At 46.9% G+C, this 72089-nt stretch overlaps 1 protein-coding gene across 1 annotated transcript; it reads left to right on the top strand.

Annotated features, from left to right (window-relative positions):
* Positions 1–20242: 20242 nt before the first annotated feature.
* Positions 20243–66010, top strand: wscd1b (WSC domain containing 1b; the record flags this gene model as incomplete). Its single annotated transcript, XM_083640531.1, has 8 exons — positions 20243–20639; positions 45547–45661; positions 53316–53530; positions 57354–57475; positions 58060–58249; positions 61224–61388; positions 61495–61695; positions 65658–66010. The coding sequence occupies 8 exons, from the start codon at positions 20243–20245 to the stop codon at positions 66008–66010; spliced, it is 1758 nt and encodes a 585-aa protein (XP_083496657.1).
* Positions 66011–72089: the final 6079 nt, after the last annotated feature.

The following is a 72089-nucleotide window of genomic DNA, read 5'->3' as shown; positions in this document are numbered from 1 at the left end:
CTAGCTACCTGAAACTCTAACAAACCAGCTCGTTCCTCTTGCGATTGGTATCCATTCGACACTGCCACCACCACTGTGACTGACTCTTTAGGCTTTGCCGTTTGTACTCTTCGTAGAATAAGAACACGGAGGCTGCTGTTGATGTTGGGGCAAGACAAGACCACCACGTTCTGCAAGCCAGCTAGTTGCTAGACCACGAAAATAAGTGTCAAGAAAGACATGGCACACAAACAATTACTTCTGTTGCCTGCCATCAAAAATAAAAGCACGCAGAGCTCAGTACTGCGTAGCTGGTTACAACATGAATTTCGACTTTTATTCTGAAAGTCTTGGCCGGAAACCATATGTTTTCTCGTGGCTACCTTGACAGTGGCCCAGGCCTCTGGTAATCCAAAATAGACCAGAGAGGGTAATAGCACACTCACTCAGTGCGCTTTTAGCCTCTCTGGTCTATTTAGTATTACCAGGGGTAAGTCCCAAAGATACACGCAGCGGATGCCAGACTGGGTAAACCCATGGGCAAGCCTCTTTTGCTACTGTCAGTTTGAGTTTACCCGGTGAGCACCAAGCATCAATCACTCGATCAGCCTGAGCCACGAGAGGAACCAAACCTCCATAAAATAGCGTAGCCTACACTACTACACTAGTAACAAGTAATCAGAATGATACTGATAGACTACAGCACAGCTGCTGAAATCGCCGTAGCCGGGCCAGGGCCCGCACTGAACCCATTTAGCGAGGCGCCCATACACACACGCTTCCCAGTCATACATAGCGCCAGTGTCCCTACCAGGCCACCACCACTGACAAACTACCGTAAACAGCAGAGGCGACTCCGCTGCACCCCGAACGCCTCTCTTTACAGCCAGCTAGGCACCGGTCAAACAAAGAGAACTCTCTTTCCCCGAAGTCGAGTATGTTTCCCCTGAGATGTCGCTCGGACAAGGAGGAGCGTGGCTAGCGCATCCCGTCTTCGTTATGCAACGGGGGATTTTAGTTTAGTTTATTGGACAGTATATACAATACATGATAAAAGATTGTCACGTATCATTAAAATATGTCAAGGATAACACAAAAAAGTCATAGACTTATTTCCGTTGTGGTCCTTGGTCTTGGCACACAACAAAATACATAATCAAATATAATCACATGTCAACATTACAAGTCAACGCTACAAAAACAGTCAATAATTAAACAAAATACTACCTGACCACAGTACTTACTCAAATCAATCCTGGACTTTTTCTAGGAACCATTTCCTGACGTTCACCTTAAAGCTATTTGGATTCAGGCTTTGTTTGATGTTCAAAGGCAACTCGTTCCATCCCTGGGCTCCTAAGTAGGCAAAGGAGCATTGCCCCATCTTTGTCCTACACCTTGGAGGATGCAGGTTGGCCAAGCTAGATCTAGTTCTGTGGCTGTGGGATTCCCGAACACTTGGGAAGTAGCTACTGAGGTACTTGGGTGCCCTGTTGGTAATGATTTTGTGCACCATGTTGAGCCTAAGCTGAGCTACTCTGGCTTCAACTGGTAGCCAGTTGAGCTCGTAGAACTGGCTTCTCCCTACATGGTCCCGGGGGCCAAGCCCCATCACAACTCGGACTAGTTTGTTTTGTGACACCTGTAGTTTTTTCTTGGATGCAGCTGTCAGTCCTCCAAACCAAGATGCACTGGCATAATCAAAGTGACACTGCACAAGACTACCAGCTAGTAGTCTAAGACTGTCCCTGTCGAGCAGGTTAGCCTTCCTAGCCAGGAACTTGGTGCGGGCATTTACTTTGCCCAGCACCTGTAAGGCCATTCCCTCCCCCCCAAGACTATCATCCAACACACAGCCCAGGTACTTAACTGTTGTTTTGGATGCTACCGACTCGCTCCCTAACACAACATTGAGCCCTTCAGCCTTCCTTAACCTGGGCTTGGAACCAAATAAAATAGACTCGGTTTTACCCAAGTGGAGAGAGAGTCTATTGTCTGACAGCCAGACGCTAATTTTTGAGAGTTCTTCCTCCAACATTCGTTGGAGGGTGCTTAATTCTCTATGTGAGATGAGCAGTGCTGAATCGTCGGCAAATAAAAACAGATTACAAGTACATGCATCTCTCATGTCATTAATGTATAAAAGAAATAACAATGGACCTAAAACACTTCCTTGTGGCACCCCACAGACTATTGGTTTGGCATCTGACATAGAGCCATTAACCTCTACTCTCTGGTCTCTGTCCGCCAGATATGAGGCAATCCAGTTTACGGCTACATCATTCAGTCCTACAGCCTTCAGCTTACTAAGTAGGAGACCATGATTGACTGTGTCAAATGCCTTTTGGAGGTCAAGTAGGACCATTCCACACAGTTTGCCTTCGTCCGTCTCCTTTCTAATAAAATCAGTTAGATACAGGAGGCACGAGTCTGTAGAATAAGACTTCCTAAACCCTGACTGAAATTCATATAAGAGGTTTTCCTTACCTACATATTCTGAAATCTGCTCGTGCACCACTCTTTCTAAAATCTTGGATACAACACTCAAAATGGACACTGGCCTATAATTACCGTGATCAGATTTGCTCCCCTTTTTATACAAGGGAATAACCTTTGCATGCTTGGTAGCTTGTGGAACAATGCCTTGTTCCAGGGAGAGATTAATTAAGTGGGTGACGCAGGGAGCTATCTCCCGAGCCCCATCTCTCAAAAACCTAGCTGGGATGTTGTCCAGGCCGGTGGCTTTAGCTACATTGAGCTCGGCCAACATCTTACCTACCTTCTCAACTGTCACCTTGGACAAGGAAAATGAACTGGCCACTACCCCTCTGCTAGAGTAAAACTGGTGGGTAAATCCCTCACCATATACTCCTGTCTTAGGGGGCAGTGCATCAACAAGCTTGTTGGCTACTGAGGTAAAGAAATCATTAAATTCATTGGCTACCTGTTCTTTATTAAATTCAATCTTACCTTTGATATCTAGGCCTATATTGGGCTTGCCACCGTTGGCCTTTCCCCCACATCCCATGTCTTTCAGAGCTTTCCATAGTTTTTTCGGATCATTTTTGTTTTCTTTTATTAGGTTCATGTAGTAATCCCTTTTTGCTACTTTAATCATTCTTTGAGCTTCATTTCTGCATTTTTTGTATGTATCAGCATCTACTTGCTCATGAGATTTCTCAAACCGCTGCCGTGCCTCCTCCCTTTGCTTAATGGCGTTTAAAATCTCTGGTTTAAGCCATGGGCTCGACCTCTGCTTTCTCCTAACCTGTTTGAGTGGAGCCACATTATTCAATACATTAAGAAAATGTTGGTTAAAAAGGTCCCAGGCGCTGTCAACAGAATCATTTTCCAACACTGCAGACCAGTTCATTCTGTTAAGCTGCTCTCTAAAGGTGTCAATGCAGTAATTCTTAAGAGATCTAATTTTAATGGTTTTATGACTTGAAAAAGTTTCTCTATGAACCTTCCTGGAACAGAATGTGATGAAATGATCACTGAACCCATATGCAATCACACCATGTTGTGAAATATTGCATTTGTCTGTCACCAAAATGAGATCAATTATCGTTGTGGAAGTTTGGCTTACACGAGTAGGATCATTGATCAGCTGCTTTAAATCAAAAAGTTTGCTAAACTTAGAGAAAGCATTATACGTGGGGCAACCCTTGTTGGATACATCAGTGTTAAAATCCCCCATCAAAATGCATTCATTTTTTGTAACACCGCAGCTAGTCAATACATTTTCTAAATTGTCATAAAATGCACTTTGATCAGGCGGCCTGTAACATACTCCCATCAGCAGTGGTTTCGTTTTTGGCAGGTGAATGTCCAGCAGCACAGCTTCAACAGCGTCACCCAAGCCCGTCCTAACCGTAAAATTTATGTCATTTCTTACAAATGCACAAACCCCCCCACCTTTACGACTGCGATCGTTTCTAGTTACAGAGTAATTGTCTATTCCGATTTCTGCATCGCTGATGCTACTGTCAAGCCACGTCTCTGACACACAAATAACTCCGACCTGTACTTTATGTGCCAGGAGACGGATCTCCTCAATCTTCGGTAATAAACTCCTCGCGTTGAGGTGGATAAAATGCAGCCCCTTTCTAATTGCGACCTTGGCAAGTTCGGAAAACGGGTCCATGTCAGCTGTTTTTTCTGAAGGATCCCGTATTACCTGTCGGTAATTGCATGGTTAGTTTGGGAGTGACAAAGGGGGCGATAGTATGGTTTGAAGGTGAGGGAAACGTAGTCTGGGGAAAACCGGAAGTGACCAGTGGACATGGGTATGCGGCTAGTCACAGCTTGGAAACCCGCATTGTGTAACGTAACTTATCCGTTAGGTTGCGTGACCCAAGGGCATTTGGGTGAATGCCATCGTTACGGAAGAAGGCTGGTCTTTTCCAAAAAAGGTCGAAATTATCGATAAACACTACTCTGCGGTCAGCACAGGTCATCTGGAGCCAGGAGTGAAAACTAAGCGTGCGGCTAAAACGGCCCATGCCGCGGCTGAGTGTGGGGAGGGGACCTGAGACAAAAGTGCATTTTCCCTGGGCTGCAAGGGAATCGAGAAGATCCTTGAAATCAGTTTTAAGCTTCTCAGAGGACTGCAAGGGAATGTCATTGCAGCCGACATGGACGACAACATTCTGTGCGAGTGGATAATCGGCTAGGATGCTTGGGATTTTGTCCTTAATGTCAGACACTTTAGCGCCTGGAAAGCAGAATGTTGCTGCAGATCTAATCCTGACATTCCTAACAATTGAATCACCAATAATGAGCGTGGATATGGGGAGGGCAGCCGGAGGTGATGATAGCACCCGTGGTGACGGAATAGACAGAGAGGGGTGGACATTTCGGGGGGCACGAGCTCCCCCCGGGGCCGGTGTAAAATGTGCGACATTAGTGATCAAACCAACGATAGCGGCCACTTCACTCGAGCATGGCGGGTTCGGTGACATCCCCGCAAGACCGGGGGGACCAGGGCCGGGCGGAGAGAGAGGACCAGCACCAGAACCCACAGCGGGAGAAGCGAGGGGGCGAGCTGGAATACTCCCGTTGGTCTGCTCAGGGCGATTGGAGGCGGCCTCCTTCAGCAGCCGGAGTCTGGTGCCGCACCGGGACCGAGCAGGACGCGCAGGTTCTGCAGACGACATCGGAGGAGACGACGGAGGCGAAGACCCGGACAGCGGTGGAAGCTGGGCGCTGCCGGACAGGGACCAAGCAGGACGAGCAGGTACTGCAGACGACATCGGAGGAGACGACGGAGACGAAGGCCCGGACAGCGGTGGAAACTGGGTGCTGCTCCGTATGTTGAATGGCGCCCCCGGGCTGTGAGGCACGTTCAGCGGAGGAAGTACTGAGGAGTACAGAGGATCAGGCGGGTTTTCGGTCTCATCCTCCAGGAGTTTGAATCTATTATCAAGCTCAAGAGACCATGAGGGGGGCTGGAGGCTAGGATATCCTCGGGATCGATCACAGCAACGGGAAGCCGGGACCCAGGTAGCGGCAGCAGCTGCAGTGGAGGGGGTCGAGCAGACTGGCTGCTTGGGTTTGGTACCAAGCCTACGCCACAGATCCTCCCCATGAGAAACATTGCTGGTGTGGAGGGATTCTCTAAGCCACGGAACAGTGGTGTCATCTCCGATGCCCAAACTGTCAACATCGCATGTTGAGATTAAATTAAATGACTGCAGTGTGGATGTGAGTTTCCTGATGGACCGATTCTTCACTGTGATTTCCACTTGCAACCGGGAGACATCTTTGACCAGTTCAATCACGGTAGGACTACAGTTCATACATGATGATGGATCGTATGGCATGATTGTACACAGAGAGATAGAATAAGTCTCACCACTAGCCTGTCTAGGTTACAGGCAAACCACCGGGCCAGTGGGAGTATCCAGGTGCTGCTAGCCCTCTAGGCTGCTTGCCTAGCTTAGCTTAGTCTAGCTTCAGCTCAGGTTGTTGTTTGATGATTAGAAAAGTCCGGCCGGTCGGGGCTCTGTAACAGAGGGTTCCCCACACACGGCAAACAAAAGCAAGTTCCAACTAATGTGAATATGCCCGTGAAGGGCTGAGATCTCTGCTCCAGCTACGGGTTAGCTTAGCTTCCGAAGCTAGCTGGGCTGAGTCACTGACGCAGCTCCAGGCGGAGGATTGTTTAGGTCCAGAATAATGCGATCCAGGTGTTCGATCACAAAAACGTTAAGCCGGGTGTGAAACTCTTATAATACACTAAAACATAGCTAAAAGGTACACGCACGATTATAGCTTAAAACTGGATAAAACGTTAAAATGCAACGGAGCTTCTGGCGGGCAAACACAACATTGACGCATGCGTGGTAGTTCGACTAGATGAGTTCTAGAAACTCACTCGATTTCCCGGTTGCAGGCGACTGGAAGTTGATAGTGGTAATTAACACATTAGTATAAGCAGATGCGTGGGGGCTGGGAGAGGTTAGCTCCAGCCGGTCCTCGACACGCTGCACACCACCTCGCTCAGCTGGTTCTGCTTGTGGGCTATCGGCATAGCGGAATGTCGGCACTGCGGTCTGGTAACGCTAAAGTTCCGGTTGCAGGGAGCTGGATGTCGATAGTGGTAATTAACACATGGATTACGGTATTAGTTGTAACAGGACGGGTTAGGTTGAGAGCTTTGAGTTGTACAGTTATCAACCACACACACACAAAGTAGTGAGTTCTCCCCAGTGGCAATGGCCTGGGCTTTTATTTATCAAAAGGTAGAACCAAAAAAAAGTCTCAAAAAGGTAAACCTAAACTGGTCCCCACTGGAACTCGGCTTTATGCCCTATCCGGGCCGCTATCCGGCTTACCGGGTTGTAACTCACAAGTTAGGAGTCTGGTCTGGTTGTCCATGCTCAGCTCTCTCTCTCTGAGCCTCCTTGCTCTGCTGCTTCTCTCTTCAATGAGTGTGGCCCTCCCCACTTAGTCTCCTCTGGGCCTAATCAGGTGGATGAGGAACATCTGGGCCCAATCAGGTAGTTGGGGAGAGCTGGGTGAGTTTGGTCAGGTACACCATCCTCCCGAGACCACATGATGGAGCCAACGGGCGGGGACATAGCAGCCCTCAATCACCATGCCCATCAGCCCCTTACATACCCCCCCCTTCAGTTTCTGCTTGGGGATGGGAACCGAGGTCCAGAGGGCGTCTCTCCGTGACAGGGCATCTGCGTTCCCATGCTTCGCTCCTGACCTGTGTGTGATAGAGAAATTAAACTCTTGTAAGGAGAGAAACCATCTACCCACTCTAGCATTGGTCTCTTTCTTTTTGGACATCCAAACCAGGGGTGCATGGTCAGTCACCAGAGAAAAATGTCTGCCCCACAGGTAATACCTGAGACGTTCCAGTGCCCACTTGATGGCCAGCCCCTCCTTCTCTACTGTAGCATATCTTTGTTCCCTTTGGTTCAGCTTCCTACTGATGTAAAGGACTGGATGTTCCTCACCGTTTATCTCCTGAGAGAGGACAGCTCCTAGTCCCACCTCCGAGGCATCGGTTTGTACCACCATCTCCCGTGTGAAGTCCGGGGTGACCAGAACGGGACGTGCACAGAGCGCCTCCCTGAGACCTCGGAACGCCTTCTCGGCCTCCGCAGTCCATGCCACCATCAGGGCATTTTTTTTCTTAGTTAGATCTGTTAGGGGGGCAGCTATAGAAGAGAAGTTACGTATGAAACGAGAGTAATAAGAGGCAAGTCCCAGGAAGGTCTTTACCTGCCTCTTGGTTGCGGGTCGGGGCCACTCCTCGATAGCCTTGACCTTGCGCTCCTGTGGCTTCACATTTCCTCGACCAATGGTGAAGCCCAGGTATTCGGTCTCCTCCAAGCCCAGCTTGCACTTTTTCGGATTGGCTGTCAGGCCTGCCCTGCGGAGAGCCTTCAGAACTGCCTCCAGCCTGTACAAGTGTTCCTCCTAGCCCGCACTGTGGATGATTACATCATCTAAATATGCAGCTGCATACTTACTATGGGGTTTGAGTACCTTGTCCATGAGCCTTTGGAAGGTGGCTGGGGCTCCGTGCAGGCCAAAGGGCAATACTGTGTACTGGTAAAGTCCTGTGGGGGTAGCAAACGCCATTTTCTCCTTGGAGTCGGCTGCCAGTGGCACCTGCCAATACCCCTTAGTTAGGTCTAGTGTGCTGATGTACCGGGCCTCCACCAAGCGGTCAATCAGCTCATTGACCCTAGGCATAGGATATGCATCAAACTCAGATATTTCATTAAGTTTTCTAAAATCATTACAGAACCTTTTTGTGGCGTCCGGCTTTGGAACCAGGACGATTGGACTGGCCCATTCACTGTAGGATTCCTCGATGACTCCCAGCTCAAGCATGTTCTGGACCTCCTCCTTTATGATGCTCCTCGTGGCCTGCGGGGTTCGGTAGGGCCGTATTTTCACCTTCTGCCCCGGTTCAGTCCGTATGTGGTGCTCCACCAGGCTGGTCCGGCCTGGTACACTGGAGAACACATCCGAGTTCTGCTGTACCAACTCCTTTATTTGCTGTAGCTGCCCTGGGGAGAGACCGGGTCCCAACGTCACTTTGGCACCCTCACTGCCTGGAGAGGAGGAAGGAAGCACACCAGACAAAGCACAACCTGCCAACACATCTCTGGTATACCACTTTTTCAGTAGGTTGATATGGTAGATTTGGAGAGGTTTCCGGCGTCCCGGCTGCCGTACCTTGTAATTAACGGGGCCTACCCTTTCGGCCACTTCATAAGGTCCTTGCCAGGAGGCCAGGAGCTTGTGGTCCGTGGTGGGCACTAACACCAGCACTTTGTCACCAACCTGGAACTCCCGTGGCTGTGCACCCCTGTTATAGACTCGCCTCTGAGCCTCCTGGGCTTGTGACATATGTTCTCTTACCAGGGGCCACAATACTTTCATGCGGGCCTGCATCCTCTCCACATGTTCCACCAAGCTGCGGTGGGGGCTGGGTTGCTCCTCCCAGGCCTCTCTCGCCACATCGAGCAGGCCCCTTGGCTGTCTGCCGTACAGTAATTCAAACGGTGAGAATCCTGTGGACGCCTGTGGCACCTCTCTAATGGAAAACATGAGGTAAGGCAGCAACTGATCCCAGTCCTTGCCATCTTTATCTATCACTTTTCTGAGCATGGATTTCAGGGTTTTGTTGAACCTTTCTACTAGGCCATCTGTTTGTGGATGGTAGACAGACGTTCGGATTTGTTTTACCTTGAGTAGCACAGGTGTAGGCACAGGTCCTTCATGATCTTTGACATGAATGGAGTCCCTTGGTCCGTAAGTATCTCTCTGGGCAGTCCCACTCGGCTGAACATTTGGAACAGCTCTCTTGCAATGCCTTTCGTTGTCATATTCCTCAGGGGAATGGCTTCCGGATACCTGGTGGCATAGTCAAGAACAACAAGGATATACTGGTGCCCCCTGGCCGATTTCACCAGTGGCCCTACTAGGTCCATGGCAATTCTGTCAAACGGCACATCAATAATGGGCAGCGGTATCAGAGGATTTTTAAAGTGGGGTTTAGGCGCACTCTTTTGACACTCTGGGCAGGTGCGACAGTAATCGGTCACCGCTCTTACCACTCCTGGCCAATAGAACCGACTCATTATGCGCTCTTTTGTCTTCTCCACTCCCAAGTGGGCCCCAAGGACATGGCTGTGGGCCAGGTGCAACACTGTGGACACATACTGTTTGGGCACAACTAACAAACATCTTTTTTGGTTGTTCCTCTTCTGCGCATAATATAAGAGCTGATTCTTTATCAGGAAGTGGGGATATGTCAGGTTACTCACCCCTGGGGCTAGTTTCCCCTCGATCTCTTGCACATTGCTTCGGGCATGTGTCAGATTGGGGTCCTCCACCTGGGCTGTGCCAAACTGTCCTTTCATCTGGGGTAACAGCTGGGCCCCCTGCTCAGCTTCCCCTGAACTCTGTTCCTCTGGGAAAACCACAAACGGGTTCTCCAATGCCTCGTTTGAGCTGGGTCCTGTGGGACTACTGTCCCTGTTCTCTGGAGCGGCACACACCAGCTTAGGGTTTTCTTCTTTTGGGGAAGGTACCTGGGAGAGAGTCGGTTTAACTTTGAGTTTGTTAGCCTTTGTATTACACAGATGTCTTCTTTCACTCACCGGTTTTTTCCTGTACAGCTTATCATAGAGGGGGCAGTCCCGGCCGACCAGAACAGGCACTGGGAGACGGGGAACCACTCCTACCTTCAGTTCACAGGAGCCCTGTGTTGTGGTGAGCTGAACTTTTCCCACCGGGTATTCTTTAGTGTCCCCATGTACGCAGGACACAGGTAACATTTCACTAGAGTGCAGTTGGTCCAGGAGATGGGGTTGGATGAGTGAGACTGCACTACCCGAATCCACCAGCGCTCCGGTATCCTTCCCATTGACTTTCACCGGCATCATGTGGGGAGGTGAACATTCAGAGACCCAGCAGGAGTCCAGCAGGTGGCAGGGCTTCCCTGGACCTCCATCAGCAGAGGCTGCAGTGGGCATAGATTCGTCCCTGGTGGGGCAGTCCCAGGCCAGGTGACCCACCTCTCCACACTCGAAACACCTTCTCCGATCCCCAGTGACTTGGAAGCGTCTTCGTCTCACCCAGTCGTCTTCTCTATCCTGTTCCTTTTTCCCCAGGGTCACCTTCTCCGCGACTTTCCTGGTTTTAGCAGCGTCGGGTCGCTCAGCTCTTCCCGACTTCAGTATCTCCACTGTAACCTGGTGGCTTTCAACAAGAGTGACTAGACCCTCCACACTGTTCGGGTTACCATTGGCTACCATCTTCTTAGCATCATAGGGTAAAGCCCGGATAAATGTGTCCATAACCACTCTCTCCAACACACTCACCCCCTCTGGGTCGTTGGTTAGCCAGGATTTAGCCAACCGTGCTAGGTCATAGACCTGGGCTCTAGCAGACATCTCGGGGCTGTATTTCCACTCATGAAACCTCTGAGCTCGAGCATGTAGGCTGTAGCCATGCCTGGCCAAAGTCTCTTTCTTTAAGGCGCTATACACCTTGGCTGGTTCAGGAGGAAGGTCAAGGTAGGACTGCTGGGCGGGGCCGGTGAGAAAAGGTCCAATAAGATCTGCCCAGGTGTTCTCTGGCCAACCCTCCCTTGTAGCAGTGCGTTCAAAGGCAAGAAAGTACGCCTCTACCTCATCGTTCTCTGTCATCTTGGGGATGAAACGACTGGGGTTGGGATGACTCCCTGTTCCACTGGACTGGGCAGTGGCAGCCCCCACCATCCTCTGTAGCTCTGTATGGATGAGCGCGTTCTGCTGCCGCTGTTCTGCCAGGAGGTCTCTCTGCATCGCTTGGTGCTCCGTGGTGATCTTCAGCAGTTCTTTCATAAGGCCCTCCATTTTTTTTCATTTTTTTTTCTCTCTGCTCCTTCAGTGTGGCTTGATTACTGTACACATCACCAGCTCTGCCCGCATTCTCCACCAATGTAACAGGACGGGTTAGGTTGAGAGCATTGAGTTGTACAGTTATCAACCACACACACACAAAGTAGTGAGTTCTCCCCAGTGGCAATGGCCTGGGCTTTTATTTATCAACAGGTAGAACCAAAAAAAAGTCTCAAAAAGGTCAACCTAAACTGGTTCCCACTGGAACTCGGCTTTATGCCCTATCCGGGCCGCTATCCGGCTTACTGGGTTGTAACTCACAAGTTAGGAGTCTGGTCTGGTTGTCCATGCTCAGCTCTCTTCAATGAGTGTGGCCCTCCCCACTTAGTCTCCTCTGGGCCTAATCAGGGGGATGAGGAACATCTGGGCCCAATCAGGTAGTTGGGGACAGCTGGGTGAGTTTGGTCAGGTACACCATCCTCCCGAGACCACATGATGGAGCCAACGGGCGGGGACATAGCAGCCCTCAATCACCATGCCCATCAGCCCCTTACATAGTGTTGATGAGGAATTAATCCATGATGATATAGGCATAGCCTACTTAATTAATAGTAATTCATATATGACTCAGTGTGTTCATCAAACATACCTTTCATTAGTTGATGATGCGGTAAGCATCAATTAATGGCTTAATTCATCATGAGTTAAGCATGCATTCACGCACATTGTAGAAAAGGGTCCATAATGGCCCACCACTAGGCCTGTTCTTGGGGCAGTTGATGCCCACGAGCCGGCGCGCCAACGACGTAGTGACGATGACACCGCCGTGACATCATCGGTGATGACGTCAGAGTTCACCTGTGAGGTCATCGCCGATGTCAGACGGTCTAGGCTGACTGTGATGGCAGACGGGACTTTACGGGGTCACCGATGATGTCATAGCATAGAGTTCACCTGTGAGGTCATCGGCGATGTCAGACATATAACAAGGTGTTCTGTGACGCTGTATTCTTCCTTCCTATTCTACTTCATAATGTCTACCCTTCCCACGACCGAATCTGACCCATCACTCTTGAATCCTGGCTGCCTTACAACCAGCCAGGCCCTGGTGACTGGCTGCCTTACAACCAGCCAGGTCACGAGTGGTATTCCTTCAACCGCGTCCGAGGACCGACATCTCTGTGGTTCTGATCGACCACTGCCCGTGAGCCCTCAACTACGATCCAGCACACTTCACACCGAGGCAAGCCCACAAGCTTCCTCACAAATTGGTCCTTCGAGCGGATCAGAGGACTTGCAACGCTCAGAGACAAGCCAGGAGTCAGGTGAGCTCGCTCTGGCCACGGCACACCACCGACCAGAGGAGCAATCCCTTCCCCAGCAGATCGAATCTGGATACAGCAGGAGTAGTAGTCAGGGGCCAGACCCCCTACACTCCCACCAGACGATCCGATCGGGGCAGGAGCTCATCCGCAGCCACCAAGAAAACCGACTCCGTGCTCAGGTAGCCCAGGCAAGGGCCGATTTAGCCCAGATAAGGGCTGAGTTGATGGCAGATGGCAGATGGCATCAAGGCAGATGAAGCTGCAGAGAACCTTATGGAGCTCCTATGGATCAAGGCCAGAGCCCTACCGGCCCTTGGCCACGCTAGCGCTAGGAGGAAGGCACAGCAAGCAACATCTCATGAAGAGATCCTAAGGATGGAAGCCGTAATGGCGCAGGGCTATGCTAGGTTGAAGGCCGAGGAGGAACAAAGGTCCCGCCTGGATAGAAGCCGACGCCTGCTGAGCCAAGCTGAGCAGGAGCCCCGGAGGGCGCCACCCACTTCACCGGTGGCCACACCCCGGCTGAACATCTCACCCGTGCCTCGTACCTCCCACAACCAGGGTCAGGTCAGCACGGCGGCTCCAGAGCCAACGACCCAAACTACGGAACCCCCTGTTCCAGTGCCAATGCCACCAACACTCCCACCTAGGACATGTCCGCCGACAAAGGTCGCCGACCCTGAGCACGCAGTGGAGTGCACCTGGCATGGCGAACGCGGGGACCAACAACACGGGGCACAGTCAGCCGGCCGGCGTCAATCATCCCCACAAGATAGCCGGACACGACACCTGGGACCCCCCCAGAGGGTGGGACCAGCCATCTCAATTACCTATTCCCAGAATTCACCTCCTGGCCCTGCCCGGGCTCATGGAGACAACTCCAGCCAAGGCCTCTAGGGAGGCGAAGAAGTCCGAGCAAGTGGAGCAAGTGGACATGCCTTTGCGGACGGCGAGGCAGGAGCCCCAGATGCTTCACGGGGCGGCCGTCTCCCTCATCGTCTCGCCGGCAATTCGCCCAGAGCAGACCTATTGCACCAAGAGAGCCTCTACGGAACCGAACCTTGGTCTAGGCCAGTGGTTCCCAACCATTTTTGTGTTATGTACCCCTTGAGCGTTTTACCATGCCGATAGTACCCCCTCACTCATGTGTGTCCATAATTCTCCTAAAGTTGTTATATTAAACTTATATTCAACTTTTAGTAGGCCTCTCTAACACATCTCATTAAATGAAAATAATTTGAATGACTCCTCTTTAATACAATTTTGACAGTTTTCAATTAGGAAAAAGTCGCTAGTTTTTATCATTTTGGAAATACATTGCAATCCCAATCTTTCCAAGTACCCCCTGCAAGCTGCTCAAGTACCCCTAGGGGTACACGTACCCCTGGTTGGGAATCACTGGTCTAGGCGAGCAACCTTACCCCATCACCGCCCTGCAGCAGAAATTCCGCCCGAGGAATTTGCCCCTCCATCAGTTCGGGAGGATCCATCTTGTCCTGCTCATACAGCACCTATGGAAATGGAGACCGGGCTGGGATGATCCAGTCCTACCCGAGACACTGCTGCAGGCCTGGGAAGAGTGGGAGGACGAGCTACCACAACCGCAGGTAGCTGTTGCGGTCAACATTACGCGGGGAAGGCCTCTTCCCGTCCTCACCACCAGCCGTCGGGGTTGCGGACCCCCCTTCCTTCTTCCCAGCCCAGATCGCTGGCCAGAGACATCCCAACTCCACACAACCTCGGATCAGAGCGAGGAGTTGAGGAAGCCAAGTTACTGTGGCCTCAGGTCGGCTCCCCCCATGCCGGAGGAGTGTACGACCTTCGGTGCCCTCATAGAGGATCCCACACCGGCACTCCACGGGGCGGCCAACGAGGCACTAAGGGCCGAGGACTATAGTGAGGCCGAGGCTTCCCTCCAACGAGGGCAGACAAACTGCTTCCTCGCCGACCTTACGCCGCTGAGTTTCCTCAACTGGAAACTCAAGCCACCCGAACCAGAGGCCCCTCACTACAGCAGTAGCTGGGTAGACCCCCAGCTCCTGAGCAGCTCCCGCGCTGACCTCCCGCCGCTGAGTTTCTGCAACTGGAAACTCAAGCCACCAGAGGCCACTACAGCTCACTACAGCAGTAGCTGGGTAGACCCCCAGCTCCTGCGCAGCTCCCGCACTGACCTCATGCCTCTGAGTTTCCTCAACTGGAAACTCAAGCCACCAGAGGCCCCTCACTACAGCAGTTGCTGGGTAGACCCCCAGCTCCTGCACACATTTTGGCCGATGGGGACAGTCACCAAACTTTCCCCTGGACTGGACAACAACATGTAGACCCATACCTACACCCGGCCGGTGGCCAAGCGGACCACAGCCCCCCTCACTGCCAGAATAATCAACCAAGCCCTGCCTATACCAGGTGGGACTGGAGGGCCATTCCGGCCATTTCTGGAAGAATACAGATTCCCCACAGGAATCTGGGAGCGGCTGTAGAAAATGGTCCATAATGGCCCACCACTAGGCCTGTTCTTGGGGCATGATGCCCACGAGCCGGCGCGCCAACGACGTAGTGACGATGACACCGCCGTGACATCATCGGTGATGACGTCAGAGTTCACCTGTGAGGTCATCGGCGATGTCAGACGGTCTAGACTGACTGAAAAAAAAACTGACTGTGATGGCAGACGGGACTTTACGGGGTCACCGATGATGTCATAGCATAGAGTTCACCTGTGAGGTCATCGGCGATGTCAGACATAACATATATAACAAGGTGTTCTGTGACGCTGTATTCTTCCTTCCTATTCTACTTCATAATGTCTACCCTTCCCACGACCGAATCTGACCCATCACTCTTGAATCCTGGCTGCCTTACAACCAGCCAGGCCCTGGTGACTGGCTGCCTTACAACCAGCCAGGCCACGAGTGGTATTCCTTCAACCGCGTCCGAGGACCGACATCTCTGTGATTCTAACCGATCACAGCCCGTGAGCCCTCAACTACGATCCAGCACACTTCACACCGAGGCAAGCCCACAAGCTTCCCAACACCAGTATTGCACCAGTATTGTAAAGTGTTACCGATTATCTTTTGGAATACTCAATTTTGTCCTTTTTGTGGGATTATCTTGTATTGGACAAGGTTTTTGCCAATAAATGATGACATGATGCACCGTCTACTGATCCCTGGATTTGTGAGTAGTCTGCTGTAGCCATTACAAGGATGGCAATTGAATGCAAACAAGGATAAAGCAAATATACATTATGGATGGACACGCGTAAAAGACAAGTTTTTCACTATGCAGCAATAAGAAGTGGCATAAAATGACAGTTGGAAAAATAGTTGGCCACTATACTGATTTATCTGGTTGAAAATCCAGTCATCTAATTGGTGAGGGATAATTGACTGTTAAAATCTTGTGCTGTGTTTCACATTGAAGTGCAGGCCCTGTGAACCTTGTTACTGCAAGAGGATATCTTGAATACAACTTCTCTGTATGGCCATTTTTCTGTTTACATGTTTATTTGTTATTTCCTTTTCTTCATATTTCTCTAATACACGGTACCTGTTATAATCAAGTTCACGTCTCCTGAGTCTTCCTCATTCAGTGTACATCAAGTGTTATTTTACCTCCTCTCCCGTTCCTGACATCTTCTGATCATTAGCCTACATGATGATGTTTAGCTACCACAGTTATTGTAGATATTTATAGTAACAGGGTGCTACAATAATGTGGCAGGATTTTAAAAATAATTTCCAGGAAATTGTGTTTTTTGTGCATGTTTTGAAATGTTTCAGTAATGTGTTCCAAAATGTGTTTTTTTTAATTATTGAAATATTAAGTGAGTCATTTTATATTGAGTGCAAGAATGGTATATTTATGTCCAGAGAGAGAAATATATGAATAAAATGTATTTTGAAGACATCTCTCATTTTTATTTTTTATTTTTTTTGCTTAAAACCACTGAAAAATGCTGCCATTTGAGATTATTCCACTTGTTTACAATAGCAGAATGAAGCAGATTATCCCACTAGCCTATCAAGAAAATGACCCTTGAAACATTCTCCAGTTGCTTTATTGGACACAAGTGAAGCTATCTCAAACCATGGCCAGATGTATCTGCTTTAAGAAAAATAACATTCTAACATGAGAGTCCACCAGATTACTGTTAACACTCCACACCACATTAAAAGACTTGCAAGGGGATATTTTTGGCAGGCTGCACCCTTGAGCGGCGCGCACCAACACTTGGACCTGGCTGTGTGGAGGCCGTGCTCTTCAGTCCAATCAGCCGTGACAAAAGTGCATTGTTATGCGCTATTAATTTTCCCTGTTCCTTCATGGCGGGCGGGCGAGGCGCTGTCCGTGGTGCTGAAACGCGGGGAATCAAGTCATGAACCAATGTCCTTGAGTATATATCCTATAGCCTATTATTTCCGTCCAAAACTCGCTTATATAAATAGACTACATTTCCTGGGACAAGTTAAGTATGACTGATGATTGTGTTGTAGCCTAGCGGCCTAATCGCCTATAGACGCAGGTCACCAAACTACCAGCTTCCTGATGGGACTTTTAAGATGTGTCAAAGCGATTTGGACTCAGCTGATGTGGCGAGTAGCCTACCCAATTGACGCCAATGCGTGCAAATGTCCTTCAAATGGCTAATGCTGGTGGTGTCCTAGTGTGCGTGTGTTTTCCAGCGCACTCTACTGTTGCACAGAGACCTCTTAAGTGATTTATGACAAGATTACGGTCCAATAGCCGCGTCGATGGAGGAAAAAACAGGCACGGTGGTGGATATGAAGAAGCTGGTGTCGTGATATGGAGAAGAAGCCCCCCCCCCCCCTCTCTCTCTCTCTCTCTCTCTCTCTCTCTCTCTCTCTCTCTCTCTCTCTCTCTCTCTCTCTCTCTCTCTCTCTCTCTCTCTCTCTCTCTCTCTCTCTCTCTCTCCCTCTCCCTCTCCCTCTCCTGTACTATAGTCTAGGCTGCGTGTGTGGACTGCTGGACACGTTTTCCCTTCTGCACAGTAGAGGGGCTGTGACGCGCTCAGATCACCAATGCAAATAAGACAACCCCTCTGTACGCACGCACATGCACACACACGCGCGCACGCACACGCACACGCACACGCACACACACACACACACACACACACACACACACACACACACACACACACACACACACACACACACACACACACACACACACACACACACACACACAGCATGCGCTTTATATCGCCCTGCCAGCCTTTCAGACCGACCACTAGAGGAGAGAGGGAGAGGGAGAGAGAGAGAGAGACGTCGCTTATATAACAGCACCACCAGCTGTGGGAGATGCTGGCTGGGGGAACCGCGGTGGGAGCTCTTCGCTGGACAAAGCGTGGGCCGGGGAGATCGACGACGGAAAACGGCAATACATTGATAAGTGATCTCATCGCATGATAACGACTCCTTTTATCTCCATATGAAGGTAAGCCATGCAGCATTATTCAAATACCCTCTATAGGCTACTGAATGGTGGAGCCACTGTGGGGTATTTTAAGATGGAAGATCTCGGATTCGGATTGGATGCATGTTTACCCTGTTTATTCATTTTTGTATTTCGCCACAACCATATCGAACCATATCGGATTAAAACGGGCGAGATGGTGTTTATATTGTATGCGGGATATTTTGTGGAGTTTATAAAGAAGTTGGCCACTCCGACTGTAGGCTATACAGTCTATAGAGACTGTTCGGTGTGCAAACTGTTGCTTCTATCCTCGGGAGCACAGCACCCCTACTTTCGGGGGCGATCATATGCTTTAGGTCAGGTGCGATTCAATTAAGAGAGAAATTAAGAGGATGGGCCCGACGTGGAAAGTAGATGTGAAGGACATTCTGTCTGCGGAGGCTATGGAGACAACTAGCCACTGTGCATATCATGACGTGAAATAAATAGGCTCAATCTGCAACGCATCCCTGGTGGATTCATACAAAATATGTTACACGGGCACCTCTATAGGCTGCAACTAGTATCTGCTTGATCAAAGAGGGGGCTTGCAAGTGGGCATTTGTGACAGAAAAAAACACACGGGACCTGGTCAGGGTTGGTTGGAGGGCTACACTTCACTGCTTCTCTTTTTTGAGTTGAAGCCAGATTCAGAAAGTAGAGCACTGCAATGACCTGGGTGTTGTCGAACCCATTTTCTTCAGAGAATATCTTGCATTCTGCATCCCATCTGGCAGGTGTGGGGGCTGCCTGCAACTAACAATTATTTTGTATTATTGATTAATCTGTCAATTATTTGCTTGACTAATCGATTAGTCGTTTGGTTTCTAAAATGTCAGAAAATGGTCAAAATGTAGATAGTTTCTCCCCCAAAGCCGAAGATGACATACTCAAATGTCTTCGTTTGTCCTGATCAGCAGTCCCACAATCCAAAGATAATCAGTTTACTGTCATAGACGATTAAAGAAACCAGAAAATATTCACATTTCAGAAGCTGGAACAAGAGACTTTAGTATCTTTTTCTTAAATTTTTTTTGTCTAAACGATTAATTGATTATTTATAAAAAAAAGTTGTAGATTAATTTTCTGTCGATTAATGGGCTAATCATTGCAGCTCTAGTGTGGGGTAGTTCCAGACCAACATCATCAAGCAGTTATCTTTATAGGCGTTGACTCATCACAGGGCATTAATTTATCCATGTCTGTCTCCACGATGAGGCCAGAGAGATGCTCTGCGCACTGCTATGATAATCCCCATTTCATAAGCGCCCATAATACACTCTCCAGACAGTTTTTTACCACATGATGTCATTTCACTGCGATAACTGGGACTTAGATGTTTCGAAGCTGCCAGATACAGTATTGCCGATGCTAAAATAAACACTATCTGACAGTGCTGGGATTATCTCTGAATGGGTCTGAAACGACTAAACAAAATCCAATTCCAAAGACTTATTAATAAAGGCTGGTCTAATTTCCTCATCTCCCATCTATCATTTTTGCAAGTAACTTTGCTTTCATGTGGTAGAAAATCATAAAAGACTACAACAGACACATGCAGTATCCTGAAGAAAACTGCAGGAATTGAAGCAGGAGGAGAGCACAACCTTGGGGACGGGGGTTTGAATTAGAAACAAATTGCAGGAATGAACGACGCAGCAGACACTAAGCAAAGACCTAATGCTACAAGATAGAAACACAAGCCCAGATGACAACATGAGCTGTGGCTGTGATCTGCCAGGCGCACTTCCCTTTGATTGTGCTCGTATACAGACAGAGCCATACATACAGCTTGTTTTTTGTGTGCCTCAGGTTTTCTCCAGGATCATCTTGGAGTCAGTGTCCATTGCCTTGAATACTTACCATCAGTCCATATCTGCTGCTCCACATGATGCAAGCGCTCCGCTGCTGCTGTTGGACTCAAGGCTGAAGATGAGGCACCACGCCTGGGCAGTTTGACACAATGTTCACCCCGCTGCCAGATGCCCCCCCAGGCCTTTGCGAGAAGATGAAGTTTGCAGATCGCTCTCCCCGCTCCCATGGAACGGCCCCGCACTGACGCCAGAGTCGCTTGGAGCTGAACCGCTGTGTGGAATGGTGGCTCCGCTCTGCAAACTGCACTGCTTCCTGAGGCGCGCTCAGCTGCTGCTGCTCTTCCTGGGCATCGCCTATCTGATGGCAGGCAGCATCCTCCTCCTGCAGCGCTCCAGCAGCAGCGTCAGGGGGTCCTCCCCGGCGAGCCTGCCACCCCTGCTGTCCCTGGCGGCGCCGCCCACCGCCCTGAGGGCCGCGGGGCTGGGTGGCGTGAGGGTGCGCTCCAGGTGGGCGGCGGCGCAGTCCGTGTCCGGCGCAGGGGGAGTCAGGCCGGGGAGACACGGGCCCACCTCCCGGAGCCTGGGGGTCCAGCACTTGCACCGCCGCTGGTTTCACAGTCTCCTGCCAGAGAGTCCCGAGCAGAGAGTCTCGCTCCACAGGAACAGCGGGCACAAAGGTGACTTTAACTATTGAGACGTAGCAGTCGTGTAGATCCATTCAGGAAAGTGCAGAGTACAAGTGAATAGTCGTGAGGTAGATTTATTTCCAAATTGAGGCCAAATTTACTGATACACAGTACTCTTGTAAATTTGTAGTACAAATGCTACTACTTAGCGTGGAAATCTGATGTGTTAAACCAGAGGTTCTCAAATGTTTTTCAGCCAAGGACCCCTTACAAGATAGAAAATATACCGGGGACCCCCTCATTCTGATTTGTGATTTTGGGCTAAGCTTAATTGTTTCCACAGTAACGTGCTTGACTTTAAATTTGATAGGTTTGTTATTAGAATGTAATCCATGAACCATTTTAGATTTAAAGCATAAACTATTTTCGTTGAACTATGAAGATTTTGCAAAAAAAAAAATTTTTTTTTTTTTATTACATTACATTTACATTACGTCATTTAGCAGACACTTTTGTTTTATCCAAAGCGACTTACAATATCACAATTTTTCAACAGTACAGAAAACCACTATGCAACACAATCAATGACAGCCAAGATATTTTGATAGACTAGCACCATGTAGGAAGTAGTTTGAGAAGGAATAAGTAACATGTCCGCGGACCCCCATTTGAGAACCACTGTGTTAAACAACAAGACACGACAGTGTTGGCTAGCTAACTCGATGCCGTGGTAGTTAACAAGGTGACATTATCGAGAAACAAAATTAATGAAATCAAAAACAGCTCAGATGATGAATCATATTGAATTCGGTTGACGGCCAACAACACTATTGTACATATATACGTCACCTGAAAGCCTGTACCAATGATGACCTGTGTGTATCAGTCTGTAGGTGGTATTGATGTGCACCTTTGCTGCAATTAAACTGAAGCAGATATCATTGAAAAAGTCGGGGAGGAAAGCTGACTCAGCTATAACAACACCCTGAGAGACCCATGGAGCAGTACAAAGCAGGATATGTGAGATAGAAATAACCCAATGAAGATTTCTTCACTGACACATTGGTTTTCCTTCTCAATAATATATGAGGTAGCAAATACACATGTTTATTTTCTATTTTGTGATCTACTTTTGGAGCTCTGAGGCCTGTACCACGAAGCAAGATTAGTGGCTTAGCGAGGTAACTTCAGGTTTAACCCTAGGTTTGCCATACCACGACGCTAGTTAACTTCTTACCGAGATAGATCACCATAGCAACTTATGCTCTACGGCTAACCTGCTTTGTAGCAGGTTAAGTTCTGAGGATAAGATCAAAACCCATGAAAGACCCACCTTCTTACCAATCAGCTCTCTGGAAACAGCGAGTCGCCATTCATATGGTCCCCATATGAAAAATACATTGCAATCAAATGAAAAAGAAAAAGAAAAAAGAAAAAAAAAACGCTCCTGTTGAATTAACTCATTGAGTGCCAATGACGACAATCGTCGTCAATTCGATTAGTGACGTAGAGTGCCAATGACGACGATTGTCGTCAATTGCGTTTTTTGACGGTGGGACGTGGATCAAAGCCTATTACATCTCCTATAAAAATATGGGAGCTATTGAAGGTGTATAACCTATTTTACAGACCCATTAGGTGGCGACAGTGCTCTCCAGATTAGAGAAAGGTCCGGAAAACAGCAGGAAAAAGCCCCGTGATGAAAGAGAAACCGCTCATGCTGCAGCCAGAGCCATATAGATGGCTCCGCAGGGCACCACACAACTACACCACGTCACTACATCAGAAAATATTAGCTTCAGACTCAGTGAATGTGCTTGAAATGCTTAATTTCACAAAAGGCGGAATAGCTCAGCTTCTAATTTGAAACGTCTCTTTTTGCTCAAAACAACCTATCTTCTCCGGCTCATAACTAAAGAACGGAAAATGGTATCAATAAACTTTTTTTTGCAGATGATAGAAGAGAGTCTCATCGTTCTTTGTGCATGTTCGGTGTTTACATAGTAATATCACACAATATTCTGTGGGCCTCGAGAAATCACTGAAAACGCTCTGAAACTCTGGCACTGGGAGCGTCCGTTCTCCAAAAGTGGCTGGCACTCAATGAGTTAATCAAGGACTGAAGCCTTGCACTTGTTGCAGGCTACATTTAAATTAAGCCCTATTTACCACTTTGGAATATGTTTTTATATATTCATTTTTGTGCTCTCAAGTAGGCTAGATACGTTTGACCCCGCCGATTGATTGCAGCTGAATGGTGAGTGGAGAAATATCACTAAACTGGCATAAAAAGGTTACATAAACGTCTCCAAAGCGCACAGTGCCGTGTGCGCAATGGAGATGAGGCTGATGTTGGGTTGGACATGGTCATACATGCTAGAATAGCCTACTACATCTAAGCAATTTAATATGGGATCGCCTGCACACAGATGATTCATATCTAGGCTACTCCTGCATTTTGCAGCTGCAACTGTGTTGCTTTTGGCCTGTATGATGTGATTAAACTTAATATTTCCAGCATAGTCATTGTATGAAATATGGAGATATGCGACTCTGCTGCCAATAGCCTATATGTGACCACAAAATAGGCTATATTTTATAAATAAAATCTATGCCCACACGTACCGTGTCGATTCAGTTCAGCAACCTTTTTTCATTTTATTATCATTATTTTTTTATTGATAGCCTATTAGCCTATATAGGAATTATTCCATCAGTGCGACCAAACACATGAGATCATTATTATTCATTGAGCCTAAATGGTCTAAAAACGCCTACGGATTTTGGAAATTTAGACTGAGATAGATTACACATTACTTCCACTCGCAAAAAAGACATGCAGGTTTTATTGAGTTTATTGAGAGGGTGAATTGAGCTGCTGTAGATACGTGGAGGCAGAAACCGCTCTTAAAAGAAATTACTGATGTGAATAAAAGTGGTAACTTTAGACAGTCATTCGGGAACAGACTAATAATATACAACGCAGATTTTGATTCTGACGTACAGTACATAGTAAAGCTTCACGATTTGAGCTTTGAATGAATGAGGAAATAGTCTGGCGCTGTAAAAGCTGTAGCAGTCCATATTGTATTGTGATTGGCTAGTTGTTAAAAACCACACCTCTTTTGCGGGCACGAGCTCCTGTGCACGGGCATTTTCATGTGCACACGCTCTCAACTTGATTAGAAAAACCTGGATCCACTTAACGAGTTGAGAACTACATTCGTGGTATGACTTAACTAGAATGGCAATTATCTGGTTTAGCCAAACCAGATCAAGGGACAGATCCTGGATCTGCTTATGCTACATTCGTGGTACAGCCTACTGGTGGCCTGGAGCCAGTGGTAACACACTTTTTTTTCCTTTTTGCAAGGGGCTTACATTTCACATTTATAAACAGACAATCATTAGAACATTTTGAACAGCTTCAATGTACATTTATGTGACATTTTGGACATGTGAGGGCTTTGGTTCCTGTAGATAACGGATGTTGCCCACTGATCCTCTCCGAATCAGCGAGGGATAAGGCAGGCAGGCACAAACAAAGTTTTTTATTAGATTTTTTTTAATGTTTTTGTTTTTAAGCAAAATTGTCAACATGAAGAATAATATAATTGCATATTTACACTTTAAAGTATTGCATAATACTTTAAAATGATGCATGGAGATTACTCTGTCCCTCTTTTGGGCGACTTTGCTGATATTCAACCAGCTTTGTATCATTACAACATCAGTAGTATAAAGAGCACATGAACCGGGTCTCAGAGAGGGTCAGGGACGTATCAGATTGAAAACAGAGTTTGCCTGAGATGAAAGAGGGTTGAGGGGCGGGCCGTATCGCGTCGATGATTTGATTTGTCAGTTATTTTGTATGTTGCATACTTATCGGCGAAGTATATTAACATTTATGGGCTAGAAAATCTGCCCAGGTTACAGGCACTAGGCGGCCATCTTGCCTGCAGAATTTTCTCCTCGAAATGAAGATTGATTGACAGCTGCCATGTCGTAATATGATTGGTTGAAATGGGGTAGAAATTTGATAGTTCTTCGTTACGTCAGCATACTGTACATTACTGTAAATTTGATTTTTGTGATTTTTTTTTGCATACATTATTAAATAGGTGCACTCAGTGCCCAATTCAGCCTCCCTCTTTTTGAAGCCTATGCGGAAATTGCATTCTTTCAAATGGCCAGTGGGGAGCGCAGTTTGTGTAGCACTCCCCAGGAACATCCATTCAACTCTATGGGAAACGAGCCAACTTCTCTCTTGGTCTATGTCTTAAATAAACACTTTCCAAATGAGTTTATGGTCTGAAAAAACAATTTCAAGTATTTTTCACGTCCTCCGTTTTCTAAATTATAGCCCCATTTCGAGGAAAATAGGCAGTGGCGTGCCTGACCAAGTTGGTGCCCTAGGCAAGATTTTTGCTGGTGCCCCCCCCCCCCCCCCTCACCCAAAGAAAATATAATAAAAATTATATCGTAGCTAATCCACCACTGCAGTGCAGGCTCAGAATGGCCCTTCCCCAGTGGCGCTGGAAGTACTGTTAGGTAGGGGGTGCTGTAAGAAAATTTGACGTTTTTTGGACTTTCATCCATACTTAGAAGAATATTTAATTTTAAATTAACATTAGGATTATACTGTTGTGATGTCATTATTCAGTATCTTCTCCTTTTCTCACTCACTTTCATGTAAGCACCTGCTCTCCCTTTAGTCGTTTTACACTACAACAGACAGCAACACAGGCATAAACACTGAACTTATTATTATTATTATGGAAAACCAGATTATGATGAAAATCAAACACTTTTGAAGAGAGAGTGTATGAAATAAGATTAGAGCTGGGAAGCACAAACTGTTTTTTAATGCATATTGTTGGTGATATAAACACAAGACAGCCAAATCCAACAATTTCGAAAATCCCATTTCTTGCCACTAGGGGGTGCTGCAGCACCCTCAGCACCCACCTTCCAGCTCCCTTCCCCCACTCTGGGAAAAAGCTCAGAGCAGGTAGAAGGGGGCGCGGCCGCGCAGGGGGTGGGGTGGTATGGATTAGGGACCATGGTGAAAGTGCTGCAGCCCAGGCAGCCAGAAAGGCAGAATTAGAAAAATGATTTCACTATTATTTAAAGACTTAAGACGTTGTGCTGCTTATTTTTTTGTCTACTATTGTAAAATAATAGTAGACCTATTATCATGAAAAAGTATTTAAAAAAAAAAAAAAAAAAAAAAAAAAAAAAATTACCCTCTCTGGCGCCTCTAACGACTCAAGCGCCCTTAGCATTTGCCTAGTTCGCCTAATGGACGGCACGCCACTGAAAATAGGCGATATACTTCGGATAATGAGAACAGTAATACTTCCCCCCGCACCTCAGTTATAAAGTTTAGAATTTGGCCATAGATATAATAAGTATAATAGCAGTTTACTGTACCTTGTGGAGGCTTAGGCATCTAGCAGGCTGGAGGCTCACACCAGGCTCACACCACACCATGGTCTCTTGGCCAGGCCCCGGACAAGACGGTCGGCTGGCTGGACTGCTACTCGCCTATACCTCCGGGCTAAAAGTTATTATATATTTTGTTTTCCTGGACCATTTCACCACTGCAACCAGCCAGCCAGCGAGTGAGCAAGCTAGCAACCAGAAGCGAACAACAAGATGGGAAACTCCCCCGGCAGCCGCTAGGGGCAGCCGCCCCCTCTCCCCGTACTTCTGTGTAGAATTAATCCATTCAACAAATCAACGATGAGCAGGAAGCGGGAGATTCAAGCCTCATTTTCTGGTGTCAAATCCCAATCAGCTCGCATTGTCCATTATATTTACTATCTATGGGTGCACTGAATACCCATGTATGTAAACTACTACATTTTTGGGTTCAGCTCGTCTTTAACTTCCATCTTGCCTGGTCAGAGAGCTCCCCGTTCATTCACAGAACTTCCTGTTCCATATGATGTCATTTGGAGTAGTTTTGCCATGGTGTCACTATCACGATCACTATCACGATCACCAGGCGCGGACTGCATAATCGGGCACGTCGGGCAAATGCCCGGTGGCCTGGCCTGGCCTGGCCTGAAAAAAAAAATTTTTTTGGTGTGTGCCCGTGCCGTCAGGCCACTCACTGAACATATAGCCTATATATATATATATTGTGCCTGCAGTCAGGCCACTCACTGAACAGCAGGCCAGGCAGGCCACTGAGGCCAGTAGTGTTCCTATTTGCGCGGATAGCAGCAGGCAGGAATTAGTTAACTTGTCAGTCAGACTCGTCCCAGCCCAGGCCACTTGAGGTGAGTCACACAAACAGACACATGATGATATAATGCAGTATGCACGATCTGATCACTCTTCCTTAAATAAAGTTTGCTGTGAAGCGTTTGTACAGAGGCATGTTTTTGGTTTTACTTCTTCATATTATACTTGCAGTTATCTAGGCAATGTTGATGTTTCTATTAGTGAACAAATAGGTAACATGTATCATCGCGTTAGCATTATATTCACTAAATCTTGCTTCAAACGACCCAAATTTCGCGCCATGGAGCTTCCGTCGGCGGCGCGCGCGCGTCGGCCCGTATTGACCTGGCCTGCTTGGTAGAAATGCCCGGCCTGAATTATGATCCCAGTCCGCCCCTGACGATCACTATCATTATCACTATCATTATGCTCTCTCTACCTTCATTCACAGAACTCCCTGCACTAAATTAGTCATATGAGTCATTTGGTGCAGGAAGTACTGCAAAGGAACGGGGAGCTCTCGGTCCAGGGAAGATGGAGGGAAGTTCAACATTGTTCATTTGCACTACTAGGCATCTCGCGTGCTACGCGCTCGATTCCTAGGCTTGCCCGCCCTGCAGCTCGCTGAGCTGGCCCTGCAGCTCGCATACGCAGCTCAGCCACTGTGCGGCCTCACCCGCAGCTTGGCTGCTGCGTGGCTGCTGCGTGGCCTCGCCTGCTGTATTGGCTCACCCGCACGGGTGCTCCTTACACTTCCTGAAAGTTTCAGCCCGATCACACGTAAAACGGCATAGCTGTGGCCGGACAGGAATGAGTCATATGAGTAATTTGGTGCAGGAAGTTCTGCGAATGAACAGGGAGCTCTCGGTCCAGAGAAGATGGAGGAGGGAAGTTAAACATTGTTCATTTGCATTAAACTACAGATTTTGTAATGATGCATAGCTGGTTGAAAATGTCACCCTTTAAGTGCTTTTGCTATTTTGCTCAAATGAAAGTACTGAATGGACTCACAAGTTGGTGAAGGCCACTACTAACATGCAGCGTCACCAGCAGGATGCTTTCGTGTGATGAGAGCTCTTGACCCTTCTTCTCATCATTCAGTACATCAGCAATACAAATGAGAGACGCTGGAGGAAGCCATTCTCTCACTAACTGCCAACTGACAAAAGCATAACCCTAATAATGATGATGCTGAATGAAATCAGCCAGGGTTTATTTTGCCGTGCGAGCTAGAGGAGCTGTTTTTATTGGAAGGTTTTCAAAATATGGTTTCCGAAAGAAACTACTATTGGTGGGACCATTCATTAACTCCTTTCGCCTCCTATTTATCAGTGAAATATCACACCAGAGTAAGATATCACTCGCTAATTATTTTTCTAAAAGGGTCTAAACATCATTTCTACCCTAGACTGAGAGTACAAAGGCAGGCACTGGTCAAATATTTTGGAAAGGATGCTATTCGAGTACAAATGTACAAATAAGGTGCTATATCAATGCAAATAAGGTTTTAATGAGCTAGCCAAGGTTTTGCAGACATACCCATCCTCCAAATCACCACCATCCCTTGTTGTTTTCCACAGCTCCTATCCTTTGCTACCAGGCAGCACATTGGAACCTTGTTTATCTAAATCACACAGTTAAATTGGCTGGTCCTCCAAAGGGGTGCAACGAGGCGGGGGAAGAATAGGGAAACAGAGAATAGCATAAAACAACTTTGTGTACTAGCCTGGTACAAGCATAAAGGGCTAAATCTCAAATCACAAGACTACTCCTTTCTATCCTCCTTTGTATGTTTTGCTATATCACAAGTTTATTTTTAATCTCTGACTAATTTGACACATATAGCAGTACATACCCCAATGGAACATTTTGTATGGGCATTCCCAAAACATTTTAAAATGTTCAGAGATTCAGGAGCCCGGGCATTTTGGGTCTTTCAACATCAGACACCCAACCCTATAGACCCCTTATACAGCTTGTCAACATTGAGCTGCGCGCGCATCGTGTAGGCAAAAAGCCGTCAGTCCAGCATTGACAGACAGTGGGAACTGTGTGAAAGCCCCGCTGTCAGGACTGCTCTGTGCCCATCTGCAACACACAGTTATATTTTAGTTTTAAAATGCAGTTCTCGGCTTACTACCACAGCTTATCGCCTAGTGATAAGCAATGTTATGCATCGAAATTAACGTTGTTTAATGGGATATGTCTTACAGACCCATACGCACTGGCGCTGTCAATTGGCCAAGCCTATGGCCAGCAATACATATCGTGTATTCCTTTATAACTGGGGATAGCGTAGATAATTATTCTGTAACTTGCAAAGATATATTGTTATGTTGATAATGCACACAACTCAATAATGACATTATGTAACGTTACTTGGTCCGTTAACTAACCGAGCGATGTTGAGCAGCCTACAGTTTCAGGCAGCTTACCTGATTATGAAGAGCACTACAAAGTCAGGCATTTTTAATGATGTCCTCGTTCCAATCAGTTCAACTCAATAATTACATTATTTAACGTTACTTGGTTGTTAACTAACCGAGCGATGTGGCTGCAGCCTACTACAGTTTACCTGATATGAAATGAGCGAGCACTGCAAAGTCGGGCATTTTTAACGATTTCCTCTTTCGGCTTGCAACCAAAGACACTTACGGTTAGCATTAAAAAGCAGTATGAGTTGACGGGATTCGGTAAAACTTTAGTCCTTGCTTTGTAGATAGTGTAACAGACTGTTCAGTGTTGTGTTGTGTTCTATTGCGTGTGTGCGAGGCTGTGTATGTTCCCTCGAGTTGCGTAGAACAGGATATGTGGGGAGAATTAGGTGAATTATAACGTTACAGCCTGGCTCTATCGTTTATTATTTTATTAACCAAGTGTGAATAGGCGGACCCGAATACTCTCCTACAATAGCTTTCCGATTCTGGCATCCCACTGTACAACACGAAGACATATCTAGCTCGAATAGTTTTCGGGCGACTGGAAAACTACTTGACAGGGCTGCGCGGAGTCTGTCTTTCTGCCTCCGTCTTGCGCATCTGACGCTACTTGTTGTCATTGTGACGTAGGCGTATAATTGGTCTATAGACCCCTTATACAGCTTGTCAACATTGAGCTGCGCGCGCAAAAAGCCGTCAGTCCAGCATTGACAGACAGTGGGAACCGTTACTTGTTCCGTTAACTAACCGAGCGATGTTGAGCAGCCTACAGTTTCAGGCAGCTTACCTGATTATGAAGAGCACTACAAAGTCGGGCATTTTTAATGATGTCCTCGTTCCAATCAGTTCAACTCAATAATTACATTATTTAACGTTACTTGGTTGTTAACTAACCGAGCGATGTGGCTGCAGCCTACTACAGTTTACCTGATATGAAATGAGCGAGCACTGCAAAGTCGGGCATTTTTAACGATTTCCTCTTTCGGCTTGCAACCAAAGACACTTACGGTTAGCATTAAAAAGCAGTATGAGTTGACGGGATTCGGTAAAACTTTAGTCCTTGCTTTGTAGATAGTGTAACAGACTGTTCAGTGTTGTGTTGTGTTCTATTGCGTGTGTGCGAGGCTGTGTATGTTCCCTCGAGTTGCGTAGAACAGGATATGTGGGGAGAATTAGGTGAATTATAACGTTACAGCCTGGCTCTATCGTTTATTATTTTATTAACCAAGTGTGAATAGGCGGACCCGAATACTCTCCTACAATAGCTTTCCGATTCTGGCATCCCACTGTACAACACGAAGACATATCTAGCTCGAATAGTTTTCGGGCGACTGGAAAACTACTTGACAGGGCTGCGCGGAGTCTGTCTTTCTGCCTCCGTCTTGCGCATCTGACGCTACTTGTTGTCATTGTGACGTAGGCGTATAATTGGTCTATAGGCCACCCTGTTGGGGTCTTTCTGACCCCGCCTTGTGTCCAACTAGCATGTCAACACTTTTGATTCACAGTCATCTTGAGGCCCTCTCTACAGCCTCTATGGTGTCTAGGGAAGAAGTGCGTGTTCTCTGGCATGATTCCCACTCTCAGGAAGAGCTCGGAATCGTTTAGCCGCATTTTCAGCAGCAACAAATGGCTTCATAATTACAGCGCTGCCTGCGGGTATGAGTTCATTGACCACTACGACTCCTTCTGGAAATCGCCCCGCCTGTACAAACTGGATAATCTCCACCCTAGCAATATAGGAATTGCAGTACTGGCTGCAAATATCTCATGTCACCTAAAGCTAGCCACGACCCCTCCGGCCTGACTGCACGAGAATCCCCTCAGACTGGTCACTTCTGGTCAGACTCAGCGAAGCCCTCCACTCTGTACAAACCTCAGCTCTAGCTCCCCCTCATGGCCTGGCGGGCTCATTACACCCACCTCACCTCTACCCTTCCCTATCACAACTGGTGTCTCCTATTCAATTCCTGTCCACATCACTGTAAAAAATAACTTTTCACCCACCCCGTTTTTTAGACATGGCAGTAACCCTGAAAACTTTTCATCTTTAAAAAATGTCAATACTCCTCTTATTATCTCCGGTGGTCTCTGGAATTGCCAATCAGCAGTAAATAAAACCGATATAATCTCCTGTCACGCCCTCTCTCAATCTCTCCTCTTTCTCGCCCTCACGGAAACCTGGATTATTCCAGAAAATACTGCCACCCCAGCTGCTCTCTCCTCTGCCTTTTCATTCTCACACACCCCCCGAGCCTCTGGCCGAGGGGGGGGCACTGGGCTTCTTATATCACCTAAATGGACATACACAGTCACCCCTCTTTCCCATCTCTCTCTTTCCTCCTTCGAAGCTCACTCTGTCACTGTATCCCTACCCATTAAACTTAGCATCATAGTCATTTACCGCCCACCTGGTCAGCTTGGTGATTTTCTAGAGCAATTAGACACCCTCCTCTCCATATATCCTGAAGATGCCACACCACTCATCCTGTTAGGTGACTTCAATATCCCGGCCACGACACTTCAGACCTCTTTGTTCACTAGTTTTTTCTCATCTTTTGATCTCTCTCTGTCCCTATCTCCTCCCACTCATAAAGCCGGAAATCTGCTCGACCTTGTTTTCTCACGCTCTTGCTGCACTTCCAACCTCACTGTCACTCCGCTCCCCGTATCAGATCACCATTTTGTAACCTTCTCCCTTCCCATCTCTCTCCCCATTCCCCCCCCTGCACCCACTCACAACATCACCACTCGGCGTAACCTACAAACCCTCTCACCCTCAGCCCTCTCTTCTACTGTTCTCTCCATCCTTCCCTCAGTGGAGCAATTCTCCTGTCTCTCCACCAACCTAGCCTCCGCTGCACTTCTTTCCTCTCTCTCCTCCGCTCTCGACTCCCTCTGTCCCCTCATCACCAAACCTGCCAGAACCTCCCCTCCTGCTCCTTGGCTGTCCAGGGCTCTGCCTACCAGTCGTGCTGAGCTTCGGGCAGCCGAGCGAAAATGGAAAAAGTCTCTTCTCCCCACTGACCTCTCTGCCTACCACCTCCTCCATTCAAATTTCACCTCTTCTATCTCAGCTGCTAAGTCCTCTTTCTACATCTCAGAAAGCCAGTCTTCCGCCTCAAACCCTAGTAAACTGTTTTCTACTTTTTCCACTCTTCTCAACCCTCCACCCCCTCCCCCCCCCCCTTCCCTCACTGCCGACGATTTCATGACCTTCTTCACCAAGAAGGTAGATGACATCAGCTCTGCTTTCCCCCCTCCAGTCACCAACAGCAGTTTCTCCGTCACCAGCACACACTCTCCGACCCCCCCCCACTGGTCTTGCCTCCTTCTGTCCCCTCTCCCCTGAAGATGTACTCAAACTTATTATGTCCAACCGTGCTACCTCCTGCCCCCTCGATCCTATCCCCTCCTCTCTCCTCCAGGCTATCTCCTCTGATATTTCCAATTTTCTCACTTCCTTCATCAATTCATCCTTGTCCTCTGGTTCTGTTCCCACTCTCCTCAAGACCGCTAGAGTCAAACCACTTCTCAAAAAACCTTCTCTAGACCCCTCCACCACCCATAGCTACCGTCCCGTGTCCCTTCTCTCCTTCATATCCAAAACCCTCGAACGTGCAGTCTCAGATCAACTCTCACTTTATCTCTCCCAGAACAATCTATTAGATCCTCTACAATCAGGTTTCAAGCCATATCACTCCACCGAGACAGCCCTCCTCTCAGTCACTCATGCCTTACATTCTGCCAAATCCTCATCCCTCTCCTCTGTCCTTGTTCTTCTAGATCTATCAGCAGCTTTTGACACCGTAAATCACCAAATCCTTCTCTCTACTCTCTCTCACCTGGGTATTTCTGGTTCTGCACTTTCTTGGTTTACTTCTTATCTTTCTGATCGCTCATACCAGGTGTTATGGCGAGGTGCCCTTTCTCGACCCTCCACTCTTACCACTGGTGTACCCCAGGGCTCAGTCCTGGGCCCTTTCCTTTTTCTTCTGTACATCAGATCGCTCGGCCATGTGATAGCCTCTCACGGTTTCTCTTACCATTGTTACGCCGATGACACACAACTTTTCCTTTCTTTCCCCCCCTCTGACACCCAAATTGTAGCCCGCCTTGCCTCCTGCCTCAATGACATTGCAGCCTGGATGTCCGCACACCATCTCAAATTGAACATTGACAAAACTGAGCTCCTCTTCCTCCCGGCTAAAGACTGTCCTCTCAGTGACCTCTCCATCTCCATTGAAAACACTACCATACTGCCCTCTCAAACAGTTAAAAACCTCCGCGTAATGCTTGATAACCAGCTATCTAACTCAGCCTTCATCGCAGCCACTGCCCGCGCCTGCAGATTTTCACTCTATAACATCCGTAGGATTCGGTCCTGTCTCTCAGTAGAGGCGACTCAACTCCTGGTCCAGGCATTGGTTTTCTCCCGCATGGATTATTGCAATGTTCTGTTGGCCGGGTTACCTGGTTCTGCTATCCGACCTCTTCAACTAATTCAAAACTCTGCAGCCCGTCTGGTGTATAACCTGCCCAAATTCTCTCACGTCACTCACCTCCTCCATAAACTCCATTGGCTTCCCATCCTTTCACGCATCAGATTCAAGTCTCTGGTACTGGCTTACAGGGCACTCCACCGGTCAGCCCCTATGTATCTACAGTCCATGGTTAAGCTCCAACCATTGCATAGCTCTCTCCGTACCTCCACCCGTCCTGTCCGTCTAGCCCCTCCATCAATCTGCGGACCTGGGGGTCGCTCATCTAGATCCCGACTCTTTTCCTCTTTAGCGCCACAATGGTGGAATGAGCTCCCCCTTTCGGTCAGTTCAGCTGAAACACTGCCTATTTTCCGTCGTAGACTAAAGACTCACCTATTTGGACTATATTTTGGCCCTTCCGGATCAGACCTTTCTTAAGTGCTACTTTTCAGTTGTCGATTGTTCACCGTGCTTATTGTTTGCTGTGTCTTTATAAGTGATACTTTTATAAGTGTTTGTTGTTTTTTACCTTGTTCATTGCTTGATATATTTTTCTGTATTGTTGCTGATAATGTGTATTCTTTGATTGTATATTGTACTGCACTGTATTGTATTGCATTGTAAGTCGCTTTGGACAAAAGCGTCTGCTAAATGACATAAAGTAAAGTAAAGTAAAGTGTCTGTGTAGCCCCTTTTCGGAACTGTTTTCGGGGCATATGACGTGATCATCTCCCCTCCACAGTCCCTTATGAGACAGTGGACTTGTAGAAACTGCTTGAGGTGTTGGTTAAAGGTATAGCCTCAGCAAGTGGGGCATCGGTGAGAATGAGGAGGACCAGAGGAACATATGCCAAGGGTTTTATTTAGACAGATTCCTTGGTGTGTGATGGAATATCCGACAGGTGTAGATTGATGTAAACAGATGATACAGATGATTTTACCTAAACACAAAAAGGTATTAACAAAGGTTTCAAACAAACAAGGGAAAACATTCAACTGTAAAGTAATAATACATCTAATTCAAATATACAAAAGGAAATAACTAACTATAACAAGACTTACTGGCAATGATGCATCTGCACATTGGTGAACATCAAGGGAAGGCCAAAGCAGCCTCCTCCACTGCTGTCTGGAGCCTACTGAGCCTCACCCAATCAGCCGTCCTTTATTGAGCCCAGGTGCGGCCCAATCAGGGCCCCAGGTGTGGCTGATTGGGTGAGGCTGAGCTGATGGGGGGATTTTGTACAGCCGCCCCTCAAATATACCATTATATTTGATAAATAAACTCAGGTCAGGGTCCAGAAAATCCAGGGTTAGCTGTAGGAGGAAAGGCTGCCATACATCACCCAAGGGAGATGGGCGTCCCGCCGCCCCATGAAAAACAAGTTTTGGGTTCACAGGCTGGTCAGGCAGGATGGCTGAAGGGCACCACGGGTCCGGAGGGCGTCCAGGGGGCAGGCCAGTAGGGTGGAGCAACCCTGGACGATGGCCCAGACGCTGATGACACAGGTAGCAGCACCCTTCCGGAGGCCGACCTGGATGCTGGTGGTGGAATGGTGCCACGGTAGGTCGGCGCCGAGGGATGGGTGCCAAGGGAGCGGCTGGAGGTGCGGGGGCCACCCGAGCAGGAGGTCTAGGGGGCACTGGGGCTAGAGCCGGGGGGGCCACCGGTGCAGGGGGCACCGGGACTGGTGCCAGGGGGGCCACCAGGGCTGGCGGTGCAGGGGGCACCGGAACTGACGGTGCGGGGGGCACCGGTACTGGCAGTGCAGGGGGCACTGGGACTGGAGCCAGGGGGCCCACTGGGACTGGCGGTGCGGGGGGCACCGGAACTGGCAGTGCGGGGGGCACCGGAACTGGCAGTGCGGGGGGCACTGGGACTGGAGCCAGGGGGGCCACCGGATCTGGCAGTGCGGGGGGCACTGGGACTGGAGCCAGGGGGGCCACCGGGACTGGCGGTGCGGGGGGCACCGGGACTGGCAGCGCAGGGGGCACTGGGACTAGAGCCAGGGGGGCCACCGGGACTGGCGGTGCGGGGGGCACCGGAACTGGCAGTGCGGGGGGCACTGGGACTGGAGCCAGGGGGGCCACCGGGACTGGCGGTGCGGGGGGCACCGGGACTGGCAGTGCAGGGGGCACTGGGACTAGAGCCAGGGGGGCCACCGGGACTGGCGGTGCGGGGGGCACCGGAACTGGCAGTGCGGGGGGCACTGGGACTGGAGCCAGGGGGGCCACCGGGACTGGCGGTGCGGGGGGCACCGGGACTGGCAGTGCAGGGGGCACTGGGACTAGAGCCAGGGGGGCCACCGGGACTGGCGGTGCGGGGGGCACCGGAACTGGCAGTGCGGGGGGCACTGGGACTGGAGCCAGGGGGGCCACCGGGACTGGCGGTGCGGGGGGCACCGGGACTGGCAGTGCAGGGGGCACTGGGACTAGAGCCAGGGGGGCCACCGGGACTGGCGGTGCGGGGGGCACCGGAACTGGCAGTGCGGGGGGCACTGGGACTGGAGCCAGGGGGGCCACCGGGACTGGCGGTGCGGGGGGCACCGGGACTGGCAGTGCAGGGGGCACTGGGACTAGAGCCAGGGGGGCCACCGGGACTGGCGGTGCGGGGGGCACCGGAACTGGCAGTGCGGGGGGCACTGGGACTGGAGCCAGGGGGGCCACCGGGACTGGCGGTGCGGGGGGCACCGGGACTGGCAGTGCAGGGGGCACTGGGACTAGAGCCAGGGGGGCCACCGGGACTGGCGGTGCGGGGGGCACCGGAACTGGCAGTGCGGGGGGCACTGGGACTGGAGCCAGGGGGGCCACCGGGACTGGCGGTGCGGGGGGCACCGGGACTGGCAGTGCAGGGGGCACTGGGACTAGAGCCAGGGGGGCCACCGGGACTGGCGGTGCGGGGGGCACCGGAACTGGCAGTGCGGGGGGCACTGGGACTGGAGCCAGGGGGGCCACCGGGACTAGCAGTGCGGGGGGCACTGGGACTGGTGGTGCGGGGGGCACCGGGACTGGCAGTGCGGGGGGCACTGGGACTGGAGCCAGGGGGGCCACCGGGACTGGCGGTGCGGGGGGCACCGGGACTGGAGCCAGGGGGGCCACCGGGACTGGCGGTGCGGGGGGCACCGGAACTGGCAGTGCGGGGGGCACTGGGACTGGAGCCAGGGGGGCCACCGGGACTGGCGGTGCGGGGGGCACCGGGACTGGCAGTGCAGGGGGCACTGGGACTAGAGCCAGGGGGGCCACCGGGACTGGCGGTGCGGGGGGCACCGGAACTGGCAGTGCGGGGGGCACTGGGACTGGAGCCAGGGGGGCCACCCCAGGAAGGTAATTACCATATTGGTAAGCCTGGTGGTCATAACGTTGTTGGAGTTGCCTTACTTGGGCTGGCCAACCTAGGGGTGCTGGGCCTACCTGCATAGGATCAGTTGCCGGGGCCCACTGGAATGGAAAAGGCGCTAGCGGAACCTGGAATGAAGGAGGCACCTGGAGCAGAGGAGGTGCAGGTGGCACCTGGAGCTGTGAAGGTGCGGGGAGCACCTGGTACTGATGAGGTGCGGGGAGCACCTGAGGCGGAGGAGGTGCAGGGAGCACCTGAGGCTGAGGAGGCGCCTGGAACAGCTGAGGCGGAGCAGGTGGCGCAGGGAGCACCTGAGGCTGAGGAGGTGCAGGGAGCACCTGAGGCTGAGGAGGCGCCTGGAACAGCTGAGGCGGAGGAGGTGGTGCAGGGAGCACCCGAGGCTGAGGAGGAGGTGCAGGGAGCACCTGAGGCTGAGGAGGCGCCTGGAACAGCTGAGGCGGAGGCGCAGGGAGCACCTGAGGCTGAGGAGGTGCAGGGAGCACCTGAGGCTGAGGAGGTGTAGGGAACACCTGAGGTGGAGGAGGTGGCGCAGGGAGCACCTGAGGCTGAGGAGGTGCAGGGAGCACCTGAGGCTGAGGAGGAGGTGCAGGGAGCACCTGAGGCTGAGGAGGCGCCTGGAACAGCTGAGGCGGAGGAGGTGGCGCAGGGAGCACCTGAGGCTGAGGAGGTGCAGGGAGCACCTGAGGCTGAGGAGGCGCCTGGAACAGCTGAGGCGGAGGAGGTGCAGGGAACACCTGAGGTGGAGGAGGTGTAGGGAACACCTGAGGCGGAGGAGGTGCAGGGAACACCTGAGGCGGAGGAGGTGCAGGGAGCACCTGAGGAGGAGGAGGCACCTGAAACACCTGAAGCGGAGGAGGTGCAGGGAGCACCCGAGGCAGAGGAGGTGCATGGGCCGCTCCTCTTCGGTACACACTCTGCTCTATCGTGTCAAGCCTCCTGCTAACCTGCATCAACAGGTGTCTATGGTGCTCACTAAGTTGATATGGTGCAGGTTGGCTAGGCTGTCTCCCAGGTGTATGCCCGACCACATGGCAATTACACTGTGTTGGGGGATGGGGTTGGAAGGTTTGTGCTACTGAAGTAGAGTAGAAGGCTGGATAATATCCATATTGTTGATGGTATCCAGGTGCCCACCTTGGTCCCTCTGCTGGTTGCTGGTTCCTCTGGTCCATTCCCACTTGCTGAGGCCAATCCGGGTTCGAAGGACCATGTAGAAACTGCTTGAGGTGTTGGTTAAAGGTATAGCCTCAGCAAGTGGGGCATCGGTAAGAATGAGGACTCAGAGGAACCAAATGCAAGGGTTTTATTTAGACAGATTCCTTGGTGTGTGATGGAATATCCGACAGGTGTAGATTGATGTAAACAGATGATACAGATGATTTTACCTAAACACAAAAAGGTATTAACAAAGGTTTCAAACAAACAAGGGAAAACATTCAACTGTAAAGTAATAATACATCTAATTCAAATATACAAAAGGAAATAACTAACTATAACAAGACTTACTGGCAATGATGCATCTGCACATTGGTGAACATCAAGGGAAGGCCAAAGCAGCCTCCTCCACTGCTGTCTGGAGCCTACTGAGCCTCACCCAATCAGCCGTCCTTTATTGAGCCCAGGTGCGGCCCAATCAGGGCCCCAGGTGTGGCTGATTGGGTGAGGCTGAGCTGATGGGGGGATTTTGTACAGGACTCTCGCGCTGCTAAAACCCCCCAAGCAGTCGAAATCGGAGATGCCCACGTATTTACAAAGTGTCACAGAAACATTTCAAAGCCGAAGCAGAAGGGTTCAGTGCTTCTCGGCGGCGGGGTTTGAAAGCTCGATGCTGCTAATAAATAACTTTAATATTCTGTGGGCGGCCATCTTGGCATTTGCGAAAAAATATCACAGACACAGAATTCGGATAAAAAGAGGCACTTATAACGGTGAAGTATCAGCCTCCATATTATGGGAAACATTAAAGGTTGTAATGATATGATTTCATATGAATCTGCTGCCAAGAGGCAGAGAGAGAAGAGATTATTGGCGATTGAAAATGCTCTTCCTGCCCTCGAAGCAGCATACCAGGTTTCAAAATCCTCTGAAGATTATAATAAGATACTGAAGCTAAAATATGAATATAATTGCATCCTGGGTGGTCAGATCAACACACTCCTTTTAAAATTGAGACAAAAGCAATTTGAACTGAGAGATAAGCCAGAGGGGCTCCTGGCACGGCAGCTCAAAGGCGCCCAGGCCTCCAGGTCAATCCTTTCTAATAAATCAAAAAATGGCGCCCTGCTGATTGATCCCAAGGAGATAAATGATCGATTTAGAGAGTTTTACAGTGAACTCTACTCATTTAAATGTGATGCCGCTCAGCCCGATTTGAACGACTTTTTTGACCCTTTTGAAACACCCAAACTTAGTGACGCTGCCAGAGAGGACGCTGATTTTACACTGGAAGAAATAACTTCTGCCATTAAGTCATTCCCATCAGGCAAAGCAGCCAGACCGGACGAATGATATCTAGCTCTAAGAAGGACAAAGTCTTGCCTAAAACATTGTATGAAGCTACAGACCCATAGCGCTCCAGAATTTTGACAGAAAGGTAATCACTAAAACGCTGGCTACCCAGCTAAATAAACATTTCTCATTCATTATTCATCCTGACCAGAAAGCGTTTATCCCGAATAGGTTTTCTTTTTTTAATGTCAGACTCCTCCTAAACACCATGTACGCAGATCATAGTAAGACCAGCAGTGCAGCGATTTTATCACTCGATGCACAGAAGGCGTTCGATCAGGTTGAGTGGCCTTCGGGGGCGGACTGGGACCATAATTCAGGCCGGGCATTAGATACCATACAGGCCAGGCCAACAGACGCTGACACACATGCCAAAATTTTGGGCCGTTTGAAGCAAGATTTGGTGAATAATGCTAACGTGATGTTACATGTTACCTACCGGTATTTGCTGCAAGTATAATATGAAGACGTAAAAACAAAACATGCCTCTGTACAAAAGCTTCACAGCAAATTTCATTTAAGGAAGAGTGCAGTGTCCTGTCTTGTCTTGTCTGAGGTTAAATGCAAATACAAAAATAATAAAATCAAACTTCATCTCCACTTTAAACTGTATTGTACAGTCCTACTGATAATCCCATAAAGCACATTAATGTGAAAGCAATCAGTATATAGCCTACATGTTTCACTTTATGCTCTGAAATTGTAGCCTACCTGAAAGTTCCTGATTCTGATATGTTCAACACCACCTCCAGCTCTGCAGGAGCACCTGCTGCAGTGCTAGTGCTGCTTCTGCCTCCTAAAAAAAAAACATACATAAATACATAAATAAATACAAATTAGTGTTAATTTAATTTCTCTCGAACATTCTAGAGGCAATAGACAATTGTCTACCACTGATATTGTAGTTTAGGCCAAGAAACAACATAGGCTTCTTGCTTTCCACCTCTCTGCACCTCTTTTCTTCTCCATTTTGGCACCATTGAACAGCAAGTCCTGCCCACCCGCGCTGGTCTCAGCAGCTTCTGACTGAAAAGTTAACTCAGTCCTCCCTGCCTGGCTGCCTGCAGCCTGCCTGCCTGCAAGCTGTGCAACTAGGATCACTTATACATACTGGCCTGCTGTTCAGTGATTGGCCTGGCCTGCGGGGGTAAAACAAAATTGCAGGCCATGCTAGGCCAGGCCACCGGGCATCTGCCCGAAGCACCCGATTATGCAGTCCGCGCCTGGTGGCCTTATATGTTCGAGTCACTGCACAGATTCGGGTTTGGGGATTCATTCATTTCCTGGGTAAAGCTCATATATGCTAGTCCAACATGTTCAGTTATAACCAATGGTGACAAATCAACCAATTTGCCATTGCTTCGCTCGGTTCAGCAGGGTTGCCCTCTCTCGCCGGCCCTCTTCGCCGTCGCGCTCGAGCCCCTTGCCTTAAATATACGTTGTCACCCAAATATTGCAGGCCTGAAGGTCGGAGGCATTGAGACGCGTATTAGTTTGTACGCTGACGACGTAATATTATACCTACATGACTCTGAGAAGTTGATCCCTTCTCTTTTAGAATTAATCACTTCCTTCGATATATACAATTAATTGGACAAAGAGTGACTTTATGCCTCTCTCTGATGTCTTCACCCCCGGCTTCTTGGAAAACCTCCCATTCAAATTGGCTAAAGACCGTCTCACTTATCTTGGCCTGCATACCCAGAGATCCTAAATTAATACTTAAGTTGAACTTTGGTGAATTTGTTTTGACACTCAAGCAATGTATAGAAAACTCCCTTTGTCCATGATTGGTCGTATAAACTCAGTCAAGATGGTTTCACTTCCAAAGTTCCTCTATTTGTGTCAAAACCTTCCTATTTTCCTCACATCTGCTTTCTTTAAAGAGCTGGACTCCATAATTATGTCTTACATCTGGAATTATAAGAACCATAGAATTTCGAAAATTAATTTGCAAAAACCCAAATCTGAAGGCGGGCTGGCCCTGCCAGTGTTCAGACACTACTATTGGGCTGCTAATCTTAGGGCTTTGATGTTCTGGCGGCAGGGGACTCCCGGCAATCTAATTCTCGGGGCTCCCCTGTGGCTGAAAATGGAGGCGAGCTCTATTGTGAACTCCTCTCTGCCAGTTATGTTATTTTCTAAGCTAGAGCAGCAAGGGACTTTACAACATTTAAGTTTTGTTGTGAAAAATTCAGTCAGAATTCTGAACCAAATTAGAGGTGTTCTGAGTCTATCTGATGTTTCTGTCCTCATACCAATTTGTTTTAATCATTCTTTTTCACCACCATGGTCAGACAAAATCTATCATGCCTGGAGTGAGAAGGGGCTGGTTTCGATTAGGGACCTGTACATAGATGGTAATTTTGCATCCTTCGATCTTCTGAGAAGGACATTTGAGTTGCCCAACACGTTAGATCCAAGATTCGGGATTTTGAGGCTCTCCCAAGTGAACATGTTTTTTTTATGTTTTGTTAAGCCCCCCTCACTCTAGGCATCTTATTTCTAGATTTGTGTGTCTGTTTGATGATCACACCAGGGTCCCCACTGAGAGGATCAGAGAGGCGTGGCAGGAGGAGCTTGGTGTTGATTTGTCTGAAATTATATGGGACAGGAGTCTGTCTTTGGCCCTACTCTGTTCGGTTAACAGCAGACACCAGCTGATCCAATTTAAAGTCACTCATCGTCTTCATTATTCCAAGGTTAGACTGCACAAGATTTATCCTTCCATCTCGCCGCTATGTGACAGGTGTCAGGTGTCAGAGGGTACACCATCCCATGCTTTTTGGTTTTGTCCTTTACTTTCCGGATTCTGGGCCAAGATATTTGACTGGTACTCTAAGCCCTACAAAGTAGCCCTTCAGCCAGAGGCAGAACTCGCCAGCTTCGGCTGCTCAGAATCCTCACTGTTCTTCCCTATGGCTGTGCAGCAGTCCCTGACACAGGGGATGACTGTCGCCAAGAGACTTATTCTTAAGGAGTGGAAGTCCCCCTCTTCACGTTCCAGCTGTGGCTGACGGACATGATTTCAGTTATACATATGGAGAGACTCCGGTTTTTGAGGATCAATTTGCTTAAGAAATTCTCTGAGGTCTGGGATCCGTTTCTGGCCTATTTGGACCTGGTTAGAGGTGACTGATGACTCACCTGGCTGACTCTTTATGGAGCCCTTGCGCGAGATCCCACGCACATTTCTTGCAAGCACATTGACACTTTACATGGCTGCTATCACTATGTATGCTGAAAAGTTGATGGATGTATGTTTTTGTTTTTGTCTTTGTTTGAGCCTGTTGTTCTGTTCTGTTTTGTTCTGAAAATTGTAAAAAAAGAAGAAGGAAAAAAAAAAGGCACTTATTAGCAGCATCAAGCTTTCAAACCCCGCCGCCGAGAAGCAATGAACCCTTCTGCTTCGGCTTTGAAATGTTTCTGTGACACTTCGTAAATACGTGGGCATCTCCGATTTCGACTGCTTGGGGGTTTTAGCAGCGCGAGAGTCCACCGTCTCATAAGGGACTGTGGAGGGGAGATGATTACGTTATATGACCCAAACAGTTCCGAAATGGGCTAGTGTCTGTGATGCCTAAGAGACTGTGGACTCAGTACAGTACAAAGGCTTGCCTGTAAACCCAGTCCACCTTGATGCACAATGCATGCTCCCGCTGCCAGGGGGCACATGTGCTCATCCATTGCCATCCTCTCATTGGCACCAGCCATGCCAATCGTCCCAGGGGAGAATCAGCTCCAGCATCTATAGTCGTCTGTCTTGGTGTCTGGCCCAACTGCAGTCGTTTGTTACTATGTAGTGTCATTCTGCTTCCCTAGCTGTTGCACGGGAACGAGGAGCCCACCTGAGACTCTGGACCGGGGCTGGGGCTTCTCCTTCACTTTGATCAAAGCCGTGGGGCTCACCCTGGGTGTCGGGTGATGCCTCTGGAGACGATTTCTTCCGTAGCCTTCAAAGCACAGAGGTCTGGTGCCAACGATAGCAACGCTCTCTCAGAGCTTTCAGGCAGCAGCTGTGCACGTGTTTCTCTCCTGAGGCGCCGGGGGGGTAACCCCAGCGTCGCCCCAGCAGGAGAAGCTGGATGGGCTTCAGAAGACATCATGGAGTGATTGAATCATGATTTTTATATGGTGATACTTGGCCTGCCAGAGATTTTATGGTCCATTGCCTACTCCCATCTGGTCCATGCACCTTGCTGCCGCATCCCTGGAATCCTACTGGCATGCAGCTCCTCCACTGCTTTTCAAATCTTCCCCTTGACCAGTTGGCATCTGTCTATTTTTCCTCTTTTTATATATATATATTATATTTTCAATTTCAATTTCAACAACATAGAAACAAAACAAACGAACAAGCTCAGACACAGGAAAGGAAAGAAAAAAAAGAAAAAACAAACATATAATGTATCGACAATAATGTGGTGCTACCATCCATATAGGGTGCTTATGTGCTTGTAAGAAATGTTGTGCGTGGGGTCCCACTCAAGGGGTCCAAGAGGAACCAACTGGGCAAGTCACCCACCGCCCCCAACCTCGTCGAGGTAGGCCAGAAACGGGTCCCAAATAGTTAGAAACTTATTAAGTGATTTGGTTCTCAGGGATCTGAGCCTTTCCATCCTCATGACCGAGATCATGTCCGTCAACCACAGTTGGAAAGTAAGCGGAGAGGGGGACTTCCATTCTTTCAGGATAAGTTTTTTGGATAGTTTTTCTGTCTAAAAAATAAATAAAAAATTAAGCCTTCTGGTTGGTTTTTCGGTAAAAGCACTCGCCTACCACCGCAGAGCCCTGGGTTCAATTCCCGGCAGCGGTAGCCTACCTCCGGCTTAGTCAGACGTTCATCACAGATACAATTGGCCGTGACTGCGGGAGGGAAGCTGCACTAGTGCCTCCTCTGCTCGGTCAGGGCATCTGTTGGGGAGTGAAGGGAACTGGGGGGAATAGTGTGTGATCCTTCCAGTGAAACTCGCTTTCAGGTAAAAAGAGGCGGCTGGCGACTGCACATGTATCGGAGGAAGCATGTGCTAGTCTATGGCTCTCCCCAGATCGGCAGAGGGGGTGGAGCAACGACTGGGGCAGCAGGGGGAATTGCGCAAGTAGTACAATCGGGAAGAAAATGGGAGAAACTCCGGGAAGGGGGGGATCAAATACATAAGCCTAAATCCTCAATATCCTCAAAACCTTTTAAATATCAAGGAATATGAATATGTAGTAGTTTTCTTTGCAAAATAATCTTTTAAAACGGCACTCGGAGAGCACAGACAAACAGCACTGAAAACATAACCTCCTTGACAGATATCAAAGGTAATGTCAATAAATAAATAAATAAACACCAAAAGGCCTACCTATTACTACTTTACATGTTAACATCATCAAATTGCTGAATCTGTCTAAAATGTGTACTATACCCCCAAACAATTAAGTGATAGTGTCAGACTCAAGGGAAGAACCTGAAAGAATGAATTAGACTGTAACACGATTAACACGATTTCAGACGGCAGCCCGTCTTTATTGTCACACGAACACACTACAACACATGCATGCGGCCACTACACACACTCATGCTGACGGTGGCCGGTGAAATATGTCCTCTGCATTTGACCCATCCAGGCTTGTCCTTTCCTCCAGGGGGCAGGCCAGGAGCAGTGGTCGCTATTTCTTTCCAGCGCCCGGGGACCTTCATTGGACCATCATTGGACCAACTTCAGATGTTGTCGTCACTGGTCGGATGACGATCTTCTGCATGTTTTTTTAGTGGGGGGTTATGTACGGAGGAACCCCCTGACACAAACACTGACAGAAGAGTTGACATAACCTCAGCCACACTGGCTTTCTGTGCTTCAGGAGGGCACTTTGTGTTTGTGAGTAGCATTATTTAGCATAGCAAAAAGAACTGAATGTGAATGTCTCTCACTGGTTCATTCTGACACATCCAGGGACCTACATTGGCTGCTTTCTGCATGATGCCAATGAGCGCGCCCTGGGGGGAACCATGCTGTATGACCTGCGCAAGATGACCTGCTCTCTGTGTCAAGACACCTGCTCGGAAAGGTAATGCATTTGCGGCGGGCTCCTCCTATGGGGGGGGGGGGGGGGGGGGGGGGGGGTAGGGGGGGGACCACAGAGGGTCTGCTGTTTGAGTAAATGCTTTCGATCTCTGTCTTCTCGATGAATGGCTGCTGTGTTCCAGCGGAGAGCCAGGTGGCTGGATGACAGTAAAAGATGAGGGGGGTGAGAGAGAGAGACGAGAGACTAAAGCGTTGATCTGTGGCAGAAGAACGAGGGAGGGAGGCGTGCATGTGTTGAAATGCTTAATGAGGTGACTACAGCAATCGGTTAATGACTCAGCGGTTAACTCATGTGTTATGCTTTGTTATCGGTCCCTCTTGCGATCGCAGTAATTAATGCTAATTCAACCAATCTCCACTATATTACGTGATTTCTCTGGAAAAAAAGAAAACACACAGCAAAACAGGTTCCTCAACTAGCGCCATTTTTTTTTGCAAATTGCATTGCAAGTTTTGAGAAAAGTTGCCATTAGGTAGTAATTAGAAAAGAAAAGAAAAAAAATTCTCCTTGCAATTTTTGCCAGCTCCTACTATTTTACCGCAAAATAAATTATAAATCACGAAACTTTGCAAATTGTATGACCATTTTTTTAGAAAAGCAGCTGCAAAATCAAGCATTTTTGATTGCAACAATCACAAAATCCGCCAAATCCTGGAGGCACTGAGTTCGTGTGGGCTGAATTTGCCGCAGTAAAATGACTATGGGCCCTATCTTCCCACTGGCCTTAGGCGCTAAACTGGCGTTAAACGCAAAAAACACGCTTTGCGCCTGACTCGGGAAGATAGCATCATGTTTTTAGGCCCCGAAATGCGCTTTACGGCGAAGAGGCGTGGCCCAGTGCCAGAATAGGCCAGAATGGGCGTTTCGGCCTTAAATACCGGCCTAACGCTATCTTCTCCCCTGGCGTTGATTTAGCGCTTAGCGCTTTTCAAAGCCAGGCCTTATTCAGTGCGCCCGGGATATAGGGTTAGTTAACTGTTGAAAATTTGATGTCTGGTTTTGTCACGAGTAGCATACAGCTGAAGTCTCTCTCGCCATCAAGCAGACAGTGACGGAAGCATGTTTCTTTATGTGCGCCAAGGGGAAGTTGACGGACTAAATTGGTGGGTACTGCGTGCGCAATTACACAGCGGAGATGCAGGAGAGATGCAGATTCAGCGCGCCGGCCCCGGGGATGCACTCACTCTCTCCCCCCCCTCTCTCTCTCTCACTCCCTCTCTCCCTCTCTCTCGCCTGTCAATTTCTGCCCCTATAGCGCACTGCTAGCATCAGATCTGAAATGTAGGCTACACCACAGAATGACAGAACCATCACTATTTTGGGGAAAAGGCCACTAATTTATAGCCTATGTAGACACTAGGCAGGCACAAAGACAGATGGAAAAAAAGTTGTTCTACCGTAGATTTGAGCCCCTGTCATTCAGAGGCTGCAGAGGCATCATCCTACCTGTGCAGTGGGGGAGAATAAAGGGTAGCGAGAGAAAACGATATCATTCTGCCCAAACTTTCACCAATCTAATCTCATCATGACATCCAGGGATAGGCTATATTTTTCTAGCCGATGCGTTTAGAACATTCTTTTCACTTTGATCTTGCTATAGTGTAGCGTATTTACATACTTGCTGTATTTAAACTGCAGTGAGATTTGTTTGAGGAGCATAATAATATGGAATAATATATATGGAGACAGACGGGGATGAAAGAGGGAGGGGGGAGCTCAGAGCGCTTTGGTCGGGCTTTTCTGACCGGACTGGATCGCGCCGTGGAATTGGAGCTTAAAAGGGAAGATTGTGATTTGTTTACTGCACTTCTCCAATGAGCACGTTGTGAATAATTCTACGCTTAAAAGGAGTGGTTAAGTGGTTAACAGATGGGTTTAGCGCCGAGGGGAAAATATGGACTGCGCTTGACCACGGCCACAATTTGCACTGCGCCTGGCCTTAAACGCTATTTTAAGGCCAGGGGGAAGATAGGGCCCTATGGCCTCTATCGTTGCATTGGCCTATGAACTGCGCCCAGCGCAGCACAGAGTAGTGGGCGTGGACCAGCCCACTCGATATCTTGGTGTTGGCGCTACAGGCGGACTTAAGCATTATAACCACGCCTTTTAAGAGTAAAATTATGCACAATCTGGTCATTGGAGAAGTGCAGTAAATTAATCACAAGCGTCCCTTTTAAGCTCCAATTCCACGGAGCAATCCAGTAAAGCCAGAAAAGCCAAGCGCTCTGCTCCCCCCTCCCTTTCATCCCGTGTGTCTGTCTCCATATATAGGCTATTATTCCATATTATTATGCTTCTCAAACCAATCTAACTGCAGTTTAAATATTGCAAGCATGTAAATACGCTACACTATAGCAAGATCAAAGTGAAAAGAATGTTCTAAACGCATTGGCTAGAAAAAAATAGCCTATCCCTATGTCATGATGAGATTAGATTGGTGAAAGTTTGTCCAGAATGATATCGTTTTCTCTCCCCTGATGCACTATGGAGGACGGAGGACCAGGAGAGTCTTACGCTAATGAATAGAGTGTCTCCTTAATAATTATCCAATCGTACAATTAAAAAGAGTAATTTCAAAAAGGATTCACAAATTACGTATTAATACATCATTAAAAAGTCGTATTTGGAAAAGGAACATTGTTTCCTTATTCCTATTCGAAATAACCATTTGGAATTGTATTTGAAGTCACTATATTAAATCCCTGATTCGAAATAACGATTGGATATGCCATTTACCCATTGCATGACACTTTTGGCCTTAGCCTAGAAAAACTGTGTAAAACAATGCAAATTAGACGTGTACTTTAATTTTAAATTTTACATACCTTGTAGGCCCTGGAGAGTCTTAAGCTAATGAATAGAGTGTTCCTTTAATAATTATCTAATCGTACAATTAAAAAGAGTAATTTCAAAAAGAATTCACAAATGACGTATTAATACATCATTAAAAAGTCGTATTTGGAAAAGGAACTTCAAAAACATCCATTAAACAGTGTATTTCAAAATGGAATTACGAATACATCATTTAAAACATCATTTAAACAGTGTATTTCAAAATGGAATTACGAATACATCATTTAAAACATCATTTAATACATAATTTCCTTATTCCTATTCGAAATAAACATTTGTAATTGTATTTGAAGTCACTATTTCAAAACTAATTCAAAAAACCGTTTGGAAAACCATTTCGTTTTAACATGACACTTTTTTGCTCTTTGTCCCCAGCCAAACAGCGTCAATCGTGAATTGAGCCCCCTAATGCAAATGAGCCATGTAACAGGCTCTCTGATTGGCTAGAGAGCTTTGAGGCACGAAAGAGCCTGGCTCAGTGGACTGCCTCTCTAGCCAATCAGAGAGCCTGTTACATGGCTCATTTGCATTAGGACCATGGATTCACGATTGACACTGTTTGGCTGGGGACAAAGAGCAAAAAAGTGTCATGTTAAAACAAAATGGTTTTCCTATCGGTTTTTTGAATTGGTTTTGAAATAGTGACTTCAAATACAATTCCAAATGGTTATTTCAAATAGGAATAAGGAAATGATGTATTAAATTATGTTTTAAATGATGTATTCGTAATTCCATTTTGAAATACACTGTTTAAATGATGTTTTAAATGATGTATTCGTAATTCCATTTTGAAATACACTGTTTAATGGATGTTTTTGAAGTTCCTTTTCCAAATACGACTTTTTAATGATGTATTAATACGTCATTTGTGAATTCTTTTTGAAATTACTCTTTTTAATTGTACGATTAGATAATTGTTAAAGGAACACTCTATTCATTAGCTTAAGACTCTCCAGGGCCTACAAGGTATGTCAAATTTAAAATTAAAGTACACGTCTAATTTGCATTGTTTTACACAGTTTTTCTAGGCTAGGCCAAAAGTGTCATGCAATGGGTAAATGGCATTTCCAATCGTTATTTCGAATCGGGGATTTAATATAGTGACTTCAAATACAATTCCAAATGGTTATTTCGAATAGGAATAAGGAAACGATGTATTAAATGATGTTTTAAATGATGTATTCGTAATTCCATTTTGAAATACACTGTTTAATGGATGTTTTTGAAGTTCCTTTTCCAAATACGACTTTTTAATGATGTATTAATACGTCATTTGTGAATTATTTTTGAAATTACTCTTTTTAATTGTACGATTGGATAATTATTAAGGGGACACTCTATTCATTAGCGTAAGACCCTCCTGGTCCTCCATACTGCACAGGTAGGATGATGCACATAATGTACATTATGTAAAGTCATGCAGAAATGTGTTTTTATTGTAAAACTAAATGTGAAGTAGGGCCAATTTATTGGAGCGGACATCACAGTATAGGACATGACAGTAGAACCGCGTTACGCTGTCAGTTATCTAAATCACGTTAGATGACATATATGTTTCACATCGGGTTGTGTTTGGATTTCTATGTTTTATTTTGGCCAATATTGAAATGTTCGAGAATTGCATGTTGTGTGAACAGAAACAGTATTTCTATCTACCACTTTAGGCAATTTAGGCTGATTTGGTTGATATTTATTCTCGAAATGTATTAGTCTCAATGCATGCTGGGAGATTTGAGGGAGTGAGAGAGAGAGAGCGGGGGAGAGAACAGCTTTTTTTCCATTTGTGCTGGGCAGGGAGTGAGAGAGAGAGAGAGGGGGAGAGAACAGCCTCTGAATGACGGGCTCAAAACTGTCATGTTATAAAAACTGTCATGTTGTTAAAACTGTCATGTTGTTATACTACGTATGGTATAACTACTTTTTTTTCCCATCGGACTTTGTGGCTGTCTGAGTGCACGAGGGAGGGAGTGAGAGAGCTAGAGGGGGACAAAGTGTGAGATCAGCAGAGGAGAAGCTGTGCGTGGAATATCCACGGCGCACTGAATAAGGCCTGGTTTTCAAAAGCGCAAAGCGCTAAATTAACTCATTGAGTGCCAGCCACTTTTGGAAAACGGATGCTCCCAGTGCCAGCCCTTTCAGAGCGTTTTCAGTGATTTCTCGAGGCCCACAGAATATTGTGTGATATTACTATGTAAACACCGAACACGCAGAAAGAACAATGAGACTCTATTGTATCATCAGCGAAAAAAAGTTTATTGATATCATTTTCCCTTCTTTAGTTATCAGCCGGAGAAGATAGGTTGATTTCACCAAAAACAGACGTTTCAGACTAGAAGCTGAGATAATGAGCCTTTTGTGAAATGAAGCATTTCAAGCAAATCACTGACTCTGAAGCTAATATTTTCTGACCTGAAACATCTGAACAGTAATTTCCTTCAATAAAACAGCACCCCCACCCCCCTCAACTGCAAACTCCTCCTCTGTGGGAGTGTCTCTGGTGGCTCTGCTCGAATCTCTGCTAGCTGCGTCAGGCGACGAATCTCTGCATGGAGCTGCCTGGGATAAACTCATCCCCACACCAACACATAGCTTGCATGCCAGAGCTGGGAGAAACTCACCCCCACACCAACACACAGCCTGCATGCTGGCGGAGCTGGGAGAAACTCAACCCCACACTAACACACAGCCTAACACGCACCCAGCGTCTATTTTCGGAGCGCTCTGTTTTTGTGCGCCGGCTCCCAGCGCGACACCGAAAAGCCAAACCGGACTGCTGAGAATGGTTTGGCCCTTCGGCGTCGGGTGCTGCTTTTCTGGCGGCTAATCGTGTGGAGAAACTATGCAGCAGAGACAGAGGGGCTCAGTTGTGGGAGCGGATTGACTGCTGTTCGCATCTAACGTTAGCTCCAGCCAGAGCAATCTATACGGCTCTGGCTCCAGCATCGGTTTCCGTTTCATCACGGGGCTTCTTCTGCTGTTTTTCCTCACCTTTCTTTAATCTGGAGAGCACTGTCGCCACCTAATGGGTCCATAAAATAGCTTCTACACATTCGACATCCCCCATACTTTCACAGGAGATGCATCAGGCTTTGATCCACATCCCACCGTCAAAAAACGCAAATTGACGACTTTAGTCGTCATTGGCACTCTACGTTACTATTTGAATTGACGACGATAGTCGTCATTGGCACTCAATGAGTTAACGCCAGGGGGGAAGATATCGTTAGGCCGGTATTTAAGGCCGAAACGCCCATTCTGGCCTATTCTGGCACTACGCCATGCCTGTTTGGCCTAAAGCGCATTTCGGGGCCTAAAGCCATGTTGCTCTTCCCGAGGCAGGCGCAAGGCACGTTTTTTTGCGTTTAAGGCCCGTTTTTGCGCCTAAGGCCTGTGGGAGAATAGGGCCCTATGTGTCCAAACTTGCAAGACTTAAATGAATAGAGCCAAAGATCGGATTGCATTATTCCCTTTTATACAGCGTCTTACTGGCTCCACTGAAACAGAACAGCAGAGGCCAGAGGGATGCAGGCAGGCAGTGTTCACATCCCGGCTCCTCCTCCACACATCCACATGGAGATCGGAGTCACGCTCATTACCTAAGCAGCCCAATTATTGAAATGAGCCACAGCAAAAAGTCAAGGCAATTTACGAGGCAGCTTCAAAGGACATAAGAAAAGGTCAATTTTGATGATGTCTTACCCAAGGAGGGAGGATAAAGAGAGAGGAAGAGATGAGTCACGGCGTCCTTGATATGTAAAGTACAGATCAGAGGTGACCTCAGTCCAGGCAGAGTACTGCAGGGAGAGGAGGAGACGGAGCTGTGCTAACACATATCACAGGGGCTGCCACCTTTCGTGCCAGGAGGTCTGAATTAACACAATAATTTTGAAATGTCAACTTGCGTCCTTTGGGATGGCTTAGCCCACTTAGCCCACGGCCAATAGCTTCAGGTGAGATCTGATCATTTGATCAAGAGCAGCCAGTATTGGGGAAAAGTGTGTGTTAAGGTCCTTACACATCAAGAGCGATGCGAATATACGGCACGAAATTGCGATGCGAGTTTTGACCCACCTGTCAATCACAGCCACAGATGTGTACACGTCGGAAGCGAATTTCTGAAAAATCGACCGTGGTTCGAAAAAATAAACACCGCAATAACGCTCAGAGAAACTTCGCCGTTGGTATGCATGGTTGCATTGACTGATATAGGTTCGGAAAATATTATTGATGTGCGAATTAATCGCACGAAAGAAACGCTCCCGACCTTTGAACAGGAAGAATTGTAGAGTGATTATTTTTGTGAGGGCCCCAACTTTATCTAATATTTCTCCATTTGGAATGGAGTGAAGGCTTTGACAATACTGAAGTGCGTCTGCCATGGCAGTGATGTGGGATATGTTTATTATAATTATTCAGAAAATATGCACATGAATTCAGTCACAAAGTAAAAATATGTTTTTATTTTGACTTGAATTGCTCCAGTGCTAATCATTTTGCACTGTGACCTTCTGGATGTTTATTGGTCTTATACTGTTTATTATTTGACCTTGTAACACTTTTCTTTTCTTAATCGTTTATATGCTCTTTTCTTTTTAACCATTTTATGTAAAGCCCTTTAAATTGCCTCCGTGTTTGGAATGTGCTGTGTAAACTTGCCATGCCTCGCCTATGGATTGCCCCAGGCTAGGGCATTGTGGGCTCAAAACTCTGTGTGTGTGTGTCTGTGTGTGTGTGTGTGTGCATGCGTGCGTGCGTGCGTGCGTGCGTGCGTGCGTGCGGCTAGTGGGTACCAGTTTGCAGGTCTGGAATACGGAGCTGAATGCCACTGTGGGAACCGCATCAGTAGTGCACGGGCTCCAGAGGAGGACTGCAGTCTGGCGTGTCGGGGTGAGAGGGGGTCCCCCTGTCTGGCGTGTCGGGGTGAGCGGGGGTCCCCCTGCGGCGGCGTGGGCCGTCTTTCCATTTACAAGGTGGAGCAGCTGCCGGGTCACAGAAAATGTGAGCAAGTATTTGTTTATTTTCCTCAAAGCTTCTCAATAGGAAATTGTGCACATTGGCAGCCCCAAGTGGCAGTAAGAGGTAACGACGTGAGTACTGCACAGTCCTCGGACCTAAATTTCCTCTTCTTAGTGGCTGGTGTCGGGGGAGACAGTGAAAAGGTTCAGCCAGTACTTCGCTCCTTTCCTTTCCATTTTGTCATTTCCTGTGCACTGACAAGATTTCCCACCAATGTCCATGCCGCAAAATAAATTTTGGGCAAAAATGGAGCAGATCTACAAAGTCCAAATTGACGGGATGGGACGCTCTTCTGTGTTGCAGTCCGAGTTTGTGATGCAGGCCGATAATAAGACAGGTGCATGTTTGCATCAAATCTGGCCTCGTGCAGCTTTAAATATATAGCAGCAAAAGTGATCAGTAACACTTTATATAATACATTTACTGTATAATTCCCATTCATAACAGCTACATGGTGCATTCATGAATACTGATTTTATGTTAATGTGTGGAATAAGATAAGATAGATTATGAATCCGCTTGGGGAAATTGATGAATGTCAGCAGCTGTCACTATGTCTCAATGTGATACATACAGACTCTCACTATGTCTCAATGTGATACTTACAGACTGTCACTATGTCTCAATGTGATACTTACAGACTGTCACTATGTCTCAATGTGATACTTACAGACTGTCACTATGTCTCAATGTGATACTTACAGACTGTCACTATGTCTCAATGTGATACTTACATACTGTCAGTACGTCTCAATGTGATACTTACAGACTGTCAGTACGTCTCAATGTGATACTTACAGACTGTCAGTACGTCTCAATGTGATACTTACAGACTGTCAGTACGTCTCAATGTGATACTTACAGACTGTCAGTACGTCTCAATGTGATACTTACAGACTGTCAGTACGTCTCAATGTGATACTTACAGACTGTCACTATGTCTCAATGTGATACTTACAGACTGTCAGTACGTCTCAATGTGATACTTACAGACTGTCACTATGTCTCAATGTGATACTTACAGACTGTCAGTACGTCTCAATATGATACTTACAGACTGTCACTATGTCTCAATGTGATACTTACAGACTGTCACTATGTCTCAATGTGATACTTACAGACTGTCACTATGTCTCAATGTGATACTTACAGACTGTCACTACGTCTCAATGTGATACTTACAGACTGTCACTATGTCTCAATGTGATACTTACAGACTGTCAGTACGTCTCAATGTGATACTTACAGACTGTCAGTACGTCTCAATGTGATACTTACAGACTGTCAGTACGTCTCAATGTGATACTTACAGACTGTCAGTACGTCTCAATATGATACTTACAGACTGTCACTATGTCTCAATGTGATACTTACAGACTGTCACTATGTCTCAATGTGATACTTACAGACTGTCACTATGTCTCAATGTGATACTTACAGACTGTCACTATGTCTCAATGTGATACTTACAGACTGTCACTATGTCTCAATGTGATACTTACAGACTGTCACTATGTCTCAATGTGATACTTACAGACTGTCACTATGTCTCAATGTGATACTTACAGACTGTCAGGACGTCTCAATATGATACTTACAGACTGTCACTATGTCTCAATGTGATACTTACAGACTGTCACTATGTCTCAATGTGATACTTACAGACTGTCACCATGTCTCAATGTGATACTTACAGACTGTCACCATGTCTCAATGTGATACTTACAGACTGTCACTATGTCTCAATGTGATACTTACAGACTGTCACTACATCTCAATGTGATACTTACAGACTGTCACTACGTCTCAATGTGATACTTACAGACTGTCACTATGTCTCAATGTGATACTTACAGACTGTCAGTACGTCTCAATGTGATACTTACAGACTGTCACTATGTCTCAATGTGATACTTACAGACTGTCACTATGTCTCAATGTGATACTTACAGACTGTCACTACGTCTCAATGTGATACTTACAGACTGTCACTATGTCTCAATGTGATACTTACAGACTGTCAGTACGTCTCAATATGATACTTACAGACTGTCACTATGTCTCAATGTGATACTTACAGACTGTCACTATGTCTCAATGTGATACTTACAGACTGTCACTATGTCTCAATGTGATACTTACAGACTGTCACTATGTCTCAATGTGATACTTACAGACTGTCACTATGTCTCAATGTGATACTTACAGACTGTCACTATGTCTCAATGTGATACTTACAGACTGTCAGTACGTCTCAATGTGATACTTACAGACTGTCACTATGTCTCAATGTGATACTTACAGACTGTCAGGACGTCTCAATATGATACTTACAGACTGTCACTATGTCTCAATGTGATACTTACAGACTGTCACTATGTCTCAATGTGATACTTACAGACTGTCACCATGTCTCAATGTGATACTTACAGACTGTCACCATGTCTCAATGTGATACTTACAGACTGTCACCATGTCTCAATGTGATACTTACAGACTGTCACCATGTCTCAATGTGATACTTACAGACTGTCACTATGTCTCAATGTGATACTTACAGACTGTCACTACGTCTCAATGTGATACTTACAGACTGTCACTACGTCTCAATGTGATACTTACAGACTGTCACTATGTCTCAATGTGATACTTACAGACTGTCACTATGTCTCAATGTGATACTTACAGACTGTCACCATGTCTCAATGTGATACTTACAGACTGTCACCATGTCTCAATGTGATACTTACAGACTGTCACCATGTCTCAATGTGATACTTACAGACTGTCACTATGTCTCAATGTGATACTTACAGACTGTCACTACGTCTCAATGTGATACTTACAGACTGTCACTACGTCTCAATGTGATACTTACAGACTGTCACTATGTCTCAATGTGATACTTACAGACTGTCACTACGTCTCAATGTGATACTTACAGACTGTCACTATGTCTCAATGTGATACTTACAGACTGTCAGTACGTCTCAATGTGATACTTACACATTGATATTACATCAAATGATGTAATATCACATTGAGACTGTCACTATGTCTCAATGTGATACTTACAGACTGACACTACGTCTCAATGTGATACTTACAGACTGTCAGTACGTCTCAATGTGATATTACAGACTGTCACTATGTCTCAATGTGATACTTACAGACTGACACTACGTCTCAATGTGATACTTACAGACTGACACTACGTCTCAATGTGATACTTACAGACTGTCACTATGTCTCAATGTGATACTTACAGACTGACACTACGTCTCAATGTGATACTTACAGACTGACACTAGGTCTCAATGTGATACTTACAGACTGACAGCATTGGAGCAGAAAGATGAAGCAGAAAGAAGTCCCTACTTATTTTTATCCATGAAAAATTTGCATCGTGAAATTGTTTCTCAGACGTTGTATCCTTTCATTATACCCACCTCTTTGTTGGCTAAGCCAAATATTGTATAAGAAGTTAATATCATACAGTATATTAGTATTCATGAATGGATGGCGCAGTGTTTCTAACGCTTTTGTGCAGCGATTGTGCATATTAACCAGGAATCAAGTTTACATGTAGGGATTTCATTCAGGGCAGTACTAACAACACTGATGTCAAATGATACATTGTATCTCCCACAAAGACAGCTATTTGCTTTGGTTACATCATACATGTAAAAATAGTGCAAACACGTAAAATAGAGTTCATGCTTCCTATTGCTGGTCAGCATTATAATCCCTCCTACCAAATCCCTTTGTATTATTCTATGTTCATGTAGCTGTTCTCTCTTTCCAGTCAGAAACGTTCACTACAGCGGCTGCTTCCACATGCCAAAGAGCACCATCGGCACCTTCCCCGTCTACTCCTTCCAAGCCAACCTGACCACACAGTCCTGCATCGAGACCTGCACAGATAAGGTTTGCATTATTAGCTCTCCAGAATTACAGAACGACTTAAGCAATTGATTGCACGCGGCTCTCTGTGGCGTACTGGGATTCCTACCACTCCAAGGAGAGGAGACTCTGTTGCTCAGAGAGCTGTGTCTGCTCCCTGGAGATCATCACGGGAACATGTCGGGAGACAAATGTGCATGGATATTGCTGACTGTTGAAGGTCTAAAGGGCCTCTAATGAGAAGTAGATGGGCTGCATGTTGAAACGAGACCTTCAGACTTGCTCAGCTGTGTCTCGTCCCAAAACACACAAATGGCTGGTTTAAATATTGCACATCATCTGGTGGTGACTGCAGTGTGATTCATTTCCCACTGTGTGTGTGTGTGTGTGTGTGTGTGTGTGTGTGTGTGTGTGTGTGTGTGTGTGCGTGCGTGCGTGCGTGCGTGCGTGCGTGCGTGCGTGCGTGCGTGCCCAATGGGGATGGGATGCAGATTTGCTGTTCAACTAAGCTGACTTGTCACCCTTGGGTGAAATGCACCTTTTTGGAGATGAGAATAAGCATGATGAGTCATAGAACTAGAACATTATTTCTGATTCTGGTTTTGTAGGAGCTCCCGCTGGCTGTGTTGAAGAAGCCCCACTGTTTCTGTACATGGACATCCTCTCTCAGTCTCAGCCAACAATCCCGGGAGCAGCCATGTGTGGGGGACACTGGTGGTCTGAACCACACCAGTACCTCCACGCCCACAGTGCCCACTGACCACTACTACTACCAGGTCTATCACACGCCTGTCCTGGGTGAGATGCTCTGTTGGCTATCTAGCAGAAGCTCTATTTCAAAGGTCTCCATCAATGAACTTTACAGAGTCTATCAGCCCAATTCGGATCAGTTTTACACGGGCAATCATCACTGGAGCATGTCTGTACTTTTAGTCCCACCAGCATCTGCCATGGCAGTCATTTTTACAGTCTGTGCACCGCCAGTAAAGTTCCTGCCTCTATTGCTCCTTGTAAAATGGCCTGTAAAAATAATAACCTCAGGTAAAACTAGTCCCATTCCAATTGACATCCCTGAGATTGTTGCCGAATATTGTGTCGCTTTGGGAAACTTATTGTTGTGGACCATCTGCTCACATTGCACCTGGAAGTGGCGTTCACCCAAACTGAGCCCCAACTCGACTACGGTTGTGAGCTTTCGCTTGCTACCATGCCGTGTTTTTGTTCAAACGAGTCGACACAAATTGTGAAATATTGACGACAATGTGTAAATCTAGTAGACACTCCCATCACTAACATAGACCAGAACTGCACATCCAAAGCGTCAAGGCCGCGCCCCTTTTGGGGGATAACACAAGCCACTCGCGTTGACTTCAATGTAAAATAGCAGTACCCAAAACATCTATAGAAAAATAACAGAATTAATTTCCTTTATAAATGACCCAAAGACACCATGACATGACAATATATTTCAACTCGGCCGGCCATAGAATGCGCAAGATACATCGACACGAGGTACTTGCCTTATATGAACGCTGTATCCAGTTTCCACCAGGTTACATGCATCGTCCACATTGACGGTGTCACGCCGTCGCCTACCCTATCGCAGACCAGTTTTTTTTTTTTTTTTTTTTTTTATTGTTAGTGAAACTATAACAACACAGCAACTCTTCGGCATATCTCTATCAAATTAAACCGTTTTAAATAGTTTGTTTGAAGTGGTTTCGGCTTCTTGTGCCGTCGTTTACTATGGTGGGTTTCCCCTAAAAAGGGGCGCGGCCTTGGAGCTGGGCGCTTGAAGACGCGATGCAGTTCTGGTCTATTCCCTGAAAATGAATCCTGTGCGAATAGGGCTTAAAGAAACAGCTCACCCTAAAATCCAAAATACATATATTCCCTCTCACCTGTAGTGCTATTTATCCATCTATATCATTTTGTGTGTTGCCTGAGTTTTGGAGATATCGGCCGCAGAGTTTCTGCCTTCTCTCCAATACAATGGAACTGGATGGCACTGCTTGGCTTGTGGTGCTCAAAGTGCCAAAGAAATACATTTGATAAACTCAACAGCAATGTCTCTTTCCAGAAATCATGACCCCGTTACTCAATATACTCGACAGACCTTGTTATGAGCAGTTTCATGAAGATACTATTTTATTTTTATTTTATTTTCTTGACCGAAGTACACCCGCTAGCTGCTAGCTAGTTCCTACAGGAGACTGCAAAAGAACATAGTTCCTACATGAAACTGCTCACAACAAAGTCTGTGCATTATCTTGAGTAACCGGGTCATGATTTCTGGAAAGAGACAATGCTGTTGAGTTTTTCAAATGTATTTTTTTGGTGCTTCGTGCACCACAAGCCGAGTGCCATCCAGTTCCATTGTATTGGAGAGAAGGCAGACATCTCTGCGGTATATCGCGATATCTCCAAAACTCAGGCAACTATATCAAAACGATATAGATGGATAAATAGCGCTACAGGTGAGAGGAAAGATATATATTTTGGATTTTAGGGTGAGCTGTCCCTTTAAAGTCGAACTGAACCTGTAGTGGTGCGTCGATTGGAGTCCGTTTCAGACTGAAAACATAACATGTCTGAGATGACAGGTTGAGAGCAGGGGCGTAGCCAGAAATTCAATTATGGGTGGGCCTGGATAAAATTGGGTGGGCCTGGACAAAATTGGTGGGGCAATTGCATGACGAAATTTTGCACGGAACGCGCGCAAAATTCCTAGATGTCATGAAGTTGTCATGCATTAGACTCTGGAGATGATGTGCCCTGCGTTTTTAAGCTACAAAACCATTGGCTAGCAAGGCAGCAGCAAGTTTGCCTCTAGAAAACAACCAATTAAAAAAAATAATAATAATAATAATTTGGGTGGGCCAGGGCAAGAAGTGGGTAGGCCTGTGCCTACCCAGGCCACCCATAGATACGCCCCTGGTTGAGAGGCGGGTCATAGTAGCATGTCCATGATTTGATTTGACAATTCTGGGGACTGGCTTTGGCATTGGCCAATCCTGGCGTGTTCCACCCCCAAATCCCAAAAAGTGGGATTCAGCGTGTTGTCGTGCTACGCGAGTGGGATCCCCCGAGTACCAGGCAGCCAGCTCATTCTGTGTGGAACGAGCGGACAATCCCATGCATGGGTGCTGCCCGCCCACCTGGAATCTCCGAGGGGCGACCCCTGACAACCAGGCTCTCAGGCGCGCGCCATTATCGCTATTGCGGTAAAAACAATACTCCTGGAATGCAAGTTTTAACGAGCCAGTTACATTTATTTGCATTCCCAGACATTACCGTTTGATTTATTTAGTATGTTCCATACAATTGGCCAAGTTAGTAGTTAGTTTATGGGCTAGAAATTCTGTCAGATGACAGGCACTAGGCGCCATTTTCTCTTTCATTTGGAAGAGAAAATTATCCTGAAATGAAGATTTGATTGACGCGATATCGCGAATGTCGCGATATGATTGGTTGAAATGGGGTAGAAATTTGATAGTACTAGGTGACGTCAGCACTGTTACTGTTATGAATGAAATCTTGAAAAATTTACTTTTGATGTGGAAGAAGTGTGAAAAACTAAAGATTTTTTTGGCATACATTTTTAAATAGGTGCACTGCATACCCAGTTTATTTGAACTAAAAGAAAAGAAAAGTCATTTTTGGGTTCAGCTCGACTTTAAGGCATCTCCAACATGTGATGTATTGTGATAAGGTGCACTTCTGTTGCATTCCTTTTTATAACTCAACCTGACATCAAAAACTCCACTTCTAGACTCCAGGTGCAAAGAAAGGATGTTCCTGCCTCAGAGGTCCAGCTCCCTGGTGGCGCTCTCCAGTTTTCCTGGGGCAGGCAACACCTGGGTCCGGCACCTGATCGAGCTGGTGACAGGCTACTACACGGGCAGCTTCTATTTTGATGGCACGCTGTACAACAGAGGTAAGGGAAGGCGCCACGCCGCTGCTCTGACTAATCGTTCATGAGCACTCGGTGACTTATTGGCTTGCAACTGGCCAGTATCCAGCCATTCATTCTCTGGTTTCAGGCTTCAAAGGAGAGAAGGACTACTGGAAGAGTGGCCGCAGCATCTGCGTGAAGACCCATGAGAGCGGCCAGAAAGAGATTGAGTTGTTTGACTCGGCCATCTTGCTGATTCGGAACCCCTACCGCTCCCTCATGGCTGAATTCAACCGCAAGTGTGCCGGACATTTGGGCCATGCCACAGATGCACAGTGGAGGAGCAAAGGTAACACGAAGAGATAATAGAGAGGCAACGTTAACGTCACTTCCTGCTTCAGCACTGTACCAGAGATTTTCTTCCGCAATTTATTTTCCCATAGACATTTCATAAAATTCCTATAAAAATAGTTTTACTTGGTCAAACCAAAGAGTTCAGCTATATATTTAGAATCGGGAGAGACCATAGAACATTTCACTCGGACCAAATCAAAAAACAACATTGAAAAAATATTTTCTTCAAACCCGCATTTCATTTTTACATTTTGGTCTGAGTGAATTGTTATGCGGTCTCTCCTGTTTCTAAATATATCTGAACCGTTTGGTTTGAACAAGTAACACTATTTTTATAAGCATTTTACGAAATGTCTATGGGAAAATAAATGGCGGATGAAAATCTCTGGTACAGTGCTGAAGCAGGAAGTGACGTTCCACTTTGGCTCTCTATGGCTTGGTGGTGTCTGTTGTAGTTGCTGTTGCATACTGCCCTGCTGTTGCACAAGGTGATGTAAAGTACAGTACATACTGCCCTCCTGCTGTTGCACATGGTGATGTAAAATACAGTACATACTGCCCTCCTGCTGTTGCACAAGGTGATGTAAAGTACAGTACATACTGCCCTCCTGCTGTTGCACATGGTGATGTAAAGTACAGTACATACTGCCCTCCTGCTGTTGCACATGGTGATGTAAAGTACAGTACATACTGCCCTCCTGCTGTTGCACATGGTGATGTAAAGTACAGTACATACTGCCCTCCTGCTGTTGCACAAGGTGATGTAAAGTACAGTACATACTGCCCTCCTGCTGTTGCACATGGTGATGTAAAGTACAGTACATACTGCCCTCCTGCTGTTGTACAAGGTGATGTAAAGTACAGTACATACTGCCCTCCTGCTGTTGCACAATTTGATGTAAAGTACAGTACATACTGCCCTCCTGCTGTTGCACATGGTGATGTAAAGTACAGTACATACTGCCCTCCTGCTGTTGCACAAGGTGATGTAAAGTACAGTACATACTGCCCTCCTGCTGTTGCACAAGGTGATGTAAAGTACAGTACATACTGCCCTCCTGCTGAAAGTACAGTACATACTGCCCTCCTGCTGTTGCACAAGGTGATGTAAAGTACAGTACATACTGCCCTCCTGCTGTTGCACAAGGTGATGTAAAGTACAGTACATACTGCCCTCCTGCTGTTACACATGGTGATGTAAAGTACAGTACATACTGCCCTCCTGCTGTTGCACAAGGTGATGTAAAGTACAGTACATACTGCCCTCCTGCTGTTGCACAAGGTGATGTAAAGTACAGTACATACTGCCCTCCTGCTGTTGCACAAGGTGATGTAAAGTACAGTACATACTGCCCTCCTGCTGTTGCACATGGTGATGTAAAGTACAGTACATACTGCCCTCCTGCTGTTGCACATGGTGATGTAAAGTACAGTACATACTGCCCTCCTGCTGTTGCACATGGTGATGTAAAGTACAGTACATACTGCCCTCCTGCTGTTGCACATGGTGATGTAAAGTACAGTACATACTGCCCTCCTGCTGTTGCACATGGTGATGTAAAGTACAGTACATACTGCCCTCCTGCTGTTGCACATGGTAATGTAAAGTACAGTACATACTGCCCTCCTGCTGTTGCACAAGGTGATGTAAAGTACAGTACATACTGCCCTCCTGCTGTTGCACAAGGTGATGTAAAGTACAGTACATACTGCCCCCCTGCTGTTGCACATGGTGATGTAAAGCACAGTACATACTGCCCTCCTGCTGTTGCACAAGGTGATGTAAAGTACAGTACATACTGCCCTCCTGCTGTTGCACATGGTGATGTAAAGTACAGTACATACTGTCCTGCTGTTGCACAAGGTGATGTAAAGTACAGTACATACTACCCTCCTGCTGTTACACATGGTGATGTAAAGTACAGTACATACTGCCCTCCTGCTGTTGCACAAGGTGATGTAAAGTACAGTACATACTGCCCTCCTGCTGTTGCACATGGTGATGTAAAGTACAGTACATACTGCCCTCCTGCTGTTGCACAAGGTGATGTAAAGTACAGTACATACTGCCCTCCTGCTGTTGCACATGGTGATGTAAAGTACAGTACATACTGCCCTCCTGCTGTTGCACATGGTGATGTAAAGTACAATACATACTGCCCTCCTGCTGTTGCACATGGTGATGTAAAGTACAGTACATACTGCCCTCCTGCTGTTGCACATGGTGATGTAAAGTACAGTACATACTGCCCTTCTGCTGTTGCACATGGTGATGTAAAGTACAGTACATACTGCCCTCCTGCTGTTGCACATGGTGATGTAAAGTACAGTACATACTGCCCTCCTGCTGTTGCACATGGTGATGTAAAGTACAGTACATACTGCCCTCCTGCTGTTGCACAAGGTGATGTAAAGTACAGTACATACTGCCCTCCTGCTGTTGCACATGGTGATGTAAAGTACAGTACATACTGCCCTCCTGCTGTTGCACAAGGTGATGTAAAGTACAGTACATACTGCCCTCCTGCTGTTGCACAATGTGATGTAAAGTACAGTACATACTGCCCTCCTGCTGTTGCACAAGGTGATGTAAAGTACAGTACATACTGCCCTCCTGCTGTTGCGCATGGTGATAGGTACTCAGTTACAGTGAAGAATGCACTCTTGACCATTGAAATGCCACTTTGAATCCCAATGCTTCGATGAAACTACCCGATGTATAAATGCATTAATCATCACCAGTGTTGGGGGTCGTTACTCAAAAAAGTAATATATTACACATTACTTTAAAAAAAAGTAATGCCTTACTTTACTTCATTACTTTCTGGAGCAAGTAATTCGTTACACTGCTCGTTACATTAATTTTGCGTTACTTCTAAACATCGACTGAGATGCATTGTGACAATTTGTCAGTTAACAACATTACACTTTACGCTACATATTCCCACATATCAGCACAAATCCCTATCCTACAATAAGGAGGACATACACAAGATATTTGTTTCTGAAATGGAGACAACTCCAACTTTGGAGTACTCCACACGAGACGGCAGGATTTATTATTCTCCCCGGGTCCAACATACATACAGCATCAGGCGTTCAGCCATCAAGACAACACAACACTTCCATTGCCTGCCTTTAAAATAAAAGCTCTGTACTGCATCGAGAAACTAACCACTTACAGCCTTCACCATAGAAATATCTTACACTGGCAACATTTCCTCTGACAATGTTTATCTCTGCTTTTCACCTTACCTGCAGCGTGGACTCAGTGACTCTGCTAGCTTTGTGTTTTGGTAGCATGTTGCCTGTTGCCTTCCGATGCTTGTCATGTTCACAGCGGTGGATAAATTGTTTCTGGCCTGGACAAAATTTGCAGGTTACCATCACATTCCTGTCCTTTCGTGCAACAATTCGAAGTACGTGCATAATCCACCCGTCAAAAGTTGTAGACTGCACGCTGCTATTTTCCCCTCCACCCCGCATCTGATCAGTCACTGTGTTTACAATTGTCTAAATTGAGCCATTACGGACACCGTAGTTTCAGAATGGATCGGCTGGAGGGACCCGGACACGTGAACCAACAACTCATCACTCATCATGCTTAAAACCTAACCAATCGTTACTCCTCCCCTCCCCCCAGCCTATCCATTCTAGCCACACAAAGACATGCCTTTACAGTCAGTCAGCTCTTGTATTGCACAATCGAGTGAATGAAACTAGCACAGTTTTCTCGATAATCCTGCAGATTCAAACCCGATCCCACTGAAAATGTAAGAACTTATGTAACGCAAGGAACGACTTAAGTGTTTGATTAGTAACTGTAATGTGATTACTGGATGTATGAACCGTAATGCCTTACACTACTCGTTACCGACAAATGTAATGTGATTACAAAGTAACTACCCCAACACTGATCATCACTGCACCGATGCCTGTGTTCTCCTTTCAATCCAGAATGGCCAGAGTTTGTTGCCAGCTACGCCCCCTGGTGGGCATCCCATGCTCTGAGCTGGCTGAAGTTCGGACAGCGCCTGCTGGTGGTGCACTATGAGGAGCTGCAGAGGGCGCTCTTCCCCCAGCTCCGCCTCATCGCCTCTTTTCTAAACATCAGCATGACCGAGGAGAGGCTGCTGTGTGCCCGGAGCAACCAAGATGGCCATTTCAAGCGTTTGGGGACCCGGCGGCCCTCCTTCGACCCTTTCACTCCCGACATGAGGAAAACGATTGACTCCTTCATTCACACCGTTGACCAGGTGCTGCAGAACAGGAACTTCACTGGACTTCCACAAGAATATCTCCCCAGATGATATGAAAAGGTCATCATGCATAGTCCTTTAAATGAATGGGCCAGGAGGGGTTGAGATTTGCAAGGGAGAGGAGGGGTCCACCACCTCCTAGACCTGTGTAGAGCAGGACAGATTCGCTGTGGACACGTCAGTAGGATGTTGGCAGTGTTTGCTGGTGACCATCTGTGAAGTCACTGGCTGTAATTGGACCACCTGCCAAACTCACTGTGAGAAAACATGAGGACAGGTCATTGTAAAAGACATCAGAGGTTGATGAAAGCCTCAGGGCCAGGACCACTTCATTGAGGGCAGGACACAGGATCAAACAGGATTTGACGTGATTCGTTGACCTGCGGAGTTGGGATTATCTAGCCAAGTGCCTGACTGCACAAATATGAGTCTGCGTTCATCTAGGATGGATTAATTTTGGTTAAAGTTAGTAACTTTTTTGTGGCCGTCAAATATTTAAGTTTGGTACAGTATTGACTTTTTAGCATTATACGCATATCAGTTACAAAAGTCAAACTAACAACTTAACCACAGAAACATGACCTGGATTATATTTCTGTATCAAACTTTTGTCCGTTTACAGTAATGATAGAGTGGAGGAAAAGCATACAGCATATGGACTCCCAGTGCAGAAAACACCAGATGACTGTACACGAACTCTGAGTAAATCCATGCTAAATTTACATCCGATCAATGTGAAACTGCTTTAAACTGTATATGAAACCAACTGTCACCTGCTTTGTTCATTAAATGCGTTCAGTTTGCAGGCTGAATCGTCAGTGGAGTTGGAAAACGTTAACACACCTGCATTACTTGAACTATTTTCCCCCCAATGAAGCAAGATGATACAGTGCAGCACCGTGTCAACAGGGTTGTGGATTTAGCCGCTATATATTGGAGCAGCATGTGAGAACACTGCCAATATGAAGGACATTGTACAAACGGGTTGTTTACCCAGTTGCCACAAATAGTGGGCTAGATGAAAGCAAACACTCGTGCTATTCCCACCAGTCTATACAAAATTGCGCTAGAGACTCAATTCCAGCTTGATATTTTAGATTCTAGATTATTTTAATAGCCATAGTGAGTAAACATTACAAATGAGGACTTTGTCAAATTTGTGCAGTATGCAGTGCAGCGATCACAGCAATAGCTAAATATGGAGCAGACAGAAAGACAATCTTCAAATCATAAAGTGCAAAGTAAAAGACATTTAAAGTGACATATACTGTAGTCATGTAAATGACCATGTAATAAGTCAATGTAAAATGTCCAGTAAGTCCCTAAGTGATATGGAAGGGGGGGACTGTGTACATGGGATACTGTCCATGTAAAAGTACATGTAAGATGTCAAGTAAAGTCCCTGAAGTGTCCGTGGGAAAATGTCCATGGGGGCAGCTATCGTTGCAGAGCCAGATTGCTCGGGTGGGGAGGGGAAGGGGGGGGCTTTTGTGGGGGCTTTCGGGTCTCATTGAAGAGGCATATAGCAGTTGGTTAGAAGCTGTCGCTGTGACGGGACGGGAGGTTCTGGTACTGATCAGTCTTCTGTATTCAAATTTGAATGTGGTGGTAATGTAATTATTTTCCCCCATAGACGTGCAGCCAATGGTGCCATCTGGTGGTTAAACAAGCACACCTTCAGATGCTTACTGTACTTTTCCAGTTGAAAAGTGATGCTTGAAAATAATCAACTGATCAATTAAAGAAGCAAAAAGGCAGACTAAAGAGGAGGTTACACTCATGTATGTTGTTGTGCCGAGACAGAGTAATTAGAAAAACATTTAGAGCAAGAAACACTAGTAACAGATCAGGAACATAAGCCATTGCAACACAGGTGAACTCCATCTTTCACAGTCTGCGGATGAATTTGAACTAGTACTGCAGCAGGGACATGGCCCAAAGCCCAAATGGACCCACAGTTTTTTAGTTTCGTTTTTGTTTTGTTTTATAATCACATTGGCATTTAGCCTTGACTACAAGTGCCATTTATCTTGGAAATCCTGGACTCCACGAGCAAGTTGCGTCTCACCCGCTGTAAGACAAGACTCCTTGGCAGAGGCAAATGCTGCAGTTCACAAAAGCATCAAGCACACAAGCTGGTCTCCATGTGGCTTTGATATTACTGGGCCCTGCCTCCAAGCTTTGGAGGCAGTGCCCAGTAATATCAAAGCCTCAACCGTTCACTGCTGTGTAAAGTATCTGCATTGCAGGCGAGCCCTCTGACCCATTTCAGTCAAATGCATAGACGCTGGAGAATTGGAGTTTCTCGCTGCTGCACTTAGAACAAAGCCTTTGAATGTTGAGCGGCCTCCTGCTGCTGACTCTGCAGCTGGAGTGTTCCAGTGTAGGCTACACAGCGTAAAATGAGTCCAGATGAACAGATGAAAGGAGGTGGCCATGGGGCTACTAGTTCTGATGGATCGCAGCCGGCCGGTGGTGATGTGGCAGCTGCTCCTGTAGGACTCCATCTTGAAACATCATCCAGTGGGGGTTTCAATGAAGCTGACTGTTGACAAAAGGCTTCATGCAGGTGAGAACATCACATTTGTGGCATCCATCTCTGGAGCTTCCAAATGCTAAACATCCATCTCTGGAGCTCAGGGCCGCTGGAAGTCAGTTTAAGCAGGGGGTGCTGGGAGGAAGGGACTCTCGGTGGGGCCCGCAATTTGGCGTTTTTTTTTTTACATTTTTTTGCCATATTTAGAGGAATATCTCATTTTAAATTAACATTACGATACTGTTGTGATGTAATTATTCAGAATTTTCTCCTTTTCTCACTCATTCAGAGCAAAAAGGGAGATATATAGCATGATGATAATGCTCTATATCTCCCTATTTGCTCTGAATACACCAGTTAACATGACACAGACTTAACATGATAGAAATATTATCAGCAAACTTAATGACTAGACTAATTATTCTGATCTGAATGAATGGCATATATCAAGAAACATTGACTCCTCTCTTTGCTGTATAGTGGGAGGTGCATTTTTGAGTAGGCTATTAAAATAGCATGTCAAGTTCACATTTCTTTATTGCCAGATTAAACAATTCGTATTGGTTGTTGGTTGGTTCAACACAACATGTGCGTGCATGCGCGCTTCTTCTTCTTCTCTAGCCTACAAGCATGTAACTTCCTTGATTGTTATTGTTGATAATTCTATTTAAATAGGCTACATTTTCATTTCCCGACACATTCTTAAACAAGAAAGGAACATAGTGCACTGCAAAATATTTTTAATTAGATTTGTAAAAAAAAAAAAAAAAAAAGGGGGAAAAATTGGGAAAAAATCTAGGGGGTGCTGCCCTACTTCCCGCGGCCCTGCTGGAGCTTCCTAATGCTAAACATCTCTGCAGCTTCCTAATGCTAAACAGTTGCTGTCTTTGTTTCTTTCTTTTTTAACTACCGTGGCATCAGCCTAACCTGTAATCTGGCCAAACTCTACAACAGGCTTATCCTTAACAGGATAAGGGAGGCCATCGACCCCAGACTCAGGCCGAACCAAAATGGATTCCGTGAGAAACGCACTACAGTCTCGCAGATCCTCGCTCTACGAAGAATCATAGAGGAGGTAAAGAAGAACAACCTGCCTGCTGTCTTGACATTCATTGACTTCAAGAAAGCATTTGACTCCGTACACCGGGGGAAAATGATAAAAATCTTGAAGGCCTATGGAATCCCACCACGTCTTCTTGGAGCCATTGAGGCCACCTACACTAACACCACAGCACATGTTGTCTCCCCAGATGGTGAGATGGATACCTTTGAGCTGCTTGCAGGAGTCCTGCAAGGTGATACTCTCGCCCCCTTCATCTTCATCATGGTACTTGACTATGCCCTCCGGCAAGCTGTCAAGGACCATGAATAATCACTTATCCAAACCAAAAGAGCTGGTTAATTTCTCGACCAGAATGTGTGGCTGGATGGTGTTAAATGCTGATGAGAAATCAGCAAAGAGCAGTCTAACGTGATTCTTACTGCCCTCTAGATGTTTGAATATGAGGTTCAGTAAGGTGGCTGTAGCATCCTGCACGCCTCTATTAGCACGGTAGGCAAACTGAAATGGATCAAGCAGAGAGTCAGTTTTTGTTACTAGCTCATCCTTCACTAGTCTCTCAAACTGTTTCATGACCAGGGAGGTTAGGGCCACTGGCCGGAAGTCATTGAGAGATTTTGGATTGGTGCACTTGGCAACAGGGACCACAATCGATTGTTTCCAAAGGGATGGCACCCTCTCCTGGTGGAGTGACAGATTAAAAATATGGCTGAAAATGGGACCTAATTGCTAACTTAAGTTATCTAGGCCAGGGCTTTTTTGGGGTTTGCACCCTTTGAGACATCTTACAGTATTACATTGTGCTCGTCGAAGAAGGGGTTCAAAGGGGCGGCCAGAAGGAGACTGTCTCTCAACACAGAGTGTTTCTCACTAAAATCATGAGTCTCAAATCGACCATAAAAATCATTAAAACTCTGGGCCAGATCAGCATCAGACTGAAAACCATTTAGCTGGATGTTCTTCGTTCTACCTACCTTGAGCCCAGTAATAGATTTCATACTGTGGAACCTAGACTATTCGTTCAGAGCTGAGACTCTATTTTCTCCTTGTGCTTCGTTTTACCTACCCATATCTCATGTCTAATCTCCTTCTGCAGGCTGCGCATGTCAGAGAGGTTTCCTTCTCTGAAGGCCTTTCTCTTACGGCTAAGGAGCATTTTGAGGGACTTAGACACACACAGACACACAGACACAGACTGGCACTTAAACGTATTGTCCAGACACACACAGACACACAGACACAGACTGGCACTTAAACGTATTGTCCAGACACACAGACACAGACTGGCACTTAAACGTATTGTCCAGACACACAGACACAGACTGGAACTTAAACGTATTGTACAGACACACAGACACAGACTGGAACTTAAACGTATTGTACAGACACACAGACACAGACTGGAACTTAAACGTATTGTACAGACACACAGACACAGACTGGAACTTAAACGTATTGTACAGACACACAGACACAGACTGGAACTTAAACGTATTGTACAGACACACAGACACAGGGAGATACCAGCCAGCAGCCACCCTCCTGAGAAAACCAATTTCGGCCACTTCCGCTTGTATCCACGATCTTGTTCTTTCGGTCATGACCCATCCTTCGTGACCATAGGTGAGGGTAGGAATGAAGATTGACCGGTAGAGTCTCAGCTCTCAGCTCTCTTTTCATCACAATGGTGCGCTAAAGCGAATGCAATACCCCTCGCGCTGCTCCGATTCTCCAGCCCATCTCCCAACCTCTAAGCTGAGATTAAAAAAATGCCGCTCCCCTCCCCAGCCTGAGATGATACTCGCACATGTGTTGTGTCATTCGGGATTTGCCAGTCCAGGGACTGTGACTCCCCCTTGGGCGGTCCAGAAGCCGAGTTGTAATCACGTACTGAATTGGACTATGAAAGCCCTCTGGGGGTATTATGCTAGTATAATAAAGTTGATGTTGTGTCTGTGTATCTTTAATTTACCCCACATCCCAGGTCGGATTAGGTTGAAATTTTCCATGTCGGTGGGTTATGATCCGGGGAAGGTCATGGGCAGGGCATGGGACCAGCTGCTTCTCACATCATACTGGGTTATTTAAAAAAAATCACATACAATACAAATTGTACTCTAAGTATTGTGTTTACCATCTGAAAACATTAGTTGTGCCTGCGTAGTTCCTACTTGGTGCTTGTCTACAAACTGTATGATAGTGCCGTCATCGTGAGGTTAACGGGAAGAAAACGCAAAGTGAACTTGCTTTATTAACCAATACTGTGTGGAGGGCCACATATACAGTAGTATATTTTGAGAGACAAGACAAGGGTCGCTTAAAATCAGTCCGCGGGCCACAATTGGCCCCCGGGCCGGGGGCATGCCTGCCTGGTCAAATGTATATTATGCATGTAGTGTTACAGTTGTGTGACCTGTCATGGGATTAAATGTGTGAATTTTGTAAAAAGTACAGCCGAGAGTGAGTTCCTGGCTCCATAGGGTCACAGTATAAAGGTTGAAAAAAAGTAAACAAACTGCAATTTCTCAAACAGT

The sequence above is a fragment of the Poromitra crassiceps genome, assembly GCF_964638095.1.
Source record: "Poromitra crassiceps genome assembly, chromosome: 1".
Classification (NCBI taxonomy): Eukaryota; Metazoa; Chordata; class Actinopteri; order Beryciformes; family Melamphaidae; genus Poromitra; species Poromitra crassiceps.
Note: the sequence above shows the minus strand (reverse complement) of the source record. Positions and strands in the feature narration are given on the sequence as shown.